Below are 60948 nucleotides of genomic sequence, written 5' to 3'. Positions count from 1 at the left end.
TCACTTTTCATTACCTGACAGAGAAACGAGTGAGCAGACATTAAAATGGGATCAAAAACTCCAAAAGAGAGGACAAAAAAAAGCAATGAGTTAAATTTTATCATCCCTTTCTGTAAGTGCTGGCAAAATGTACATTTAATAAAACTATTGTGGGAAAAAAAACGACTGAGCTTTCTCTATTACATTTTATTCTCAGGATTTAATACAAAAGCCTCATTGCCCTTTTATTTGTTTTTACCTCCCTCTTGGCCTGTTCATATTGTGTATTCATTATTATCTTGTACAGGTGATAGATAGATAGACATCTGTTACACTGTCTAATTTAAATATTCACATTAAATGTGTACCTTTAAACACAGATAATGCTTTTAGCTGGTTGTCACCATCATATTATTCCACTACTGAATACCGGTGTGCGGAAATAAAATAGTACCACGGGGGGTGCGCATTGATATAATGTTATCCGCCTCGTCTAGTAACCTCACATCCGTCCCTCCAAACAGATTTTTGTCTGCCGGCATTTTCTTTTTGTTTTCACTGTACCGACTTTAGCTCCTGGATTAATCTTCAGTTTTGTTGACCGGCTGAGGGGATTTAGACGAAGTCCGCTTTTACTGCAGTAGTCTGCTACACAATGCCTGGATTTTCAGACAGAGATCGTGGCAGAGATAGAGGGTGAGTCAAGTGTCAGCTCTGGGTTTCTTAACGTTAGCCAAGACGAACAGCTTAGCATACGGTTGCTAGCGGCAGAGCTGTCATGGCTGTATTCTCAAAACAAGACAGGTGTAGTTTATGTCGCTAGTTGTTGTTCAGCTACATTTGTGTATTAAATTGTGAAAAGCAGTTTTTATACGCTCAAGCGTCCCTGCATTGATGTATCTGTAATTTCCTCCGTTTCCCTGCCCATTAGAGGTAAAATGGCAGCTAACGACGGCTCTGTGTTGGTGGCTGAGCAGTTTGCACGGCAGCCTATTTGTTAACTGGTCATGTGACGCCGTGATGTCTCTTGCGGACGCACATCCGAAACGAAGATTTGTGTCGCAGTTGCCCAATTTATTTTTAATGACTCGTTTTCCATTAGTAGTGTGACCTAGACTGTCTCTTGTTGTACAATGTTCCCGGTGTCTCGTGTTTAAACAGGCCACGTCAATCTCAATTCAGTAATCTGACAGTTTAATGTTACTTTGTAACCTTACAGGTGAGTGTCTATGTATGAGTAAGGCAATGTCCAAGTGCTAGAAATTGAAGTTTGACACTGTCTAAGCAGTGTTGGCTTTGACTACATTAACTAACAATTTGAAGCAAACTGCTGACAGTGAGATTTGTTATGGAATAACGCCAGAGAGGCTCAGTGTTTGTAAAGCAAATAGTTAAAGTCCAGAATGCTCAATGCAGTTCCAAGTTTAACCTCTAGGTCATAAACTTTCTCTGTGTGAAAGGTTGTGTCCTCCTTCACAAATGTTTATTAAACTGTCTATTAAAGCTATTCACAAATTTAAAGCCCCTTTCCCTTTTATGTAATTTATCTATGTGGTGCTAAAAAAAAAAAAACAGGGAGGGGAGGATTTTAGTCCAAAAAAGTTCGTATTTAGTTTGCAAGGCAGTGTTAAAGGACACTCATGGTATCATTTTATTTGTCATTTTGCAACACAGGGTTGCACAACGAAATGTGAGTTGTTGACCCTTCATGCTACACACACATAGAACATACAAATATGTAGATTAGAATAAATTAAAATAAAACAAAATATGCAGTTACTTATATACATATATACCTATACACCCAGAAACTATGTACAGTATATGTGCAATGTTGGTGTAAAGCTGCATGTCACTTATTTATGGTAGAGTGTGGAGGATGACCAGTGACTTAGTATCGCATGTCCATAAAGTTGGGGGACCGACAAGAGAGAGACAGAAGAAAGGAAAAGTCAAAATCAACGTGCGGTGGCCAAGATATTCTGACTTTTGTAGCTACATCAAGCTACAAAAACACTGAACCCTACACTTCCTATTATGCAGTAGCATCTCTTCATCTTTCAGACCGTATCACTATGCATCATCAGGTGTACAGTTTCCACAGGCTGAGTTGTACTTATCACTACTAGTTCATTGATTTCTCACATAAAAGGTCAATTGAGTGCCCCTTTACTAAGTGCCATATCTGGCCGTGCTTTATGTTATGTGTCCCTCTCTTTTACATAAGGTATGGTGGAGGACCCCCTCGTTTTGGTGGTGGTGGTGGAGGAGGCAATAGGGGCGGACCTCCTCCAGGAAAGTTTGGCAACCCTGGTGAGAGGCTGCGAAAGAAGCACTGGAACATTGACGAGCTTCCGAAGTTTCAAAAGAACTTCTACCAGGAACATCCAGATTCCACTCGCAGACCACCTGTAAGAGCCGCTTCTAGCTGTTTCTCTTTTCTAAGTTTTAATTGGATTTATCTTTTTTCCCCTCTTCAATAAGCCTCACATTAACACAAAATTACGGTCTAATACCTAAAACAAACATTCCAACTCACACAATCAATGTTTTTTTCCTGCTGTTTTATGTGGGCTTGTGTGTATTGATAGTGGTAATTTTTTTTTAAATCTCCTATTGCAATTACAGCAAGAGGTTGAACAGTACCGAAGAAGCAAAGAAGTTACAGTCAAAGGCAGAGATTGCCCCAAACCAATTGCAAAATTCCATGAAGCTGCATTTCCAAGTGAGTAGAAATGATCATGATCATGATCATGATCCACCACACAAATAATCTGGAATAGTCCTTTGCCTTTGCCATACTTTGTCATTGTCAGAAGCTTTGACATTCAACAATTTAACGTGCATATCTTATATTTCCAGGCTACGTCATGGATGTTATTGGCAAACAGAACTGGACTGAACCAACTCCGATTCAGGCTCAGGGGTGGCCCGTTGCCCTGAGTGGCAAAGACATGGTTGGCATCGCTCAAACTGGGTCTGGGAAAACCCTTGCAGTAAGTGATTTTCCAAACCTAATTTTTCTACCCAGATCCCATATGAGATAAATTTGTTGTCACCCTTGCTTCCCAAGGTCTTTAAGACACAACAAATTTGCCAAATGCAAAGGTAGACCTGTTAGAAAGACGTCTGTAGCCTATTTTGGACCTTCATTTGCCAGAGTTTTCTGCAAGTTTTACAGTAACCACCCATTTGAGAAAAGGAACCAGCTAGATACTGTAGATGTGGGGGCTTGGCAATTCTGGCAATGTGCTATACTCTAAAGTGGGTTTAGCCAATGTATTTATTCTATATTGTTTATCTAGTTATTCTGATTTGTTGTACCAATTTAGTTACAGGATTTTGCCAGAAGTAATCTTCTGTACCTCTCAATTGGACGGTGTAGTCCCTCATTCGTCCAGGAGTGTTCTATCGTAGAAAAGGTTTCAGTCGTAGTCATCTGGACACTGTTTTCAGAATCAAGACGTTTCGGCTCCCATCCGGAAGTCATTCTCAATTGTGAAATAATTGGACGGAAACTGGAAATTTAAGCTACTCTGAGTTACTCTGAGTTACTCTGAGTTAGCTCTCAGTTGGACGTGTATGGGCACTGTTGCCCAGAGTGATTGGCTCAAGATTGAACTAGAATGAGAATGATGTGAATATAAAAATTAGGGATGCACCGATTGTGAAATTGTGGGCCAATATCGATATTTAAAATAACAATTTGGCCGATAGCCGATACCAGTGTTTATTTGTTTTTTGTTTGTTTTGATTTTGTTGTTATTTATTCTCCCTTTTGTGCTAGGGAGACAAAGAACTCTTCATTATAAAAAAATAGCTGCACTCTTTTATAGTCCTTTGGCCCTTCATTACACTATCTTTGAATGAGCATAAATTCAATCATACACATTTATGAAACAACCTCTAATATAACCTTTCACATGGAAAAAGATTATTTTTTTTTTTTTTGAAAAATAACTGCTTCAAAAGCCTTTTTAGCTTGCTATACAACAAATACAAATAACCAACACAAAATTTAGCCAGCGCAAAATTGATGCAACACAACAGATAAACATCGGTGAATGTCATCCTATTTGCCGATAGGCAGATAGCAGTCAACAAGGCGAATATTGGCCGATACCGATGTTCGGCCGATATATCAGTGCATCCCTAATAAAAAATAGCCAATTAAGATAAGTTGTTGCAACTTGCAACAGTGTTAACACTTGTCAGCTGAGAGATGAAATATACCCTGCTGATGTTGAGGAAATTAATGACTACTAGGGAGCTGGTGTGCATCAGAAAACAGATGTACTCCTGTGCACTATGAGTTAAAATGTATATTTTAACTTTTTATGTGTATTTTTTTAGTACCTTCTGCCTGCAATTGTGCACATCCAACATCAGCCATTCTTGGAGCATGGAGATGGGCCTATCGTAAGTACAGTTGAAAATATATTGTTCTAGTGTGTGATTCTGTTGTCTCTACTAGCACAGGATGAAGAATAGGAAATTATTTTTAAGCTATTACAATATTATAACTAAAGGCCCAGATTATGCCTAGTCTTCATGTAGTACTTATCAATCTATTGCTCTCTGTATGACTAAATATCTACCTTTTGCTGAACTTCGATATGGTGTGCCAAATATATTAGAAACCAGTGAGTCTGCTATCTTGTGTGTTAAGTTTGTGTATGTCTTGTGTTTTCACCTGACTGCAAGAAGAATTCTCTTTGGTGACAAAGTTGTCCAAGCAGTGCCATAATGTTATGGTGTCAGCAGCATATCAGGGGCAGATAAATTGCTTGACATGCCATGGCACAACTAAAGCATGCTATACTGAGCCAGTTTAAATAGGGCAATTGTGGTACTGGTCTGCAGGGATCAGGGTGAAGTTACTTAGGCCCTGATTAGATTTTTCTACATGAATGGATAAACACAAAAATTGCTGTAACTGCCCAATATTTATGTGTCGTACATATTTATTTACTATTTATTTGATGTGAAGGATGCAATACGCAAATCAATATGATTTTAAAAAAAATGTATCTCTTTCTTTAGTGCTTGGTGCTGGCGCCAACCCGTGAACTGGCTCAGCAGGTGCAACAAGTGGCTGCTGAATACGGCAGGGCCTCCCGTCTCAAGAGCACCTGCATCTATGGTGGTGCACCCAAAGGACCCCAAATCAGGGACCTTGAGAGGGGTATGCTTACTTTGTTACTCTCATTTATGTAAATATTACTCAATTCATTCAACTCTTCTTTGCTATTAGGAATTTGTTTTATGATTTAAGGTTTGATTGGTTTTAATTGATTTTAAATATGTAATATTATTTTTTTCCTCTTTTGTTTTTTTAAGGTGTTGAGATTTGCATCGCTACCCCAGGTCGTCTCATTGACTTCCTGGAGTGTGGTAAGACTAATTTGCGTCGTTGCACCTATCTGGTGCTGGATGAAGCTGATCGCATGCTGGACATGGGATTTGAACCTCAGATCCGCAAGATAGTGGAACAAATTCGGGTAAGTTATGTTGTTTTCTTTCACTTGGCAGACAATTGACATTATTATTGAGACATCTCAGAGTAAAGTAAATTTTCACACCACAGACATGATTACTACCCAACTGCTTTGTTGATGAGAAATATGTTGCCCAGCACCCAAATGAAATAAAGACTTAGCTGGCAAGATACATAAATGGTCCAAAGAGACCAGTTAAATACATACCCACACAAGTCGACCATGCAAACTTCAACCAATACTCATACTCCAGATTAGCTGTTACAAATACTAGATATTTGACTGGTGCATTCTTAAAATAAAGTTAAATATGAGTGTTATATTTACTTTGAAGCTGCAAAATAGTGTTGAAGTCCTCTTTTTTGTCTTTACCAGCCAGACCGTCAGACCCTGATGTGGAGTGCCACCTGGCCTAAGGAAGTTCGCCAGCTAGCTGAGGACTTCCTGAAAGACTATGTCCAGATCAACATTGGAGCACTGCAGCTCAGTGCCAACCACAACATCCTGCAGATAGTTGATGTTTGCAATGACATGGAGAAGGAGGACAAGTGAGTAGATGATTCCTACCTCTTTATTAGTGTCAGTCAGTCAACTGATTTGATGGGGGAAACTTTGTATCAGTCCTTGGCCATACAGGTTTCAGTTATCCTCTCCTCTCAGAAACTTGTTTACATAGGCAAGTAGTTAAAAAAACATTGTTTTATTAAATCTTAAATCAGTCTATTACTTGCATCAGCAATTTGACAACTCAATATGTAACAGTACTTTAAATCAGTAGGGTACTTTAATAAGCCAGTAGAAACATAATGTCTATTGTAGTGACACACAAAACATTTTTTTTAACCAAGTTTTGTCTCTTCTCGGTCAGACTGATCCGTTTGCTGGAGGAGATAATGAGCGAAAAGGAGAACAAGACCATTATTTTTGTGGAGACCAAAAGGCGTTGTGATGAGCTCACCAGGAGGATGAGAAGAGATGGGTATGGATTTCCTCTTCCATCCCCTCAAACGATGTCTTTTCCTTATTTTAATTCTTCTGTTCATCTGGAAAATTAACATTTAGGCTATGCCAAATAATAACTATTTGTTGCATTAGTGTTTAATCTTCAATCTGTCTGTCACAGGTGGCCAGCAATGGGAATTCATGGAGACAAGAGCCAGCAGGAGAGGGACTGGGTCCTTAATGGTGAGATTTACTAAATGACATTGCAAGTTAGTTAAAAAATAAATAAATAAGAATCCTTGTCACAGCCTGCTCTGTAATTGAATTAAATACTGCCCCTCTCCCTTCAGAGTTCAGATATGGCAAAGCTCCAATCCTCATCGCTACAGATGTGGCCTCCCGTGGCTTGGGTCAGTATGCCATTGAGTAGCATCACTTTCTTATCAGTGTTACACTTACTTTAAAGAAAGTGGTTTTGCTTTCTTTAACTTTTCTATGCATTTTCTGAGTTTTTCTCACCTTAAGGTGGAGTCTTTGTGGCAGGCGCTAGGCATGACAGTCCCAGGCCTCGAGAGGGAGAAGGATGACATATTGGAAGTGCTCAACTGGCTTGCCACCCAGTGGGCCTAGAGAGGTGAAGCTCTTGTGTGCCAGTGATCTTCAAAAGGCTGTGTGGCTAAGCCTTTGTCTCTGATATGTGGTTGAAATACACGCACATCTGTTCTCTGTCCATGGATTTCACCTGACAAATGCCATCCAGCTGTTTCCAACTCAAACGTTAAAAAAAAAAAAGATATGCTTGATGTTGTGACTTTTGCCTTGCATGCTGTTGTTTTAGAGAGCGCTGTATTGCAAGTCACTTGTTTGAGATTTGGAACATTTGTTACCTTTCGGAGCTTGTATCACATAGCATGGGTGCTTGTGAGCCTGTCTAAGCTTTCAGTTGTTTTCTTTTCCTGTCAAAGTGCTGGATTTCCTGAAATGGAGAGAGCAATTTGAAATCTTTTATTTGTCTCTGAAAATTGATGAGACCTGGCACATGTGTTTAGGGGGTAGTGGGAACATCTAGTGAGAGGAGAAAGAGAGTGAGACAGCTCAAACCAAAGTTCCTCCCTCGCCTGCGTTTTATAGTCATGTCGAGACCTGCCAACGAGAGACATTTTCTCAAGTGAACACTGGCTTCTTGGAAGATCTTGCCTTGATGAGACTGATGAAGGGAGTGGGGGGTAATTGTTCTGTGCTCGGTGAGGGGTCCCACAGGGATCAAGGCTTGGGCCTTTTTCATTTTTTTTTTTAAGGGGCCCCTGTTCAAATTAGTACTTGGTCTATTTTGTCTTGGCAAGACATGCAGTGTGGCCCTTAATATCAAGCTTCTTTTGAGAGTGTACTGGGAAAAACGGACCTGCAAAAATGTACCACTGAATGGTCCTATATTGGCACATGAGGAGGCCCCAGTGCATATCGTGGCCCAACTGCGTAGAAGCTCCTGGATGTCACTTGACAATTTGTGGGGGATTTCGCTGCATTGGGAAAGGACTAGTGAATGCATACTCCTTTATGGTAAGACTTAAATCCATTTCCTTTTCTCCCTTGGTTAACAAAAGGGAGAGTGAATGTCTTTTGGATCTTTTTTTATTATGGTAAGCAATTGGAGTGTGCATCGTTTCTCTCTTCCCACAGTAGTATTCCCATGGAGTAGATGTGTACACAATCTCATGTTGTTTTTAACACGTTCCCTCCACAGCCCTAATGACCATTTTCTTCCCCAGCCTTCACAGTTGCTAACTTTTCCCTTTGATCTGGCTGTTGTGGTGTGCAAAATCCTGTGTGGCCCCCATGTTTTGTTTTGCCACACTGCAACACTTTCACAGATGTGGAGGATGTGAAATTTGTCATCAATTATGACTACCCTAACTCCTCTGAGGATTATATCCACCGCATTGGACGCACAGCCCGAAGTCAAAAAACGGGCACGGCCTACACTTTCTTCACCCCCAACAACATGAAACAAGCCAGTGACCTGATCTCTGTGCTCCGCGAGGCCAACCAGGCCATTAACCCCAAGCTGATCCAGATGGCAGAGGACAGAGGAGGTAAAATCTGATACTTGTTTTCATTAATATTGGTTTTCAAGGAAGATGCAATGTGTCTTTTAGTAGATATGAGAATTCATTCTTAGACTCGACTTTATGAACAAGTCAAGTCACCCCGCTGATTTTATTTGTCTGTTTATGTCAGTGATTCATATTGTATGTCTCTTGTTTTGAACTTATCCTAGATGGTTTGGATGAAATTATATAATCTTTGACTTGTTATTGTCTCAAAAGCCCCTTTCAGAAATGCACATTATTATGTAAAAGTGATCACAATTTAACATCTCATGTCTCAATAAATTGAAAAGCTCCCAATCCTCATCACAAGTCTGAATAGTATGCTGTCAGATTAACGTCATGGCTACAGCAGCACAAGGTTAATCATGCACAGACTAAATGCACGTCTTTTTCTGCGTTCTGATAATTACTGTGATAAATCCATCACTTAATTATCTCTTATGCACATAGGTATGTTAAACCAGGACACATTGTGAATGAGACAATTTTAAGCTGTTGAAGAGATTCAGACTAGTCTATAAATGTTTTTTATGTGTTGAATGATTGCCTAGCGTTGCTTGGCAGAAGAGCTAAAACGAAACAAAACTCTATTAACATCACAATGATAATCAAACCAGCCCTCCAACCACTTATTTTTCATTATCAATGATGCCAACTGCTTGGATAAAAATGCTTTACATACAGCATGTCACTAAATAAGAATTAAAGGAGAATCCAAACATAATGTCTTCTCATCCAGTGCTTTAACACCGTCGGACAATTTAAAATAGGCAGAAGAATTCTCTAATGAATTATTAAACTGATGAGGTTATTAGATTTGTTGTGAGAAGCAGGAGCAAGCATCCCTAGCACTCAGGTTGGTCATTAATTAAGGCTTCAGAGCCAAAAGAAGTTTTAAGATCACATCTGAATAAACCATATTTATACATTTATGTCACTCATGTCTGAAAAACAAAAGGCCATCACTTAGACTGGGAAGCCAGCAATGTGGCATATTCCATGTCTGAAAAGGGCTTTATTTATCTCATCATTGTCTTTTAGTATCGCTGTCATGTTGTTCAGTGTATTAATAGTCTGAATCCACTCTACTCTCTCCCCTTTTGTCCCTCTCCTGTCTTCATTTCATCCAGGTCGTGGAAGGGGGGGAAGAGGTGGCTACAAGGATGACCGTCGGGATAGGTATTCCGGGGGTGGGAGGAGCAACTTTGGCGGTAGTAGCTACAGGGACAGGGACAGTGATAGGGGGTTTGGCAATGGGCCGAAGAGTGCCTTTGGTGGCAGTAAGGCCCAAAATGGTGGCAGCTATGGAGGCAGTAACTCTAGTGGTAGCTATGGCAACAACAGTTATAACAGCAGCAATGGACAGGGTAATTTTGGTGCTCCAGCAAACCAGGTGGGTGCCTTTGGTAACCAAAGCTTCCAGGGCCCCCCTCAGTTTGGGGCTATGCAGAGGGGTGCTCAGAATGGCATGAACCACCAGCCATTCCCATTCAACTCTCAGCCACCACCACCACAGGCCCAACAGCCACCACCCCCACCTCCGATGGTGCCCTACCCCATGCCACCACCTTTCCCACAGTAGATATGAAATACGCACAATATATGGAACCAACATGATTTTGGTTTAGTCTTGAAATCTTACAGTATGATTATTATTATTATTATTATTATTATTATCCTTTGTACTGTTTAACTTTTGTTTTGCTTACAGCAGGGTTGGAATTATTCAGTAAACCCAGAGCATTAAATGGAGTCATAGACACGTCTCCTATAGTGCAACTATGATCGCTGCACTTTTCCTTGACTGTTTTTTGTTACATTCCTCAGTAATTTATTTTTACTAGGTAATGCAGTGTTTTCAGTTTGTGGTATGTTTAAAGTGATGTTATGAAGATCATATAAAAAGGGTGCGTGTGGCCCTTTTTAAATAAAAATAAGAAAATGGGACTTTTGTGTTGTGTTGTCTGTGTGGGAAGTTTGGGTCTGAAGAATCATTAAAACTGTTTTGACGTGGATCTTTGTGCCTGTAAATTAGACGTGTGAACGTGATCAGGAATGCCTGATTAATAAGCCACAGGCCTGAACACATTTTTATGTTATCTTAGAGGTTACAAAGTGAGTAGGTTTGAAGGCAGATGGAAAGAAAGAAGGAAGCCACATTTTGCATTGGTATACTATTATTGAACTGACTTGTTAAAAGCAATACTGCACAGAAATAAATACAATGCACATATTATTGTAAATAAATGTTTGCAACCCCTGGATGTCCCTGGATCACATTTTTGGAGCCACTACCTTATTCAGCCCAACTGAACTGTCAAGTGCATGTTAAGTGATCACTTTTGTTCAGGGATGTATTTACCATTGAGGACACTGAGGTCATGTCCTTTGTATTTCTTTCTAGGAATTTGGGGGTTTTACTAACATTTAGAGGAGTTCACATCCTATAATTTAAAAACTACCCCTTGGTGGATATCTTATAGGCTGATTACAAAATATAGTATTTCCTCACCAGCATTTTACAAAGACAAGATTTTGGAACAGCACTTACATTTTCATGTTGGGGACACTTTGAAAACCATTGTATTAAAAAAATGTTAAACGTAATGTTTAAGTATGCTGTTTACCTCACTGGGACTATTTCTGGTGATCATTTTGTATCAAAATTATGAAAAGCAGTAATGTTACCATTTGAGTAAAAAAATATATTTTCATGTTGAGGGAACAAATTATACCGTTAGACAATTGAAAGTGAACTTTAACTGAATAAATAAAAATTTTTAAAAATGTAAAAAGAAGACATTTTAAAACGTCACCACCTAGCATAAAAGCTCGTAACCCGGATGTAAAGCTATCAGTTCCGGATCGTATGTCACATGTAAATCCTGTGAATCTCAAACTTTGTCCAGCGGTTATCATTGAACCTTAATTGTGTGACAACAGTAACGTTAGTGAACAACTGTCAGGCGAGTGCATTTGCGGTATGTAGTTATATCATGGATGTATAAGAAGACCTCCACGAGTTAGCTAGCTACAGAATGCTTGCTATCAGTCAACGCTCAACAGACTGAGGATAAAGTTGTCACCTCTTACTGAACCTGTATTTTTATGCTAATCAGTTAACTTTCTTTTTCTTTCTTCTTTTTTTTTTTTTTGCTTTGAGAAAGGTGACTTGCTAGATCAAGGCCTATCTTATATTTTAACCCTTTTACATTTAAGGTTTATTTGGACTGTTAACGGTCCGTAAAGAGGGGTCAAATTATGATAAATGAATGATTTTTTACCCATGAGGATTCATCACTTCAGTAGACAATCTTTGGATTTACCGACATTTGGACCAGTCTGTCACTTCTCATCATGTTATCTTACTGTGTCAGAAACGCCCTATCAAGGCGTTTGTCCATATTAAAAGCCTCACAGTGCAGTACAACGCTGGCTCTGCAACACACCAGAGGACGCAGCAGTACATCATCGAGTGAGGATTTGGATCCGGTCAGGACTCTGCTGCAGCTCTGTGTGGACAGATACTATATTTCACCTGGTCAGACTAATGTGGAGCTGTTTCAGCGGGGGGTGAGCTGCAGTTATGGACCTCTGGGCATGGAGCTGAGGAGAAACCTGCTGGAGCAGTGGTGGCACTCTGTGACCAGGTCCACAGCTCAGGTGTTTGGGATAAACACTCTGAGCAGCAGCAGGGACACAGCAGCACATGGACGGGGGCAACTGAGGATTGTTGAGTCTGAAAATTTAAAACAAATACTTGAACAGCAAGAGCTGAGCAAGGAGCAGCTCATCCAGAAGGTACAGACGCTCCTTCAGAGGTCCCCATCTGTGAGAGGAAACTTTCTTCAAGGTAGAGTGCTAACATGTTCCAGAGAGACTCACAGGTTGATTATGATATTGGTATAATGTGACAAGTAATAGTTGCACTAGAATACAAAGTGTAATGATTATGCTAGCATGTAGTTTGGTCTGTATTGCAAGGAGATGGCAAGATAGACCATCCCTGGCCCAGCAAATCATCGCAGTGCTACAGTAAAATGACCTTGAGCAAGGCATGAAGTCCTTTTCAGCTCTGCACAATGCTGAAGTAATAACTGGTAGGGACTTCCTTGGCTTTGGTTGAGTATATCCCAGTCCAAGTCCACCAATCAAATATTATGTTTAGGTTTAGGATCGTGGTGGTTAAGGTTAGGACTTAACAACAGACTTGAACAGTCTGCAAAGGAGCTGGGATTTGTACCGAGCCTCAGAGGAAGTTCCACAAGAAAGCCTCAACTCAGGGCAAGAAAGTCCTCCCCATCCAGTGGCTGAAAAAATAAACATTAGAAGCTAATATTGCACCATTGAGATTTTGTAGAGGGGCAAAAGGATAGTGCATCACTCTTGGGAACATAACTGATGACACCTACCCTTAATTTGTAACAAAACAATTAAATCAAACAATGTTTGTCACCATAGCCATCTTCTATTTTCTACTAAATTAAAATTAATTGAATACAAAAACATCAATTAAGTCTGGTTTGTTCTCAGGTGCCTTGGAGCAGTTTGTCCCCTCGCTGGAGCTGGTGAACAGGAAGCTGCCCTTCGGCCTGGCTGAGACGGGCCTGTGTTTCCAGCCCTCAGATGGCTCTGGTTGGTGAGGCTTCATCTCCTGTTTGTCATCTGTCTGTCTGTGGGTGTGTAGATACATACGTTCATTCTTGAACTACAGATCCTCCAGATGAGATTTTGGAACGAGGGCACATACATTTTGCTCCTTCTTACTCAATATTGCTTGATGATGCAAGTATGTTGCTGTAATCAGACTAATCAGTTTAGCAAACATTCAATATGTACAACTCACTGACTGCTAATCCTATGAAGAGGTACATCAATATGAACGTGTAGTATCAATAGATTAGACCCTTGTCTTTTTGGTTATTGTAGCCATTTCCAAAAACAATGCCCTGTAAAAAAGATTCCAGCTACAATGCAGGGCAGAACATACAGTTCAAACTGTTAGCTGAGTGTTTAAGGGTTTAAATAATTCCAGCAGAACATGAAGTGTTTCACTTTGTTATAGATTGGACTGCAGCACACAGTCAGTCAAACAGGCCCTTGTGATCATATCAGTTTTGATATGATTATCATGATTTGATATGATTGTTTGTTTAACCACTAGAGGGCAAACTGGTCCATGTTTTCTGAGAAAAAAAGAGCATGGCTGTATTTCATACAGAATAGTACTATTTAAATACAGCTAAAACAAGTATGTGTAGTTCTGCTGTAATTATAATGTAATGGTTCTTTTTCTGCCAGCCCAGCTGAGGTCACCCAGACGTCTCTGGTGTGGTTCTGCTCTCCTCGCACCTCCTCCCAGTGGCTGGATCACTGGACGCTACAGAGACTGAAGTGGTGGAGGAAAGTGAGTATATGAGGCAGTGTCTCCCTCAAAACATGTTTTTGTAGCTGGTGTAACACTTCAACAAGGAGTTTCCTTGTACACCTATTTAGCTACTTTTTTGAGTGAACTGGCTCAGATGAAGAGGCATATTTTACTAATATTACTTAAATATACACTCCCTGATCTTCCTGCAAGGCCCCAAAACACTAAATTTCCCCCTAGTAAGCTGCTGATGTTTTGAAATTTTAAGACTTGAGTTTCAAAAATCAATATTTGATATAGGAGGCGATTTGGGGATGCTGTTGTATGCAGTGACAAAATCAAGAAGTGTATCTTTTAAACTCTACATCAAGATGACCTCAGTTACGTGAAATCCATGTCTTTCCAGTTCGCCCTGTTTCCATCCAACTTCAGCAGTAGTGACGTCCCAGAGGAGGAACTCGAGGAGGCGGCATCTCGTGGTGTGAGGATCATCTACAGCTTCCCATGGGGACAGGAGACCCTGGAGACGCTGTGGAGCAGAGGAGACACCAAGCTGCTGCAGACACACAAAGGAGTCCATTCCAAACTACAAGTCAGTCTGCTTCTTTTATTTAGTGTCTTAATGTGGACACTGGCTGTTTTGTATGTGTGCCTTCTATGTCTGCATCTAGTTTCTTCTTTGTCAAGCTGCCATTGCTGAAAAGTCACATAGAGGGTATAGCAGATTTTCAGTTGTAATAATAATCTAGGAATCACGTTTGACGGCATCATGGTGGCACTTCCAGAGAAACTGCACTTGTAAAATAACATGGTTAAATAACACCTTGTCAGAAGATAGAGGTGATGTTAGTTACTGTAGGTTCATTTGGTGAACTATATGTACTATATAAGTAAAAAGCACTGTTTGTTTAGGCTGCAGTAAAACCGTTTTTAAATCTTTGTGTACTGTTTTGTTTTTACCAAATTGTGAACCATGCCAAGACAAATTTTCTTATCACCTCGTGGTCGACAATAAGATACAAGATAGATTTATTGATAATTTTCCAACACAGGGTTGTATAATGAGATTTTGTTTTGTAGTTCCCTTTTATGCTACTCAAAAAAATTATATACAGTAGATCAGTGAATAAATAGTAAGTCATAGAAATGAAAACTATTTCACATGGTGGAGTGCTGAGGATGAATTTAGTAGTCTCACAGCTTGAGGGAAGAAGCTGCTTTGTAGTCTGGTGGTACGACAGCGAATACTTCTGTATAGTATATATGTTTTTAAGATTCAGATTCTTGTCTTTTAACCCTGTTGGTCCAAGCTAGGGGTCAGCAAAACTGGTTCTGTCCCCCAAATAATGTGGGCCCCCACATCATTTTTTTTTCACAGGAGACATTTTGACATGTCACAATAGGCACAAGTGTAAATAATAAAATTTATGATGATGATTCCAATTCCATTTAGCTGATTTAGTTTCAGGGTCCTGGGACACTTGCATTCAAAAGAGCTATTGTTAATGTTTATTAGTAACACCTGCTGTGAAAAAGGCCTATCAGACTACATCTGAACTCTTAGGTATGTTTCAAAAATCTACTTAAGACATAAGAATACAAAACCCATTTAAATTACATTGAAAATGGCATGACTTTACCATCTGATAATAAATATCCCGAAGTGAAGAGCAATACAATCCTGTGCCTTGTTCTGTGCCATGCTTAATAGACCTTTTTCACAGCAGACATTTTATCATGCCATTACAGGAAACGCATGGGTGTAATTAATAACATTCATAATGGCTGCATCCCATTTAGTTAGTTTTAGTTGTGCATGATGAGATATATGATAACAGAAGCAGCTATTCACTACTGTTGTTGCCTTTCTTCAGTGTAATCACATGCAGTGTTAATTGTCTGTCTTTCTAAACACGCTTCAGTGTCGAGATGGTCATAAGTCAGTTCCTCACGTTGTCTCTGTGACCGGAAACGTGGACCGTGGCGTGATGGCCTTTCTGTCCAACTCACTCCAGCAGCTCAAGAAAGAAAACGGCAAGCAGAAGCTGCAGCAGAGAAAGGTGATGACCCACAGCTGACCCACTCGTAAAGAAAAAAACTGTCAGCAGGAGGGTTATGAGATGATTTTTATTTTCTGGTTCCCTGTTGATTTCAGGTTCTGAAGTTGCATCCAGTGTTGGCTCCAGTCAAAGTGGCTTTAGACATTGGCAGCGGAGCCACTATGGAGCTGAGGCAGGTAAGAAAAACATGTATTAACATCAGACATCAATGATTGATTGATTTTTTTGTTTTTATTGTTTTTTTTTGTCTTGATTTAAATCTGTGTGACTACACATCTAAAAAGTGAGTCAAGTGCTGGGTGAAAAGGATCTTTCAAGTGATTTCAAGTGACTGACAGAATCAGCACTAAAGTGTAGGCATTAGTCAAAGTAGATTAATGAGTATTTAATTATTTTGTAGGTATGTCAAGGGCTAGTGCAGGAGTTTACGGAGGCTAAGATCTCTGCTTGGCCTGGATATCTTGAAACTCTGTCAACATCAATGACCGCAAGGTAAAGTACAATTCATGTTGTAATGGAAGCAGAAGCAGTTATCTTAGCAGTGTTTCTCTTGCTGTGGACTGATGTGTGTCCCTGTGTCGATGCATTTTAGGTACGATGAGATGGGAGTGCTTTTCACTGTGGTGATCAGTGAGAACACGCTGGAGAGCGGCCTCCTTCAAGTCCGCAACAGAGACACCACCATCAAAGAGACGATGCACATCTCTGAGATCAAGAACTTTCTCTCCAGATACATTTCTGCTGCTGACAACATCTGAATGGAGTTTTTGTTTGGGAAACTAAAACGGACAGTCTGAATATTGTGCTGCCTCAGTTTGCTTCCCTTCTAGATACAAAACTAATGTAAATCTACAAGTCAGGGACGTCCTAGTGAGGAATATTCCTGCTGAACAGAGCATTTATTGGATATTAATGTTTTCCTGAATGACTTTTGGCTCAATGTGACCCAATTACAAATTGTGGATGTTTTATGTATTTTATTACCTTAGGGAACTGGTTGGCCAGTTTGTGCGATTCCAATACCTCGGGGTCCCCGGGCTCCAACTGGATGACTTTGCCCTAACCCTTCGGGGACATTCCCGGCATCCTAAAAACAAAAGCAATATGAACATTTAAAAGTCTGCACTGATAAGTTCTAAATAAATTCTGTATAAACAACAATACTAAATGTCACAGTGAATCAACACTAATTAAAAACAACAATATGAACACTTTAAGTGAATCAACCAAAATAATGAAACCAATACAGCTTCTTTTTTTTTCTCAAAGGTGAGCTTCCTCCAGGAGATTTTTAAAATAAAATGTAGCTGCTCTTTGATCTTTATCATAGAATGAAAGGTTTTATATGGCCTCAGGACCACCCTGCAGCCCTGCACCTGGCGAAGTCTTTACTGTGGAGACCCCTCCTCCTCATTCTCCTCCTTTTTAGGCCTCCCCTTCTTCACCTGCCTCAGTCTCTTCCTCCCTCACTTTGACCTCTTCCTCCTCCTCCGAGGGGGACGAGTAAGAGTCCCCTGACTCCTGGTAGGGGACAGACTGGCCCTCTGCACTGCTGCTATTGGTGCAGCCCCCACCTTCCTCCTCCTCCACCTGCTCCTGCCCCGATGGGCACATTAAGGTTCTTGGATGGCCCCGTGCCCTTTATGAACAAAATATATTTGTTCCTCTCCCCTTGTGGCAGACTATTTTTGCCCGAAGAGGCAGCACCAGTAGGCACACTGGTAGCCATAAAAAAGGAACTTGTTGGTGGGAGGGTATGGTCTTCCTCCAGTTGGTCTGATAACAAGAGGGGGGGGGAGCTCAGCGCTAAACATTAATTATTGTTAAAGTGGATGGGCAGCTTACCTAGCAACTGCATTAGGGGGGTGGGGTCTGCTTCATAAAGTTTATGAACTGGTGTGCTTATGTAAATAAAACTTTGCAGTTGTCACCTGCATCCCGCTCACCACCACGCTCCAGGACAATCTGTTAGAAGAGAGTGGAATATGGTGGCAGCGTTATGAGCCTCATTCTGTTGCCCCAGCCACGCCCAGTGCTCCACGGCGAAAAGATCTTGAGGGGGGACAGCTTGCCCCCACTAGTGACTTTCTGCTTCTTCCCGCTTTTTGGAAGCATCGTTCGTGGCCATGGTGTTTGCTGTAGAGAGGATGGGCCTGTCTCCTCCACTGCAGCTGAGGATGGGCCTGTCATAAGGTACGTGAACTGGACAAACTTTGTCCAAATCAAATACCTTATTGCAGAGCCTAGGGTATTTCAAGTGGACAAAGGTTATATCTTCACAATGGTTGGGGCTAAGAGGCTGAATTTCACAGAGCAGGTTCCTGGAGCCCCAGAGACCACGTATCCCACATATTTCAGCTTCCAAATCATTAGCTATTTGGAGATAAAAATCTTTTGACCAAAAAAATTCAACTAAAACATATTTCCATCAACTCCAGCTTCAGCTGTTATTTTCTGCTAAAGCTGCACAGTTTAGCAGAAAATAACAGGTGTCCAATGGCAATACCCTGTCTTCAGAAATCAAACTCCCAAGTTTCCTGACATCCAGTTCCCAAGGCTCTGGAGACACCAAATTCTTATGAGTTATTCACCTTGAACTGCTCTTTCAAAATGTACAGAGTTTTGGCTCCAGTGACCTTCCTTTGGATAAAAGGAGGGGGGCAAGGGTTCCCCAACGGACGGGTTAGGAAAGTGGTGTACCAAAGCTGTGCCTGGGGCCTCAGCGTGGACAGGCCAATGGTACGAGTTCGCCTCCTACAGGAATTGTCCATCTGGCGCAACAGAGAGTCCAGTGGCAAGAAGGCTGACCTGCCATCGGACATCCTTAAGCAGACACATTGTCGCTGTCAGGACTTTTGTCCAATGGCAGGCAATCACCATTCAGAATTTGTCCATAAAGTGGTACTTTCCCTCAATATTTTAAAGCAAAGAGGTGGAAAACTCGTACTCATGTGTTTAATGCATGTGATCAGGTCTGTGTCACTGTCTGCATTCAACAACGTGATATTTACATTTGAGGAGGATTGGGATAAATGTTTGGTGTGATTATTTCTGTCTCACTTTCTATTAAAATATACAGAATGTCTCTTTAATATTTGGATGTCTTTGTCTTAATGGTCCTTGTGCTCCATGTTTGTTGTCAGAGATTAGTTGAATACTGAAGACCAATCAAAAATTATTCTTGACCCTGGAAAAAAACTTATATCTCATCTCAAAGTCCCTTGTAAATTATTTAGCATGATCTTCATCATATTACACATATATCTCTAAACTGCATCCAACAGGGACTTTGAATTGGAAGGAAATCAGGTAAAATATGCATTTGTAGTTGCAACAGAACCAGACAGATAGTTCCACATAGTAATATTTGAGACTATATGATGCTGCATAGGGGCTTATTATGGCATTGTTATGTACTGCTGTCTCCTTTGATTTGCTCCTGTGCTGTTCTTCATTATGACTTTGTTTTATGTCAATAGAGATGATCACATGTTGCTTATGAGGGCCCTCACTGTTCTGTAATATATTGTTTTATTTAGTAGTAGTGATTGCAAGAAGAGCCGTAAAAGTACATGCCTCAATTAAAAATAATGTATTTCTTTTATTATTGGTGTATTGGGAACTCGATCAGAGATCTTCCTGAGAGAGCAACCTGCACGGTTGAGTGGATACGAAGACTTTTAGTTAAATCTCGCGAGGTTTGGATGTAGCTTTGCCCCTCCCTGTGCCGTCATTGGTTCCTGGCTCTACTTTCTGACTGAGCATGTGTGTACGCCGCTTAGCTGTTAGCATTTAGAGATGGCCGCAGACAAGCAAAACGAAGCTAAAGTTTCCCTCATGGATGAAAATAAAGAAAATTCACCGGATGGAGGACTTGGACTGGAAAGTATCCTTCACAGCATCAGATGTTTAGCGGCGGTTTTGTCTTTGCCCCAGCCAGTCTGTGTCAGTCTCAGAAGCTAATGTTAGCTTGCTAGCTAGCTCGGTTAGAGGATAACGTTAGCTAGCGTTATTAGGCTACGTGTCATACTGAAGCAGGCTGTCGGTGGCAGGCGTGAAAAGCAGATTTATTTGGCTTGTCATGTCTAAGGACGTTGATCAACTAAGTTTGTTAGTGAATGTGTGCTGCCGTAGACGTGTTGATTTGTTCACTTTTAATTGTTGTAACCTCTGAGTTTCAGTAGCTGCTACGTTGCCATGTCTGACTGCAACATATCACAGCACTACAGTCAAAGACTTGTCTGGTCTGTATATCCAGTGCTAACATGATTTGACATATTGATACTTTAATATGAATGACAAATATTCCCTTGGAGTACCGTGTGTGTGATGATGTAGATGAGGTTGCCCCTTAACACTGAGTCGCAGTTTTGCAAATAATCAAGGAGTCCCAGCAGCAGCATGGCCTCAGGCACGGAGACTACCAGAGATACAGGTGAGCTGGGCCCAGTCATACGTCCTATAAAACTGCACTAACTGGTCCATAGCTGCAGACATGTCTGTGGTGAACTCTCCAGTATTGTATAGCTGTTCACAGGTGTAGAGGTGCACAGTTGTTCATTCATGGGGAATATCTGTTAAGTTTTTTGTGTAAATTGACAATCAACTTCTATCAGTGACATTTTTTCCAAAATCCTGTATATTACAGTATTTTTTTGGACACCAAACTCATGTCTTATAAATTGAGAAGAAGCTTTATACGTGGAAACCTGTACTGCCATATGGTTCTCATGAGACTGCTAGTGTACAAATAGCTCTTTGAACCTTTTTATAGGGTTCATACTTTATAAGGCACACTTTAACAATCTAATGCAATTAAATACAACAGCTTTGGCATACACTTTAATAATGTTTTGTCCACCCCATTTACATACAAGAGGGGGGCAGATTATTAGAAACACCTCAATATAATGCAGTCGAGTACAACACCAACACTAACTACAGCCTCAATAATAAACGCATAATTGATTTAACACCTCTGAAAGTGTCAGCAAAATGTGCACATTACAAGCATTTGAGGTAGAATATATGGCATAACTTGTATACAATTGAGATTTAGTACGGGTGTATCTTAAAAAGAAAAAAAAGTGGACACTAAGTGTATTTTACACACATCATTGTCACTACTTGTACTTGTCATAAAGTGCTCAAATAACAAACCTAGAAGGAGAATAACAGATGTTCCTTAGAGAATTTAGGATAATAGTTTTTCAAAGAAAAGTCAGAGAGAAACAAAGATGAAAATGTACATGTAAGCCTCTTTGATTTACTGTAACGTAACCATCTTTGTGTAACTGTGTCCAGGGGCTACTGCTCCCGCAGACTGCGCCGCCTGCGCAAGACTCTTGGCTTTAGGATGGGCAACCGACACAAGTTTGTTGGGAAGAAAATAACTGTTGAAATGCTTTCTGACAGCAGGTGAGGAATGGATTGTCGGAGCTGGACATTAATGTGCAGGCTGATGTTATGGAAGTGAATGTTTGACATACAAACCCTGTGTTTGATGCAGAATAATAAACACACGTCACAGAGGATTTTGACCCGTTCCTGTCAAATTGTAGTGACGTGTTGTTATCTACATAAGACATGAGTCTGCAACTGGTTTGATACACATCACTGCTAAACCACAGAATCAAATCCTTGTAATGAATATATTTGCTAAAGATAATTGCTGACTCTGTTGTCTCCTGTTGCCTTTGGATAGGAATTCAGTTATTGAATGTGTCAACTGAAAATGGTTAAAACGTGCAGCTGATGCAACGGCCTCACCCTCTCCAGGTATCTGTTGCTGGTTTTGATGGAGGCAGAGCGTGCGTGGAGTTACGCCATGCAGCTGAAGCAGGAGGCCAATACAGAGCCACGTAAGCGCTTCCACCTGCTGGCACGACTACGCAAGGCTGCCAAGCACAGTGAGAAGCTGGAGAAGCTCTGTGAGAGCCCCCGTGTCGACGCCAAGACCAAACTTGAGGCGCAGGTACACGGAACAGTCACTTTCAATCTGCTTTTAGAGACGCCATGCAGGTGTATAGAATAAGGTGTACATGTACAATGAGATTGCAGCCTCAAAGGTCCAAAAGTGGCCTCAACCTCTTGTCCTTCGACTCTATTTCAGTTTTTGATGGTCGCTTGTAGATACAAAATCTGATTCTTCTTCTAACAACAGCCACCAATGTATTTTATTTCAGGCCTACACTGCATACCTGACTGGTATGGTGGAGTTTGAACTGCAGGAGTGGAAGCTTGCCATGGAGGCCTTCAACAAGTGCAAGTGAGTTTTTAAACATCACTACAGTTTCTTAATACACTGGCAGAATAAGTGGATGCGTGTTTGTCATGTATGAATTTTTGTAACCGTTGGGAATAATTTCTTATAATTTGTCTTGTCAGGACCATCTATGAGAAGCTGGCCAGTGCGTTCACTGAAGAGCTAGCAGTTCTGTATCGCCAGCGTGTGGATGAGATATCACCCAACATCCGCTACTGTGCTTACAACATTGGTGAGTAACACACACTGACACATAAGAGTGAGGAAAAACTGATCCACCTCAACATAACTGACAGCCATCTTAGACTCGTGTAGGACACACAAGCTGCACATGTCCCAAAGCTCATATACCTCCCCCCCGCACACACACTGTGTAACTGGATTTTATTTATTTTTTGTCTGATTGCAGGTGATCAGAACGCCATCAATGACTTGATGCAGATGAGACTGACTGGTGGAGGAGGAGGCATGATGGCTGAGAAACTAGAGGTGAACATACAGGAGTTAGACATTAGTCGTTTTCATCATCAGTCATCTTTCATATATTGGTGATGCCTAATATCATGTTGGGGTGTGACACGCACATGCTCCTCATATTTGGTCTCAGTAAAAAAGTAAGCAGGGCAAATTTGTGTGCAAATATATTAACAGGATTTTAAGCAAGATTGAATATTCATTGATGAAATCCAAAGACATCTTGGCTCTTATGGCTTAGAACATTTTTTTTTAAAAATGTTTTATTTATATATATATATATATATATTTATTTTATTTTTTATTTTTTTTATTTATTTTTCTCCTCAGGCCCTGATAACTCAGGCAAGAACCAAGCAGGCAGCCACCATGAGTGAGGTGGAGTGGCGAGGGCGGACGGTGCCCGTCAAGATCGACAAGGCCCGCATCTTCCTCTTGGGTCTGTCAGACAATGAGGCCGCTATCGCTCAGGTCAGCATTTTGTCAGTTCCTGCTTTGTAGGGAGTTCAAACAAACTGCACCACCCTCGGTGTGAAGCCCTTGTTGTTAACAGCTCTTAATAGCGTTACGTGCTTAGAAATGTGTCCCTTTCTGCCCATGTCCACATGCTGCCCAAAATGTATGACTGGTGCGGACCACATGCGCCAGCAAACATTTGTGAACATGTCCGCCAATAAGACACTCAGTGTAGTATAAACAGAACCATGTACGCTTTCACTCTCTGTGCCTAAACATCCATGTAAGCGCAACTCTTCAGTTCGATTCCTGCTGGAGACTGTTATTGCATGTCAATCCCCCTTGCCTCTCTCCTCATGTTTCTTGTCTGTCTCTGCTGTCAAAAAATTTTTTTAAACTACACCGTTTACGAAGTTGTTTTTTTCCTCCTCAGAATGCTTTATTTTTACCTACTTAGTCAGTGTACTCTAAGTCATCAGCTCATGCCACATCAGAAGGCAAACCAGTGCAACCATCACAAATTATATTATCAACCCCAGCACTGCAACTTCACAGCAATAGTGTTCTGATAGCAGTATTTTATTTGTTGTGCTGAATCAGAAAATGCACACTGAAGAGTTTATCCCTGTGCTCAAATGTCCCATTTGAACTGGATGTTTATAAATACAAACCTTTTTAAAGCTCTGCTTTGATTTTAAAGTGATTTAAGACCCTTCTTCTTCAGTTCATCATAGCTTCATGTGCTACTCCATGTCCTTAACTACTCTTCGAGTGTGCATACCCTTCTGGCGTTAAAGTGTCAATTACACTCTGCAAGAGTGACGTTGCTTCAGATGAAAAATCCCAAAATGGCCATATGACCTAAGTTTGCTTACAACAGTCCATGCAGTTCCTTAAACTTTCAGTAGGTGGCACTCGCCTCTTTACATTCTCACACGTTCCCTCACAGCCACCACAGTTCGTCTTATGCCCGAAGGCTCAGCACACCCTGCAGACACACCTGTCACACCCACAGCCACTCAGGTCTCTGGCATGCTTCCTCTATCATCGCACAACTGCATTCTGTGCATTTCCGCCCACACATGAATATAGGACTACACCCAGCAGGTCTCTGTGGACTGATTAGTGTTATCATCTCTAAACAGGTTGCTGTTTCAAATGGGCCCTTTTGGGACTCAACTGCAGCATTGAAGTCCATTCTTAAGCCAATAGTGGTTGTGACTGAATGTGTAGGAAGCCATTTTGAAGCTGACAGTAATTACCGCAGTTGTTGTGTCTTGATATTGTAAGGCATGCATAATAAAATAACATCCTCATCAACAATCTTTGAGTGATAGAATGAATGTTATGGAAATTGCAAGCTTAGGTGCCACTTCCTCGATTACTCAATAGAGTGTCTGAGTATGTCACACCAACACCTTAAGCTTTCCTGTGTGTTACACCTGTTCCCCAGCTCTTGGCCTCAGGGGACAGGAAATGCTGCATTGGGCCATACGTCAGTCCTAGTAGAAAAGCTTTGCTGATTCCTCCCTCCTCTAATCAGTTTATCTGTCCAGCCCTCCCTCTGAACAACAGAAAGATGCTTGACAGGTTGAGCTGGTCTTGCTAGGAGTTGCCAGGGTGTTGGCATGAGTGTGTGACACTAAATAACATCAGCCTTCTGGGTGTATGAGAACAGCCTTATGACTATTGACCTTATGGTCTATTTTCAATTATCACTACAAAGAATTTTCTCATAACATTCCTCCACTGTGTTTCTTCCTAAGGGTTTTTTGCCCCTTTTTGAAGGTGAAGATGTGACAATAAATGTCATCCACAAAGGTGTTAAAAGACTTTTATGTGAGTTTAAAACAAAAATGATACTGTATCAAAAAAATTTCATTAATTGCTTACAATGCATTTTCCCATTTACAGTAATCTAACATGGCCTCTTTTATTTAACTATGGACATATGTCCTGTAGATCTCTGAAAATATTGTAGTAACACAGGTCTATTGTATGAGTGTGTCGATGAAAGAAAGGTGAGGTGAAGAACAATCCTGTCATTCACAAAGATTTGAACCCTGAAGTGTCTGACTGCTGATGAGTTGTGTGCAGGAATGTATTGGCAGCCTGCTGGGCCACATACCTGCATCTCTCCCCCCAGTTTGCCACAGTCACGTCCTTGCTTAAACTGTTGCTCTTTGTATCAAACTACGACTTCTAAACGGATGAAATATTTGTGTTTGCATGATTGACTTTTATTAGTGTAATTGTAGCTTTAATCAGGTGGAAAGTGGTTGTGAGAGGTCAGATATTGAGGCCACTGAGCATAGGGGACAATATTTGACCCTATAATTTTCTACAGGCTACAGTTCAGGTGCAGGTTTGCTGTCTAGAAGATTTAAAATGTTTCTTGTCAAGTTTACGAAGCGCACTTTAAACTCAAGTCTTCCCCTCCCAAACTCCTCTCGATGTGAAATCCTATGACATAGTTTCATGATTTCTTTTTCTTCCTAAAAGCTTTCTTCACTTTCCATCATTTTATTCTGTAATACAATTGCACCTAGGCTACATATAGTGCACTAATTGTAACATAAATTTTATTAAATGTGGATTAGTATCAGTGATGATACCGACCAACAGTTTTCTGTTCTGCTTAGTTTGTTTGCTGTAGTGATCTAATGCTGATACATAAACCGACTATTACTGCTCAAAGTACGCCATCACTTGCTGCATGTGCTCCATAATAAATGCATATATGTTCCACTATAGATCTTTATTAGTGTTTCTGTTGTGCAGGCATCTAACGAGGAGACCAAAGAGCATCTGTATGAGACCCTGCTGGCCGAGTGCAGAGACACGATTCAGGCTGTGAGAGAGGAACTCAAGAGTGAGGCGGTAAGATGTCAGGTTAAAAAGTAAACCTATTTCTGTGAAGGAGAGGGATGAATGTTTTTATGCCTCTGCACTAGCTTTGGCTGGAGGCATTATATACGTTGTATCTTTATATACAATCTATGGAGACAGTGACAAAGTGATGACCTTTTTTTACCCAAAAGGTCAAAGGTCAACTTCACTGTGACATAATGTCCTGGAAAAACGCTTTTTTGGGCCATTATTCAACACCATAACTCAGGAACAGAAGGGGGGGGGATTGTGACCATATTTCACAGTTGGTCAGACACTGAATAGGTGGCACTTTTGATTTAAAGGTCAATGTGACCTCAAAATAGGTTTTTAACCATAATTTAAGATTGAATTGGGCAATTCCAAATTTCACATACATATGTATGATTCCAGTGAATATATATGTATCATCAATATAGTGATAACTTCCATTTAGCCAAAACATCCCCCCCCCCTTTTCTATTCAATTCCTTCCAAGTATTGACTACATATATTTTGAGTCTGGACTGATTGTAAACTGCAATTTGACTGGTTGGCGGAGGCATGCAACTGCAGGGCGGTAATTCTAGTTATTTATGACCTAGATGTTTGGCAATGGGTCAAAGTCATCAGTTTGATTTACATTTTACTAACAGTTAATACATGTGACACTAAAACAGGAATGTGGGAGGAAAACATTTTCTTTTAAATATTGCTTGTCTTTGTAGAAGCAACGAGATAGGAGCTCTGATGGCGACACTGGCAAGGTGTCCAATATGCAGTTCCTGCACAGGTAAAATAAACACTTGTGCTTGAAACAGACTTCAGTCAAGACATTTACTTATGCTTGTAAATACCAGGATCAGACTTTTTGTCTTTTGAGTTATACACAGTGTCAGATTAGGCTATTATTATCTATGGCGGCAACTAACGATTATTTTCACTATGCTTTATCTGCCAGTTATTTTCTTGTTTCTTGTTTTGTCTGCAAAATATCAGAAAATAATGAAAAATGCCCATTGTAATTTACCAGAGCCTGAGGTGCCTTTTCAGATTCCTTGTTTTGTCCGACCAACAGTCCCTAAGATGTTCAGATATTCACTTTACTATCATATATTACACAGCAGTAAATCCTCACATTTGAGAATTTTTGTTTGAAACATTAATTATATAAATTATAAATCAATTGTCAAAAACAGTTGATCAATTTCCTGTTGATCAAGTAATCTGTCTAGTTGGGACTTTATTGGGCTGAACGTGTACTCTGATCTCGACCCAAGACAACTTTCAGAGAATGCATGAAGCATGGCGTTATTTTTGACAGATCTTTGCAGTGTAAAAAAAGAAAAGAAAAAAAAACATGGATGTGTTAGGATTTGATGACTTATATCTAGCTTGTTACACCACAAACAGTAGGACCTATATGAGTCGATGGCATTTTCATATATAGAGAATACAAGAAATGTAGCCTGTGATACAGTGACATATAGCCAGGCCTAGGTATAAATAAGTCTTTCCACCCTCAGATATTTCTTACATTTATCTCCTAATAAGTGAATAATTTAAAATGTGCTGTTGCTCTCCCAGTTACCTGACCTACATCAAGCTTTGTACGCTGGTGAAGAGGAATGAGAGCATGGCCCACACTCTGCAGGCTAAACTGAAGGAACCCGAATCCGATGAGAACAAGAGAGGACCCCGTCCACAGGACCTCATCCGCCTCTACGACATCATCCTGCAGGTAAATGTCTGAACAGCAAATATATTGTGATCTTCTTAATCATAAGGTTCTGAATGTATGGAGAAGCTGTTTCGAAATAAAGTTAGAAATGTTTCTAAACTTGTCAAAACAAAGGTCACTGCCTACTTTTCCATAAATAATTGTCCATAATAGCAGCATGTTATTTCAGTTAGTGTAATTTAGTTAAAACTGGTTCTTAGTTATTACTCACTGTAAATGTGTGATGAGTTGTTTGATCTGTGTTGTCAGCAGTGAAGGGATGTGTACTCTGCCTTGTTTGACAGTCTCTGTCACTTCCTTCTCGCAATGTAACTCTCCTTCTGTTTCTCCTCATGCTTTCTGCCCCATCACCTCCCTAACCTTCCACTGTTCGTCCGTCCCTCCAGAGTCTGGCCGAGCTCTCCACTCTGCAGGGTCTGGAGGATGACCACACCTTCCAGAAGGAGGTGTCCCTCAAGACGCTGGTCTACAAGGCCTACAGGTCAGACATCTTTGGTTTAAATGCTTTACTTGCACCTCCTAATCAATAAATACTACTAAAAATAGTGCTCCAAGTGTCTTCTGGAGAAATTTTCCACTTTTTAATTGTTTGTGAGGCAGTTAATGTTCAATGCTTCCATATATTAGCATGACAATCCATGTGCCCACAATGTATTACTCTCTCTCTTGCTGTCCTCTTGTAGTCATGTCTTTTTGTTTAGATGTTTGGCCACACAACAGATTTTCTTAACATAAGCTCCTTTAAATAGACTTTACTCTCATCTGAAATACTGACTGGCATCTCTCTCTCTCTCCTTTTGGGGGGTTTTCATGGCTTATTTCTGATAATAAAACTCTCTGTAGATTGTTTCAGACATACATTTTCTATACATAAATACATACACTCATGTATTATTAAGGTGGTCTGTACCCCTCACAGGTGTTTCTTCATAGCCCAGTCTTATGTGCTGGTGAAGAAGTGGAGTGAGGCACTGGTGCTGTATGAGAGGGTGCTAAAATACGCCAAGGAGGTCCAGTCTAAGGCCAAGAGTCTCAACAACAGTCTCAAGGTTGGTCACAATTTTTGTTTTTGTTTTTTTGTTTTTTATCAAACAATTAGAAATAGTTAACTTTTTTTCTGTCTCTCTCATGATGCAAAGCACACACCTAGACAGGCACATGCATTAGGGCTGGAATCTCTCAGTACCACAAGATTTAATGTACAATCCATCATGAAAATCTCTTCTTACACACTTGTTGACATAATCACTGCAAACAAAAAGAAAACACACTCCACAGCGAGTTCTCAGGTTTTGAAACTGACCTCTGAAGGTCTTTGTGACAATTTACCAACATCTGTACTCGACCAGAAACATCACTGTCGTATCTCTGGTTTCTGCAGGATCTCCCTGATGTTCAGGAGCTCATTGCTGAGGTCAACGCTGAAAAATACTCCCTTCAAGCTGCTGCCATTTTAGGTGAGAGCACTTTTTGAACTGACCGTTTTCTAGCCAAAATTTTTGGTTTAGGTACCTTGAAAGTGCTTGAATTTTACTAAAAAGCTGTATGAACCCTGTGCTTGTGTTTCAGATACTGATGAGACTGCTGAAGTTCCTTCTCAGCAGCAGGTGAAAGACAACACGGTAAGAGGACAAAATCAAAAGACACACCAATATGACATACATTGGTGTGCAAAAGCGTTTGCGATAACTTGCAATGAGTCTTTTAGCAGGACAATGATCCTAAACACACCAGCAAGTCCACCTCTGAATGGCTGAAGAACAAAAAAATGAAGACTTTGGAGTGGCCTAGTCAAAGTCCTGACCTGAATCCTATTGAGATGCTGTGGCATAAACTTAAAAAGGCAGTTCATGCTCGAAAACCCTCCAATGTGGCTGAATTACAACAATTCTGTTGTTGCTGCTAAGGGTGGCCCAACCAGTTATTTGGTTTAGGGGGCAATCACTTTTTCACACAGGGCCATGTAGGTTTGGATTTAGTTTTCCCTTAATAACAACAACCTTCATTTTAAAAACTGCATTTTGTGTTTACTTGTTATCTTTGACTAATATTTAAATTAGTTTCATGATCTGAAACATTTAAGTGTGACAAACATGCAAAAAAATAAGAAATCAGGAAGGGGGCAAACACTTTTGCACACCACTGTACATATGAATTACTGTACATAGGAATTATAATAATGAAAATTATTGTTGTAAGGAGACAACTTTTATTTAAGAATGTGACTTGATCACACAAACACACATTCTGCAAACAACGCACGTACTTACTCAGTATTATTGTTGCAAACGCTGCAGGTCATTGTATTGGCGTTGCTGTCATAAAAAAGCCAATCTCTCCTCATCCCCTTATCTGCGAGCCGCCACTTCTCTGTAAAATCTCTTTTTTAACCGTACTTCCTCCATGCTCTTCATTTTAACTTTTTAGGCTGATCTACTCCAGCAATGTGCTGCCACGTACTTGCAGATTGTTCTTGTGGTTAGCACGAAATTCTCCTCTGTGATACCCGGTACTGGTATCGAACTGGGTAGCTAGCTAGATAAAGTAATCGTAACTGTAGCGACGGTGGACAGCCAGGGCCAATCAAAGAATTGCGATACAATTAGTGACGGTCATGTGTTGCATGCCACCACCAGTGTGCAGAGTAGAAACAAAATGCAAACTGATGTGTTGTAGGCTTATTTCAGCAACCCACCAATGGTGACAAGCTAACAACATCATGTCAAACACTTGATTGTCAATTCAGTGAATTGAGTTTAACCTGTGCGTTCATTCTTTAGCAGTTTGGATAGTTAAGGTTTTATGTGGTCTACTCTCACTCCTTCGGCATCTGCCCCTCAGGCCGGCTCATATTATGTAAGACCCGCCCTCTTGAGATTGACAACCAATCAAAATAATAAATGACAATCTGTGATCATGACAAACCATTCAGTCATATGGTTTGTAAATCTCAGAGTTTTGATAGGCTGGATAGCTGAGTTATTAATATAACCTTGCTAACTCTGTTATCACTTTTATTTATTTCTCCTTCATGCAGCCCCTCTGCAACCGCCTGGAGACTTTCCGCCTCGACCCCGCCCTCGTAGGAAAGCAGCCCAATCTGGTCCAGTTCCCTCCTGACTTCCAGCCAATCCCCTGCAAGCCCCTGTTCTTTGACCTTGCTCTCAACCATGTGGCCTTCCCACCCCTGGATGACAAGGTGGAGCAGAAGGGCAAGGGTGGTCTCACTGGCTACATCAAGGGCATCTTCGGCTTTGGCAGCTAAATCAGTCACAGGCTCTACAGGGGAGCCAAAAGGCCCAGAGTTTACCACAAACAACCAGACTTGGGTCAGTTGTTAATTAGAATAATTTCAGGTACATTTATGTTTGATTATTAGTGCCTAAGTGCAAGATGGGTAGAGTTTGCAGTTCTGAGCAAGGCAGAGTCTAATCTTCCCAGAAAGATTATAGAAAAGTCATTGAATCAATTTCAAGTAACAATATGACCAAAGTCGACCTGCCACCTTTTAGTAATAACATCAGGCTGTGTGGGTTAGAGCTATGGAGGTGTCTCTTTCAAGTTTTACAGGTTCCCATGCCATGGTCTCAGTAAGTACAGCCAAGTAGTCAATCTCACAATCCAGTCAGAGTAAACTAAGCCACTTAGGCATCATCAGTAGTAAGTCATTTTTATTTCAGTGTTATGTAAGCGCCTTCATCTAATTGTCTCACTTTTTTTCTTTATGTGAGAGATGTTTTCATTGTTTCTTAAACATAAAATTTACAAAGTGCAGTTTTGTTATTGCACCTACTATGACTTACAAAAACAAAGTGGTGCTCATCAGATAACATGAATATCCTGTGACCTGTAGTTTGACAGACTGAAGCTGTTTTATCAATCATCATAGTTTCAAAAGACTTCAGCTGCGTCCCACTTCTTCCCGTCACCTTCTCTCTGATCTCGCCTCCTTTTGACTGCATTAAGACACCAATTTGTGATTCAAAACTTCACTTTATACACTGGCAAGTCAGCCCACCACTGCACTCATAATGCCTTGCGGACAGCTCAAGAAAAAAAGACGAACATTACAGGCTGGTAATGCAGCATTAAACTGGATATGTGTCGCTGTTTAAAAAGCACAAGAAGAAAGTTATCTCAACACTTTTTTTTGTTGTCCGTCTTTTGTAAGTGGCTTCTGATGTGTACAAGTCATGTGAACAGAGATGTTACCAAATGAAGGAAGACTGAATTTAGTATTGAGATAAAATTTGAAAGTTTTAGGTGCATCGAAGTGTGAAATGTCGTTTTCCTTTCTTTTTTTTTTAACAGAAAAAAGCAGGATGGTTCATTGTTTTTTAATTTGTTGATTGTAGTTGACAACTGCCACAGGTCATTGCATATGTTGTCCTGTATGACATTTGGCACTAAACTTACCATTATGTTAGAGAAGGGTCCAACTGCGTCAGCTTGTCTAGATGGAAGCACAAGCCTCATTTTTAACAGCCTTCAATGTCTTAATGGTCTGCTGGTTGATGACCATGTTGTACCAGCACTGAGGTGGGAAACAATTGCAAGTGCAGCTCCTCAGACTAATTAATTCCTGCAGTGTTTTTATTTTGACTGTTTCATTTACATTTCAGTTTAAAAAAAAAAAACACCAATCACTGTTGTCGGACAACAGTAGCCACTAAGGACGTTTTTAGCAGCCTTTCATTCATCACACCACCACGCCTGTTTGTCCGTCATGAATAGGACTAAAATGTTTTCATCACCAGTGACATGTCTATGGATAAACTGTAATGCTAGAAAAATCTTTTGTCATCAGTTGTTTGCCAGTCATAATGTCCGCACCAAAGCCACACATTTCCCCAGATCCTTAAGGGACCTGGTTTGCCTGTGATACCTGGTTAAACACTAGTTAGAGGACTGTTTCACTGTCACTCACCCACTCGTATATTTAACTGTTTTGCTTAATAATTTTATCAATGTCTTTGGTTTTAATGTTTTTTTTCTCCCCTTCAGTATTTTATGTTAAAGAATTAAGATGGACGTGCTGGAATACTTCCAGCACTTTACCTCGAGTAGCCTGGAAAACAGTTAGTCCTGATGAATAATTAAGCTGAAGGAGAAATGAAATGAGACTGTATGATTTGATCTAGTTTCCAGGCCTATAATTAAAATATATTTGCACCAAACACTGTTTTCTTGACGTTCTTCATTCTATGGAACATCCTGTGACATTAATTTCAGCTTTAATCCTGTTGATTAAAAGATGCCCGAAAGGACTATGATGGAGGGGGATGGGGGAGTTTTTATTGTGGCGTTATGTGATTTTATTTCTTTTTTTAATTAGAATTACTATTAAAATCAAACCCCATGTTTTACAAAGTAAAAGGTGAAATTCTGAAGGAAATACAGAGGTGTGTGTGACTGTCTTGGGTGCGGGTGTGTCTGTAGGAGTGTGTAGAATTCCTTAGCAGGGTGTGAATGTGTAGGTTTACTTTGTGTATATGCATTTTCACAACTATGAATAATAGTTGTTTGTTACTCAAACACATCCAGCCATGCAAATACCCCCCTTACATTTTAACATCAAAGTCAAGTATATTTAAATTAATTAACTGCCCCTTCTTCCTCACCCATCTCTGCCTGATGTCTTATCTGCTGCCTGTTATCACTGTCCTCTACTCACATTACTTTGAGGTGGTGATGAATGTTTATCTGCGGGAAGAAACCAGAGATAAGATACAATATTACTAAGTCTGCTCAGTGTTTTTACATTTCTGTAAATCCGCTTATTCGCACCATGTCCCTTTTATTTTGCTGTTGTGAGATGAAGAGTTGAAAGACGTGGGAATAAATCTTTTAACTGATCGGCGAAAAATTGCACATTTTTGTTGACATGCAGATTTCTTTGTTGCGCAGGTTGCACAGTACAGGTGAGAAGGGAAGTAATCCAAGGTACAGTACAAGACACCAGATGTACTTTGTAAACCAGACAACCATGTTGTGTTTGTCTGCTGTGTGTAGTTTAGTGAAAGAGACGGACACTCTCTTCCACCTTTTGTTGTTTCCTAACTGTCAGGAATTTGGCAGCATGCAGATAATCCCCCTGCCATGTTGATGTTGTCCTGCAAACTATGAAAATGAACTGGCAGATGCTACTTATCCCTTTTCAGTCACAGGTGGATTTGACCATCAGTGACATCTCTGACCTTTAACACCCTGAAAGACCAGAGTGCAGCCTTCTATCTTGATTTACAGCTGTTTCTATGTAAAGGTTGTGATTTGTCATGTTCTTCTGTGTAATGTTTTTTAGTAAAATGTTCATGGGATGGATTGTCATGAATTTGGTTCAGACATTCATGCCCCTGCAGGATGAATTGTAATACACTAACTTTGATCCCCTGACTCTAGTGTCATCATCAGGTCAAAATTTCCGTTTGTCCAATACTTTTGTTTATGACCAAATGCTTGAAAAACGAATGACATCCCCATCAGCTTCAGCTGTACTTTGTGTTTAGTGCTAATTAGCACATCTGCTGATGGAAGATCGTGTGTTTCGATCAAAAACTCCAGAGCAGCTACTACTTCTGCAACCATTTTAGTGTCGTTTTTGATGTTATTAAAACAGGATCCATTTACAGCAGCTTCTCCCAGGTCTTGCCCAAAATATTTTATCATGAAAAGGAAAATGACTATTCAATGCATCATTACAGCATTTGCTTGTCAAAAAGGTTCCCAGTGGGGTTGATACATTTAGAGATTTAAGGTTAAAATGTTATAACAGGCTGTTTGTGTTGTATTTAGGAGCTGAGAATGGAATCACATGTATCTCTGAGCAACAGAAAGAGTATCTGTTTCTAAACAGGTGGACACACCCAGAAAGAGAGACTGTATGACTGGACTGATCAAAAATGTGTGCTCTCTGTGCTGTTCCCCACTCTGCTGCAAAGAAAGCTGCCCAGCTGCATTCCTTGCCATGATTCCCTATTGTTGATGTGCTGCAGAGACGCCCTGATCCTGAATGACTTGCATGTCTGTAGATGCTACACATGGGACTTTGCAATGTATGGCGCTGTTTTTATGCCTCTAATATTAAAGGTATTATGTAAAAAAAAATCCTTTCTGGTCCACAGGTGATCAGAGACCTTTCCATTGTTGACTGTAGACGCTATGTGTCTGTGTTTGTAGCATAGAGTTTATTTGAGCCCTGACTGAGGAATAACGCAGTGTAGTGTCAGGGTGAAGATGGGTGTGAATAGCGCAAGTCAAAATAAAAGGCACTTCCTAGTTTTAAATCTTAAATTTGTAAATAATACTAATACTAAAATATTTTAAAAGGGTCAGTTCACTCCAAAATCAAAAATACATATTTTTCCTCTTACCTGTAGTGCTATTTATCCATCTCGATTGTTTTGGTGTGAGTTGCTGATTTTTGGAAAAATCGGCCGTTGAGATGTCTGCCTTTTTTTATAAAATGGCACTGCAGGTAAGAGGAAAAATATGTATTTTTAATTTTGTGGTGAACTGTCCCTTTAACAATTTAATAAGACCTAAACCCAATTAGATGTCAAATTTAAAAGGTTGAAAAGAAGAGAAGACATCAGGGAAGGAAACAGGAAAATCAAGACAAAGAAAATAGATAAGACATGTTTGTGCTCAGTGTATAGTGTAAACTAGAGAAGAGGGTACTCTCCAAGTTCCCATTCCTCTCACTTTATGTATTCAAGTTAAATTGCTTTATTTGCCTGCAAACGGCCATTTAGGAGGTTTTAAATCCAGTCATTGTTTCGGTTCATCTTTGTGGTCCGGTTCCTTAAAACTACTTATTGTTCCGAACTGAAAGAAAACTGATAAGCCTTAGTGTCAAATATGGCGCATTGTATGGGACTGGAAGAAAATAACATACACTTGATGGAAGGAGATAAGGTGAAAGAACTGTGTGGTTATGTTTAAAAATAAATACGTTGCAAGGGTTGTTTTCACCCCCCTTTTCACATGTAAAAGGTGATAAAAGTGGGGAGAAAATTAGGGAAATGGGAGGGAAATGATTTGCCGCAATCTTGACAGGAGGAAGGCATGTATGTTAAACATGTATGGCATGTATGTGAAACATACAATTGATAATAAAAAAAAATTTATCAGCTGTTTACCAGCAGTCTGTTTGTGCATGAAATATCATATGAAATCATCCATTAATTTCAGGTATACAGTAAGCTATACTGCTGACCTCCTCAGTGGAAGTAAAAACGGGTTTTCAAATCAGCCCCTAGACAGTGAAATTATATTATATTGTACCTATACAATAAATTATTTTGGGGGGCATTTTATGTCTTTATTATGACAGTAGAGAGATGACACAACTCCCTGCAGGATGTTCAGTGTCCCTGCAACCCCATGAATTATGCAACCATGGTAATTAAAGGACCCCTTGCTCCCTGTGAGAGATTTGAGAGTGTGACAGTGCCCCAATGAAAAGGAAGGGCAGGGCCAAAGGTGGGAGGAAAGGAGAGTGCAGGGAACAGGTCGGTCCGGTCTTCCTCTGCAAGGTGAATGTCTGGGCGGTGACACACCTGTTAACCTGTCTGGGAGGAGCTGCCAGCTGACGTGAAAGTGTGTGTGTCTGTATGTTTGAGTGTGTTTGAGAGGAGCCAAAGGGAAAGGAGAGACAGAGTGGGCACTACAGGGTGAGGAAGACAGAGACGAAGAAGGACTAAAAGAGAGAGAGAGTGAGAGATTTTTGTGAGATCTCTGCTTAGGCCTCCCACCCGCACCCCTCACAACCTCCAGGATGTTTAAGAAAAAGGAGAGTACGCTCCCGAGCAAGACCAACAAGTGAGTTTTTTGTTCCCCCCGGGGACTTGTAATGTAATGAATGTATGTGTGTGGTGACACTGGATCTCGGCCATGTTCTTCCCGAGCTGAGGACTGTGTCATGTTTCCTGTGCAAGCCGTTGTCCTCTTTCTCTCTGACTGTTGTGGTACGCCTCCTGTTACATTATGGTTGGCTTGAAAGAACTTTTTAAAGCAATCTTGCTCAGGCCATTTCTTTCCACTGATTTCAAGTGCTGATTTATGTCAAAGTTAGTCCTCATCCAGGGGTGCTGAAATCTTTGATTGAGATGTTTGCCAGCCTGTTAACAGGGCCCAGAGGCTGCTGTTTTAAAATGTAGAAATACTGTATGTGTCACTAATACAGAACATGTTTAAAAAATAGTACATCAATTTGGTGGGTGGAGGTTTAAGGCTGCTTGCAAAGAAGAACCATAAGGTTTTAAACATTTTAAAAAAAGCTTAATTTGATGTGTAATATGTGAAATATCCGTGTCTTTTTCATGCATTAAACTTAAGGAGACATAGACAGTAAGCAGCCAAATGATTATTCAGTGTGTCCACCTTAAATTTGCTAAATGTGAAAAGTAATCTTCCAAGTTACTGATTTTTCTGCAAGTAAAGGGGTGCTGATGAGATGATTTCACTCGGCCCTGTACTTATCTAAGTAATGGGGAGTGATGAGGACAGGTTGTACTTCTGGTCACCTTTTTGACATGCTTGACTAAAGGTGATATCATTGACATAATTGTTTTAAATTCTCTTTTAAACACATGGTGTATGACAGGAGCACCGGTATGTGAGCTATCAGAGAGAATCTGGAGATACATTCAGCTGCCAAACCGATGAATAGTTTCCCTGTATTTGTCCCTGTCGGACGTCACAATACTGACGTGGTTTCACAGGCAGGTAGTGACCAGCCTGTGGTGTCACCTTGCCCCTGCCCTGGACATGTTGTCTGCCTGCTGAGGTGTGATGAGGGCTGGGCAGTCTGTTCTGCTCAGCTGGTTTCTTTCTCTTATGTGGGCGTTGGTTCCCAACTGTACTCATGTTGTGACACAGTGACAAGTTGCTCGGTTCAGTTGGCCGTTAAGAAACTTCCATCTTCAATTAAATAAATTAGGACAGTTTAAAGTAGGGCTGCAACTAATGATTATTTTCATTATTGGTCAATCTTTAGATTATTTTTTGATCGATTGTTTAGTCGATGACATGTTAGCAAATCTGGATCACAATTTCCCAGAGCCCAAGGTGATGTTTTCAAGTTTTTTGATTTGTCTGACCAACAGTCAAAAACCCATAAAGATTCTGTATTATTAATTAAATTAAATATTATGTCACCTGAAATTATAGAAAACTGAGAAAAGCAGCAAATCCTCACATTTCAGACACTGAAACAAGCAAATGTTTCACATTTTTACTTGATTAAATGACCTTAATGATTAATCAATAATCAATTTTTGTTGATTCATTTTCTATCCATCAACAAATAGATTAATCAACTTATTGCCTCAGGAGTAATGTAAACTGGCCAATGAATCAGTACTTAGTTTTGTTCCAGTGCAGTGTCTAACTTTAAAGATCTTGGAAATGACAGGCACAGATAAAGTACAGAATATAGTGTGTGTGTGTGTGTGTGTGTGTGTGTGTACAGCACATACCTGTCTCTCCTGCTGAGTGAGCAGGAATAGGGAGGCTATTGTCAGAGCAGCTGCAGAACCAGATCAGCTCGGAGCTCAGTGAGTCAGTTCAGGAGGAGCGACAAGGTCTCGGCCATCCTCAGTTACTCCATCGTTAAAGAGCTGTGTGAAACTGCATTTAGGTCGTCGTCTTAAATCTATCTTATATGACATTTGCTTGTTTTCTCTCCAGGGAGACGTGACTTTGTAGCTCTGTGGTAGCTTTGGTATAAATTGTAGAAATGTTGCACATTGTGAGGACGTTTCTTAGAGTTGGAGGGTATTACAAAAGAAAATATTAAGTAATTTGCCACCCCTGGTGTTAAAGAGCAACACGCAGGTGAATGAATGTGTGGGGAAATGAAAAACTAGAAACTGGATTTTCAAAAAGTGTAACTACATTAAGAAATTCAACCTGCAAGTTTCTCTCTTTGTTCTGCAGCGGTGGAAGAAAATTATAATTATCTGTGAATGAGAAGACTGGTGACTGTATAGTTTCCATTTTACCGTGAAGTTCACCACAATCAAAAGTTTGCAATGCTCCTTTATTGTCCTCCCTTGTTTAAACACACTGGATTTCTCACCTGTTTGCAGATGATTTGATTTCATTTACATCCACTATAATTGATCACTAACTGGCCATTTATTCAAACTCATCTTGTAGTCTTCTGGTAGATTGCATCATCCTGTTTTCTTTATTCAGATCCAAAAAATCTTTTGGTTTTTGATTCCAAAACCACAGATAAACCTCTTATTTAGTTCTATGGGTGTAGTTCATCTCTCATTGCTAGCCAGTAGAATCTCCTCCTCCTTTTGTCTGTCTGTCTGTCACTTACCTTTTCTCAGTGGCATCTACGGAGAGCAAACAGTGACAGTCACAGTCAGCCACTGTGGAATGGTTAGCATTTAAGAAACGCTTCAGGGGTAGCTCGGGAGGTGAAACGAAATATCCTCACGCTGACCCTAAGCCATCCCAATAGCCTTTGAGACAGTGTGTGATTTGTCGGGTTTGCCGGTTTGTGTTTGATCTTGATAAACAGGCATCAGTCAGATAATACAAAAGAGTGAAAAGAATAAAAGGAAAACTGCCTCAGTGCAGATGTTTGATGTGGAGATGATCTTAAAATATGTGTCGTCCTTAAACTTTATTGTCTTACAACATGTCTGGGCTCATTAGTTCATATAAAAAGCTGCTGATGTGAAGTTTGTCTAAAAATATACACCAATTTTACTTTCTTCTGTTCCTGAAAATGTATGTATGTAAAGTCTAATTAAAATGTCCCCCCTCTTCACCGTCTTTTTTCAACAAGAAATACATGGTCAGGATAATCAAGTTGATCAAGTCTTTCAGCTGTGTCTACCTGAAGTCCATTTAAGTATAGGAAACTATTTTGTAGTACATTTTTAAATCATGATCAATGAGATAACTGTACATCATTGAGAGCCCCTGAGTAAGAATGAAATAAACTTACATGGAAGGGAATCCTAGCCACCTCTACTGGTGAGTGTCAGCCCACAGATACAGAGGATTTGGGACTGTGAGGGGAATTGCGGAGCATGAGGGGGGAAGACCGAACTGATTCTTGATAATACACGATCTGGTCTGTGCTTGTGGCTTAACCTGTGACCTTTCTCCTCACCCTGCAGCAACCAGGCCAGCAGCCTGGCTGTGTTGGTCTCCCACATGCAAAAGAATGCCGACCAGGTGGAGAAAGACATCCTCCGGTCTGAGGAGCTGCTGGTTGTGGTGAGAACACACAAGCACACGCCTGAAAGACAAACACAAACTAATGCACTAATGATACATCACTTTGACTGGCAGCCCTCTCTAAAAAGAAAATCACCCTGTTGTCTACTTCCACCAGGATGCTGAGAATGACAGGAAAGAGCTGCCCTTCAAGCATCAGACTGAGATATCAGACAAGCTGGGCGAGGCTGAAGGCCTCCTGAAGGACCTTTTCCTGGACGTCGACAAAGCCAAGAAGCTCAATCACCCACAGGCCAAAGAGATAGAGAGCGAGTGAGTTGTTACAGAATAAATATGACACAGAGGAATTACAGTATGGCTGCCCAACGGAGAGGTGTGGAGCCTTTTTGAAGGTTTATGAGACTACACCGACTATACTGAAAAGTTACATTTAAATTTCAAAAAACTGGATATTTGTACAGAAACAGAGCTAATTTTCCAATGTTCAGTAGGAAGCGGATAATTGAGGCCATCTTCTTGTCTGTCTTGGACTATGTTGATGTTATATATAGACACGCCTCTGCCTCCACTCTTAAACCTCTGGATTCAGTTTATCGCTCCGCTCTAAGATTTATTACCGGTGACAGTTACTCTACTCATCATTGTATCTTGTATGAAAAGGTTGGGTGGGCATCTCTAACAGTAAAACGTGACGTTTCTACTTGACTCCATTTAGTGATTGGTTGAAGCTTGATGTCCTCCGTGCGAACACTAAATTTGGAAAAACTGCTTTTGGTTTTTGTGCTGCACACACTTGGAATATTTTACAACACACACTAAAACTCAACACATTTCTAACTATAGGTCAATTTAAAACCATGATTACAAACTACTCCGCACTTGAATGTAATTGTTTTTAACTGTGTTCTGTTGCTGTCTGTTGTTTGTTTTCTCGTTACTTTTTTTGTGCATTTATTCTGTTTTGTACTCTCGACATCATTGAAAATAAGGGGAATGCCCTCAATGATTCCTCGAGATTTAAATAAAGGTTGAATGAAAACTGAGAATATAAAAACAAACTTTTGGCTGCATATAGTATGGTGATTATTACAGAATGTTTTGCACACTTTGGGTTCCATAAATCCTAAGTTCTTTGCATCTCCTCTGCCCTCTGCCGACTCCAGTGTCACCCGACTCCATGAGCGCTGGTTGAAGGACTGCGCCTTCTACCGAGACATCTACGAGCAGATTGATGACGTGTCGCTGATGCCCATAATCGACTGGGGGCCTGTCTTAAACCAGAAGCAAGTAAGTATAATAACAATGTCTGAACATTTGGACCAGTCTGCTTAAAAACTCTTTGAAGATCCAGGATTGATATCATTCGTTGAGCGTTAAGGATAACGTTGGCAGTATTTTATACTTTTCTTATTGTCAGCAAATCCCATGAAAAGACCAAAACCAACAATGATCCTACTGACATACAGTATATTACCTGTGTAGCCTAAAATATATTGTTCCTCTGTGCCATAGAGCGCCATTGTTGTCCAGAAACTATTAAAATCACATCAATGAGCCACACTGTTGCACTGGGTGACATGTTCCTTCATTACCATAAACTGTATTTTACTTTGATTCAATCCTGCATACACCGTCCTGCTACAGTGAATACTCATTTGCATACCAAATGTGTATTAATCCGCCGCTGAAAACAGTCCCCAACAAATGCACTGCCTATCCTGTTTTAGTAATGTTTGCTAAAAACTACAGTGCCCAGCTGTTTTAGAAATGAAACTATATATTTCTGAGCTGTTTACATCTTTAGGAACAAATGGGCCACACAGAGGGTAGGGAAGTCGAACAGTATTGACAGATTGGGTTTTTTTTATGGGATTGGTTGACGTTAAGAAAACTACAGAAAAACACCAGTCTTATCCTTTAAACTTGTTGTTACACAATAATACTTTACAGACTTTCACAAGCCTGCAATAAACACATTAACCTGAGTTGAGCGAGTTCAAAACGCAACTAAGAGTGCTGCAACCTGTCAGACTCGCCCTTTGGTGGTAATTTTCTCTACATACCATTAACTGTATTCTTCTGGAATCTTTGCTCTCAGAAACAGGTGAATGTGGAGGAGTACGGCCCCACCATGGCAGAGCTGGAGAAGCAGGTTGCTGCTCACAACATCCTGCACAAAGAGGTCGAGGCCTACAACTCGCAGCTCTGCATCAGTTCCGCAGGCAGCAAGGTGAACAAACGTGTTTACCTGAAAACACATTCACAGGATAATTGCATTCACCGCAGCAGCTCATCAAACCTGTTAACATGTTGCTATCTTGTCTTTTAGGAGAAATATACAGCCCTGAAGAAACAGTACAACAATCTACTGGTGAGTTGAGTTGTTCACGTGCAATAGTGCATCATTTATTTTTGAGTTTTATGATGAAAAGCCTTGACTATAAAGACAATGAGTGAACATTTATTGGGAGATCTTTGAGAAAGGTCTCATCACTTTCTCTTTAAAGTTACAACAAAATTAATGTTTACTCTTTGACCTTCATTCGTTAATTGTTTTTCGTTAATTGTATTCTCATGTGATAATATGCACCTAATTATTGTACATTAAAAGTCAAAGACACAAGTTTTATTTTCTACTGTTCATGTATCAGAATGCTTTCTTTGTTGTAGCACCTTAGCAAATAAAATTTCCCAATAAGAACATTTTTTTCAGCTTTTCTCCCTAGCTGGTATGCCATTGGTGCTTTTTAAACAAGAAATACATAAAATTAAAGAAGCCAAAAGCTCTCAAAATACTGTTCATTTGACATAAAATGTTTGTACTTTTAGAGCTTCTGAGGTTTTAATCAGTTTTATTTACTCTCTCCTCAGGACAACTCCAAGTGGCGTCGCCACTACCTGAACAGTCTGTACGAATACATGCAGGGCTGCAATAAAGAACTGGCCTTCCTGGGAGAAGAACAAGATAAGATCAAAAAGCAGGACTGGAGTGACCGCATGGTGGACCCGCCTGACGTCCGCAGGCAGTATGAGGTCAGGACTGATGGGTTGCTGAGCCAAAACAGTGAAAGATACAATTCCTGGGAACTTATAAGTCTAAATTATGAGATGGTGTTAACAACGTAAATAACCCCATTTTGATTTGATCTCAATCAGAACTTCAAGAACAACAGCCTGCTGTCCCACGAGAGCGAAGTGAACAAACTCCAGGATGAAGGAGACAAACTCATTGAATTGAAACACCCTGCCAAAGCCACAATCCAGGTAGCTGTCATTACCCAGAAGACACGGCTTTCAACAGCAAAGTTTTTAAAAACGCCATTAGTTTTAACCTTTTAAACTCATTTGAACGCCTTTTTAAATCCATGTTAAGGTAACTCATAACATTACATTACATTTCCAGGCTCAGAAAGATGCCGTACGAAACGAGTGGCAGAAATTCCTCAATCTCTGCATTTGTCAAGAGACACACCTGGACAATGTGGAGGAGTATAAAAGGGTAAATATGGCAATACAGCATGCACCACAATTTGTTATTATCACAATTTGCATTTCAGTCAAATATGCGTGAGAAGATACACACATTTTGTCTCTTTGTCATCCACCGAATACATCTCCCTGCAGGGTGACACATGCGGGTGTTATACAAAAATTTAAAAATAATGTTTTTGTGCCATTTTTCAGTATCAATTGGAGACTGAGCAACTGTCAGAGACTCTGACCAAACTCAACAACAGCCTGGACCCCAAGTCCATCAGCAAGAAGAGCAACTCAGAGATGCTGATGCAGCTCGAGGTACAGGGACATTTTTATTACAGAGACAAGTGCTGCGAGTCAATGCACATAAAAACAACTTGCTCCCATTAATAGAAAAGGGGTTAAGAGATTAAGTTTAAGTAAAACAAATATAATGTAGGACACTGTAGCACCCACTCGTCTTATTGTAAATAGTTATATGAAGAAGTGACAAGTTGGTGGTCAGATATTTTGCTATTTCAGTGCATTGGAAATGAATGTTGATTAAGGAAGTACTTAAGACTCTTAATCTTAGTTAATCTCTTAGTCTTAATTCTAGGATAATGTATGAGAATGAGGATTTGTTGCTGTCTGAGGTAAGGTATCTTTTCCTATGTGTCTGTCTCCCACCAGGCAGAGGAGAAGGCTGTACAGAACAGTGAACAGCTGCTGGCAGACCTGAGGAGACGCAGCACCACCATCGCTCCTCTGAAGCTGCGACGCAACACCCCCAACCGACCCATCACAGTGGAGTCCCTGTGTGACTGGGAGACAGATAAGGTGGAGCTTCTTAGCCTTAAATTGTTGTTAGGTGTTCATAGAACAAAGAAAAGGCAGAGACTCTCAACTGTTGTTCTCACACACACACACAGACACACACACACACACACACTGATGTTTCTTGTCTAAACTTTCTTGTGTTTTATTTACTATTATCATCTAGGCTTCTCTGTCAAGAGGGGACAAGTTCACCCTGAAATCTAACTCAGACATCAAGAACTGGGACGTTATCTCCACTGATGGGGCAACAAAAACAATCCCAGGAGTTTGCTTCCAGATCTCACCACCTGATCCAGAGGCCATTGACAAAGTGGACCTGTAAGTAATGCAAGGCTGTATTATTGTGCAGCTACAACAAACAAAGCAAGAATATGTCAGTGATACCTATCCTATTTCTACCCTCCTCTCTGCCTCTCTCTTAATTCATTAGGTTGGGTAGTGAACTGACAGACATCAAGAAGAGAAGAGCTGCTCTGGTGGCCTCCCTGAAGAACAAATCAGACATCTCCAGGTCCCAACAATCAGGTTGTTGTCTATAAATGAAATTCTTAAATATCCTAATTATATGGCATCACTGGTTCTATAAACCATGATAATTATTCACGACTAGTTGCACAAATAGTTCAGGCTACAATCAGATCAATAAACTTCTCTGTTTCCTCATTCAGTCCCAGTGTCTTCTGCCCCTCTGGACCCCAAAGTGGCAGCCTTGGCTCAGCAGCTGGACAAGCTAGACAATGAACTGACCAGCGCTGAGGAGAGCATGATGAGCCGCCTGCGAGCCCCACTGAGCCACAGCGACCCGGCCGGAGATCTGGCCAAAAGGCTGAGGGAACAGGAGGTGAGAGGAAAAAAGTCCCAACACTGGCAACTGTGTTATTCATTTAATCTTTATTCATTGGAGCTCAGGTTGTTCCTGTTGGCATGTTTCTGCGTGGATTCTTTGTGTAAAACTATTCATTTACTAAATGTCATCAACTGCAGACATATAATTTTGCATCCAATTTTGGATGCAAAATTATCGAAATATAATAATCTAAATGTTTAATGCAATGAACTGCATTCTACTCTTATGCATTACATGAAACAAAAACCTTTCACCTTACATAACTAACATACATAATCCTATTCCAACACTGAGTATGAATGACATTTATTTATCTATCAAACTAAAACATTCTTGTAGCCATATCACCACTTCTGCTGAATCGTTTATCACCTTAACTAACCTAAAGCAAACAGTTAATAGAAATAAAAACGTAGTTCAGCATCAGATTGCACAAATAATGCCATCCAAAAAGCCCGACTGTTTCTCACGCATACAGAGAACCTCAACTATCAGCTCTTAAACTGTCAGCACAACCTTGATCACAACACAGAAAATAAGGGTACATCATGTCAAAATATTTATAATAAGTTGATCATAATGGTGGAGGTGGCCACATTCTAGCCAATATTACAGAGATAATAAGACTTTGTTTCTTTCTCCTGGGTCTGACTTTTGCTTAGCATCATCAACGTTATTTGTTTACAGTGCTTCCTGAATCCTGTCACCTTCGGGGAAAATTGTAAGAGCAGGTGGCGGCCTGTGGAGAACAAGGCCAAACATACAGAAGGCTAAAAAATGAGGACACAAATGGACCTGAAGGACACAGAAGAACAACTGATTTTATATTGTAATACATAACGTTAAATCCATGCGGATCGACGTGATTTCTCATGGGTCTAGGCATCATCATAAAATTCATTATTAAAAACTCTTAAGACATTTTATGGCCTTACATTTTAAAAGACCTTTTTAAGGACCCGTGAATACCCTGGCTGATGGTATTGTAGAAACTGTGGGAAAGCGTTATTATTCAACACCATAACTAGGAGTGATTGTGACTATTTTTCACAGTTGGTCCGACACTGAATAGGTGACACTTTTGACTCAAAGGTCATTGTGACATCAAAATAGGTTTTAAGCCATAGTTTAAGAATGAATCGGGCGATTCCAGATTTGACACACATGTTGACTGTGTCGACACAATGAGTAAACAATAACATCATAAATAATAACAATAACACAGTACGGGCTTTCCTCCATCTCGTCCATTCTGCCTTTTACTTCCTGCCTCATTCTGAATTTGGAGCGTCATCGGAATCACGTGACTGCAAACAATGTATTGGAGCCCGCCTAGCTAATAGTGATCCTGTGAGTGAGTTTCACCTACAGCTCATAAAGAGGCTTTCCATCTAAAAATGCCAGCAGAAAACAAATGCACTACATTTTGTGTAGCTATACTCTATAAGAATCCATCTTTACATAGTAATCAAGTACATGTGTACCTGTTTAGCCAATACATCTATGATAATCCTTCATTAATCAGTTCAACAATATATATTCACTGGAATCATACATATGTGTCATCAATATAGTGATAACTTCCATTTAGCCAAAAAATACACTTTATACCTTTTTATTCAATTCCTTCCAAGTATTCACTACATATACAGTATTATATGAGTCTGGACAGACATGGACGTAAACTGCAACTTGACTGGTTGGCAGAGGCATTCAACCGGCGAGGCAGACATTCTAGTCTGAGCTTACAGTTTGAACCGTAGATGATTTGATATTTGATGAAACCCTATAGTATATTAGTGCAAGAATCTAAAGTATCTACATTTGTCCCTTACAGCAATCTGCCAAGGCTCTGAAGGCTCTGGAGCAGCAGAAGCTGGCAGCTCAGGCTAACCTGCAGCCCCTGCTGTCCCAAGATCCCAACGGTACTTCTTCTGCACTGCCACTCAAACTGAGTGCTGCCAACAACAAGCACAACAGCATCACAGCACTTGCTGACCTCTACACCAAAAAGTAAGTGTATGTTTGTTTGTCTTTGGGAAGTGGTGGAGGGTTTTATCTCCAATTAAAATATGATTATCCCTGTTTTAAAACAGGCAAATTAAAACATTTCCTCAAAGAACGCAATAAATCTGTCTTTGTCAAGCTCTGCTACTGAACTAAATGATCTCAGTACACTTATCATTACATTTATTTATTTATTTTTCAGAGCAAATGCATCTCTCAACCTGGAGGGTCAGATTAAGAAGGTGGATGGCCTTGTCTCTGGGTTTGAGAAGAATCTGAGTAAAGATGGTCCAGTCCCTGACGTGCCAAATGCTATCCAAGCCCGCACTGAGGACATTCAGGTGAGGAAATATGCATTCCCACATTCCTGTAAAATCTTACCTCTACAAAAGAATGGATGACCCTGATGAAGGCCACGAGCCGAAACGGATTGGTCTAACATTAAAGTTGTTCTATAGTGTTGCTGGATTTTTGACCTCTTTAAAATCTTACCTCTACCACATACAAGGTGATTCTCTTTCTCATAGACTCAATTTAGATTTGACAGATTTTAAATTGCACGTCTCCTTTGCTGTATTCAGTACCAGCGTAAGTCTGTGGCAGTGGCTCAGGACGACATGAAGAAGCTGAATCAGGATCTGGAGACCACAGAGCAGCTGTGCAGCTCTCTGCAGCAGGGCTATCAGGAATACTGCCCTGACATCCAGCGCCAGAGAACAGAGGTCAAGCAGCTGCAGACCCGCTACACAAACGTGGCCAATCAGCTGAATGAGAGGTGAGAATCAGACTGCGGTCAAATCAGTTCAGTTACTTCTGTTTGGGATCCACTATAAGACTTGTTCCTAACCTGGGGGTCAGGACCCCCAAGGAGTCACAAGATAAATCTGAGGGTCACAAGATGATTAAAAGGATATGAAAGAAGAAAAAAAACCCATACATACATATTTTTGCGATACATGAAATTGGTCTTTTCTTCTAATCTTTGCTTTATTTTGTGAAATCCAGATTTCAGTTTTGCTTCTTCAGCTCTATAACAAGTATTCAAATGGAACAACAGGGAAAGGAAAATCCCCTTTTGGTTAGACTGTTCACAGCTCATAGACATACACAACCTGTGTTAATTAAATTAACCAATTGTTAAATTGTCTGTCATATTGATGAATTATCTCAGAGAAAACATCTTACAAGAAGCTGCAATCAAGAACCAGGAGTTCCAGAGCACACACAAATCCCTGAACTCCTTCCTGGACAACCTGCCTACAACCCAGATTAACTACAATGATGATCTATCTCAGATCGCTGCTAAGCAGAGCTCCCAAGAGGTGAGACTGTCTCCTAGTCCTGACCAAACAGAAGTGTGTATTGAGAATGTGGAGAATAGTGGAGGATGCTTTCTCTGAACAACCAGAGCATCCACTCCTCTCTTAATCTTCGTCCGTCAGTGATTTATTTATACATGTAAATTTTTAAATATGTGCTATTATTAAATGATAGATGATATTAATAACGCATAGTGATTAACATCTGTTTAACTTTTTACCATAGAGGGTGATGAATGACCTGAAGAGGAAGGGAGTTGACATAGAAAGAGTGTCTGACCTGTCTCAAGACCTGCAGAATCTACTGAATGTAAGACTCAAATGGGTTATATACAATGCTATAAAACATTAGCAAGAGAATGTATTGGTGATTATAGGCATTATATAAAAGAAAAGAAAAATATCCCTAATGTTACCTTCAGAGATGACATTATTTCATTACGTTTCTAATTCACGGTTTTTCAATTAAAAAAATGGGATATAAGCATACTTGATTAACTGAATAAATGACTTTGTGCTCAGACCAGTAAGTGTAGTCTAATTCTTCACATCTGTGCAGGAATACGAAATCAATGTTGACAAATACAACAGTACACTTGAGGATGCTGGAGCCACTGTTGCAAAGAAACCCCATGTGCTCACACTGGCTGATGCTGTTCAGAAAGGGGTAACATTTAAACTCCTATGTTTTTAACATAATATTAATTTGTTATGTTTATTAAAAGATCAAAGTGGCTGATGGTTTGCTGTGTCTCTTGTTAATTACAGGAAAAGGATCTGGTCAACCGTTACACTGAAGTAACAGCTGAAAACACCCAACGACAAAAACAGATGGGCTTGGCTAAGAATCTCATTTCACAAGTAAGAAAACATGTCATGAATAAAAACTAAAGCACAAACCGAATCACTTGACAACTTATTGCCATTCAATTAATTTGCTTTTCCTGCTGCAGAATGAAGAAAAAGTCCATGTGGTGGCAAAGCAACAAGTGCAGCTTGAAAGCCAGCAAAAGAGTACTTTTGAGCTAAACAGTCTGTTCAAAGAGCTGGAGGAAGAGAAGGCAAGGGCAACTCATGCTGAGACAGACCTGAGAACCTTTAAAGAGAGGATGATATCGTTGAAGAGTCGCCGAGGAGTGGAGCGCCTTGAGGAGAAAGAGGTACTGCAGTACTACCGTGACCCAAAACTTGAAAGTGATTTGGCTGATCTGCAGAACACACTGCATGAAGAGGGCCTGAGACGTAGAACCACCCAGACTGAGGTTGAAGTGTTTAACAAGAAAATCACCATCCTGGAGGAAACCCTCAAAAACACTCTACCCAAACTAGTGACCAGAGAGGTGACAGAGTTTGAGAGAGATCCTCAGCTGGATGTAGAGGCTGCTAAAATGAGAGACGAAATAGCAAGGATGAGAAATGAAATTCGAGTGAGAGATGGGGAGCATGTTCAGATGAAGACAGAAGTCACGATTCTCCAGCAGAAGAGACCAACCATCAAAGAGAGGGTGGTTAAGAAGGAAGTGGTGAAAGTGGAACAGAACCCAGAGATGTTGAGAGCAGTGAGAACATTTGAGACAGAAATTTCTGATGAGAAAAACAAGAGCAAGCTCATCAACGATGAAATCTTCCAGACAAGAAGCCAGATTAATGCACTTGAGAGACTGATTCCTAACATCCAGCCTAAGGTCATCACTAAGGAAGTGAAAAAGATTGAACAAGACCCTGACCTCATCACTGAATCTAAGAGGATTCGAACAACCATGGAGGAAGAGAGGATTGAAAACAACTCTTTGTCCAAAGAGCTGATGGAGCTCCACAGCCGCTATCGAGAAGTTCAAAACTGGAGACCAAAAGTCGAGGTGAAGGAAATTGTTAATGAGATCTACCGGATAGACCCGAACACAGAGGTGGAGATAATGCGTCTCAGGAAAGACATACAAGACTCCAGCAAGCAGCGCTCTGATCTGGAGAGGGAGATCACCCAGGTCAAGTCTAATCTGAATATCCTTCATTCTGAGAAGCCCAAGGTGGAGATGAAGGAAGTTCTCCAAGAGGTGGTTAAGGAGGAAAGAAGCCCTGAAAATGAGAGAGAGATAAAGAGGCTAAATGATCAGGTGAACCATTTACACACCTCTTACAATTCCATCCAGGACCAGGTGAGACTACTCAGGAAAGAGAGAGATGAATTGAAGACTGAAAAGTCCAAGGTAGAGACCAAACTCGTCACCAAAGAAGTCATCAAGTATGAATCTGATCCTCTGCTGGAGAAAGAAGCTGACCGATTGAGAAAAGATGTGCGGGAGGAGGCACAGCTGCGGCGCAGCATTGAAGAGATGGTGTTTGATCTGCAAAACAAATACATCCTGTTGGAGAGACAGAAGCCTGAGGAGAAAGTGGTTGTGCAGGAGGTTCTGCGTTTACAGAAGGACCCAAGGCAGTTAGTCGAGCATGAGAGGCTCAGCAGGAACCTGGATGAAGAAGCAAAGACCCGGCGTCAGCTAGAGCTAGAGTTGCAGCAGCTAAGATCAAAGGTGGAAGATAAAGAAAGGATCCTCAGAGAGAGTGATGAGCATCAAAAGAGGATTCAAGCCGAGTCTGAACTCAGAGAGATTCGACTGCGCATCACACAGCTGGAAAATGCCCCACCCCCTGTTGATGAAAGTATTGTTGTCGAGGAGGTACTGAAGGTTGAAAGAGACCCAAAACTGGAGAGGCTGACAAACTGTGTTCGGTCAGACATGGACCAGGAAACCAGCAATATCCTGCGTATCCAGAGAGACATCCGTACCGTCACTCTAAAGCTTGAAATCCTGCAGAGGGAAAAGTCTGGTGAGAAGACGGTGTACAAAGAGGTTGTCCGTGTTGAGAAAGATCAGGCTGTCCAAGCAGAGAGGGATCGCCTGAGGGAACAGGTGTCTCAGCATAAATTTACCAGACAGAACCTGGAAGATGAAATCAGATGTCTCAATGATAAAATCAACCTTCTGATGAGCAGCAAGTCCAGCTCTTCAAGAGAGGAGACTACCCTCATTTTGAACAGAGATGCCTTACAGAGGGAGAGGGACAACCTCACTCGGGAGCTCAGGACACTGGAGGCCAAGAGACATGACATCAGCCTGTCTTTCCAGCAGCAGAGCAGGCTAGTGAGTGAGAGAACGCAGATGAGCAAGCACAGGAGTATTAAGATGGAGTCTGACACCCAGCGTCTGGAGAGGGAGATCCTGGATGAAAAAGACAAAATCCATCTACGAGACAGCACCATCCGGGAGCTTCTGCTGAACCTGCAGAAAGAAGAGCATGCAGAGACAAGGACCAAAGAAACCAATGTTTCCACCAAAATCACCATTCTGGATCCAGATACAGGCAAAGACATGTCTCCTTATGATGCCTTCCTGCAGGGCCTGATTGATCGACAACAGTACATTCATCTGCAGGAACTGGAGTGTGACTGGGAGGAGATTACTTCCTTGGGACCTGATGGGGAGACATCTCTACTGCAGGATCGCAAGAGTGGAAAGCAGTACTCCATCAAAGATGCCCTGAAGGAAGGCAGGCTGACAGAGTATCATCTACAACAGTACAAACAAGGCAAGATTCCCATATCAGAGTTTGCCTTGCTGGTTGCGGGTGACAATAAGAAGCAACCCCAGTTCAGCTCAATCGTCCCAAAGTCCACCACAACAGTGAAATCAGCCCCCTCAGACCTCTCCACTGCTACAGAAATCTACCCAGTTGCTGGAATAATGGATACAAGCACTGACACCTGCTTTACAATACGTAGCGCCACCATGCGTAAACTGATCGACCCAACCACTGCCCAAAAACTTCTGGAGGCTCAGGCGTCGACAGGCGGCATCATTGACATCAACAACAAAGAGAGATACACAGTTCACAAGGCAGCAAACAAAGGCCTCATTGAGGACAGCCAACTCCAGAGGCTACTCAATGCACAAAAGGCCTTCACTGGTGTTGAAGACCCCATGACCAAAGAGTGTTTGTCTGTGGGAGAAGCTGTTCAGAAAGGCTGGATGCCGAAGGAAACTGCCATTCACTACATGGAGGCACAGCACCTGACCGGAGGGCTGGTCAATCCAAACACTGGCCGCAGAGTAAGCATCTTGGATGCCATTGGGTCCAAAATGATTGACACCACAATGATGAGGGAGCTGCAGGCCGAGACAACCTACATCAAGGATATTGTAGACCCAATCACAAAGGAGAAGATCAGCTACAAACAAGCTCTGGATCGCTGCAAGAAAGACCCATTGTCAGGCTTACCAATGCTGCCTGTCTCCTCCAAAGAGTCTGGTTACACTCCAGCATACAACTCTACTAGATATGCAAGATTCTAGATATGTTTACAACATACTTGTAGTTATCCATCTGTTTGTCTGTGGAGTGATATGGTAAAAAGATTTACTATTAGATTATGGGAAATCCATATGAAATTCTTACATTAATTGCAATGTACATTTTGACTCAGGAAAAGTCTTCTACTGCAAAGCTGTTTGTCTAGCCATAGCCAAAATTATTGCTGCTGAGTTGCCTTTGTTTACCAAGCATGTCTGATGTGGGCAGATGTTTTTTTGATTTAATTTAAAAACAGAGAATATAAATGCAGTTTATCTTTGATATTATTGTGTTATTAGGGATACTGGGACATGGTGAAATGCTATTTACCAGGATTGATTTGATTCTGTATTACTCATGGGCTATCTTTGACGCTGTTCACTTTAAATTCAATCTTGTCTGATACTTTATGAAAATACAAATATCAATAAATGTAAATTATAATGGTTAAAGAGCATGGACTCCCTCACTTTTAGTGCTGTGTAGTCTTTTTAAATAAAACACATTTTCAACATTTACTTTAATAACTCAGTTAAAACATAAAATCTGGGTGCTTCCCATTTTATACACCAGTAGGTGTCAGTAGGAAGAGGATGTGTTCCTCAACTGATATCAAATGACAAATAATGGGCACCACTCCACCCAGTGTACATGTGCATGCTGGTTGCAAATATAACCCATTAAATACTCAATGTAATTTTAAGGGCATGTCTATCCTTTAATACAGTGGTTCCCAACCTGAGGGTCGGCACCACTAAAGGGGCACCAGGATAAATCTGAGGGGTCAGCAGATGATTACTCGTATGACAAAGTAAAACCAATTATGCTTATTATTTCGCTTTTTCCCCCCCTTTTGAGATACTGGATACTTTCACCTCTTTAGGCCTCTAAAATTCCTTCAATTGAAAATGTAAGAGAGAGTGCACACACTAGGGCTGTAGTGGTTTTTATTATCATCTAACAATTGGTCTATGAAATATCAGAAGATAATGACCAATACAATTGCCCAAAATGCAACTCGACGTCCTCACATTGCTTGTTTTGTCTGACCAACAGTCCAAAACCATACTATCAAGGAAAAGAAAGAAAAGCAGCAAATCTTTGCATTTGCGAAGCTGGAATCAGAAAATGTATGACGTTTTTGCATGAAAAATAACAGTAATGATTATCAACTATTAAAATTGTTCCTTGTTTATGTACTAAACAGATAATAGACGAATCATATAAGCTCTAGTCCATATTAAGCTTATATTAGCATCCATGCTATCAATTCTGCCAGCAGAGCTTCAGTGCAAGTCCTGATCTATGTAATAGCCCAGAATATACCTAGCTGCTAAAATGTATCTAATAGATAACCTAATGGATATCTTTTCCAATGTCTGATCCGTACAAAGTGCTCAATCGGAGTGTTTAGCATTTATACTTATGTATACAATTTGATACCTTTGCCATTTTAATGTGAGTGGAATATATCCACAGTTTGGTTTTTATCTATATTGCATGACCCATACATGACATATCTATTGTAACAATTTTTAAAGCATTTGAAAGATATCAGACCACAAAGTTACATCAAGAATATTAAGACTGGCAACTCCCACCATATAAAATGGTGAAAAACTACTATTATCAGATGTGTCAACAGACATGGCTAAAAAAAATGCACCATATTCATAAGTCATGGACCCAAAGCATCTGCTATTAATACTTTGTTGACCAAACATGAAACCCTAATGTCAATCCATTAATTTGGGGCTTTAATTATCAAATAGCAACCCCAGGACTAATGAAGTGTCGAAAACTGTTATAGTCAGAGGTAGACAAGATAGTTAATCTGTGTCTTTTACACTTAACCAAACAGTCTTAAAGTTTACTTGAGCTCACACAACAGCACTCCAGTGCACCTTGGCAAACAACTTAAGAGGCAGTGCTGTAGTCCTGATACTCAATGAGCACCCTGAGAAATTTGATGAACGAAGACCCTGATCAGGTTGCATGTGCAGGCTGTGTAGCATCACCCTGTGTGCGCTCCCTCTCCCTGAAGAAGCTCCTTTGCTCATTGATGGCTTTCTGTAGAAGGGCAATGTTTACACCATCAACACAGTTCAGCACACGGGCACGGACCATCACTCCAACCCCTGTAAGACGAGAAGATACTGATAAAGGCAGGTGATAGAGGCAAAGAGTCCTAGATGTTTTTTTAAAATGAGCCCAGTAATCAAGATTTTATTAAATTCATGTGAGTGAAATTTAAATAAACACTGACATTTAAAAAGGTAAGTTGTGACTCCCAAGTTAATTAAAATAATTAACTAGATAGGTGCTTAATACTATGTTTTATATCTTTACATAAAAAACTGACAGGGTGAATTCACATCTGTGAATTTAGTATCCCAAAACATTTATGTGCATGAGAAAAATACATAATTGACTCGAAAACATTACTCTTTAATTATTGCTGCATCTGGGACAGCTTTAAAAAAATCTATGTATATATTAATCATATTAATATAATATTGTATACTATTTCACATCTGGTGATACTACTTTCAGAGCCAGACAATTTCTTGTTTGACTGATATGTGGATTAGGCATGGGAAATTTTATGATTATCCTGGCCAAAATAATTGCAATTCATGATATTATCCTGATAATCATCAAAATATGCTTAAAACTCTTAAAATGGCAATAAAACATACTGGAATCACTTTACCTTACATTTTGTTAAGAAAGAAATATTTTTGTTGCATCACAGATAGGATACACATCTTTCTAGTCAAAAACAAACAATCAAACAATGTTAAATAAGGTAATCATAAATGATAAGATCCCCCTGCATAAATAAAGTATAAATAAATAATTAAAAAACAGCAGGATTGTGTGAGTCTGTTCTTTCTTACATGATAATTCCTGTATTTTTTAAATCAGGTCCTATTTTTCACTTCTCTGCTATGATGTCAAATGGTACATACAACAGTTTCATCAATTGCATCAGTATATATAATTTACCCCTGACTTAAGAAATACAGGACTTATCCTTTAACAAAAATAAAGTCCAACTGGCATTGGGCTTTTCAAGTCACTCGTGGGGATATTAACGATTATCACGATAATGGAAATTTACCACCATCAACTTATCTTGAGTATTTTTTATCCCGATCCACAATAAAATCGTTTACCATCCCATCTCTAATGTGGAACCAAAAAAAAAAACAGGAAACTGCTGTTTGAAAATCCTTATAAATTATTCAACATTCCCCAGTCATAACAGATCAGAAAGTCTTTCCTTACCCTCAGCATTTTCTATCTCTCCCAGAACTATGTAGTGGGCCCCAATTATTGGGTTAAAGGGCTCCACAAACAGGGTCTGGATGACCACGTGGTGCTCTTTTGAAGCATGCTGAGCTGACAGCGTAGCCCTGGACTCCTCAGGCTGATAGCAGACAAGTCTGGAAAATTGAAAAAGTAGGTTTAATGTCCAAGTCAGCCTGGATGATACAATTTAATCTTTTCTTTTTTAAGGTGTATTCTTAAATTTTGTGTATTATATTTTATTACTTGGAGTTTTCACACCGGCAGTGTTGTTGTTGTGTTGCGATGTCTGCGTATGAACAGCCAGATGGGCCAAAGACAATTTTTCACCTATCAATAAAGTTGTATTCTATTCAATAACAACAACAAACAAACAAACAACAAAAACAGCAGTCAACAGTAATAATTATTTCAGAGGTGACTAAGTATATTAACTTATGTGCTGTATTTAAAGTGAAACTATGTAACTTTTGTTTAAGTGACAATTTCAGGATGATAATAAAGGCTTTGAGCTCTTAGCATCGTGTAACAGCAGCACAAGTAGAGACGAGTTATGAAGTCAGGAACTGACTCAGTAATGTCAGTTCCACACCAATTTCTATCTGAAGTTCACTAATATGAGTGTTGTAGCCATAATGCAGCTTTTTATTTGTTTTATTTACTTTGCAGATTAAGATTTCTTACAAATTAAACTACCCAACAGTGTGAAGAAACAACTAGCTCCAGTTCGTCCAGCTACAACATTAACAATAATGTCATATAATATAATATAATATAATATAATATAATATAATATAATGTGTGTATATATATATATATACACACACACACACACACACACAAACACACACATATATACATATATATGGAGACTGTTTCATGTAAAACCATAACCAGGGTGAACAGGGTCAATTCACTGCTTTTTCTCCATCCAGACCCCAATAGACCATGCAGGTCTAGATAAAAAATACTAGACTTGTCAAACTTGGACAAGATGAACAAGTAGACCCTAGAGACTAAAGCCATTTTCATATTTGTGAAACCTTAATTCTATTTGTGAAAACAGAGAAAAAGACAATTTCACAACTTTTTCTCCATCCGGACCACACAAGACCAGGTCTAGCTCAAAAACAACTGTACTTAAAACTTGTCGACCCTGGACCAGATTAACATGGAGAGTTTGAAGACTGTTTTAAGTTTGAGATTTGTGAAATCTTTATTCTATTTTTTGAAAACAAAAAAAAAAGGATAATTGCACTGTTCTCTATTCAGACCACATTAGACCAGATGAAATTAAAAAAATACTCTACTTGTCAAACCTGGACTAGATTAACAAGTAGACACTAGAGACAGTTTGATAACAGTTTCAGATTTGTGAAACTATGAAAAAAGGATGATTGCGCTACTCTTTCGCCATCCAGACCAGATATAAGTAAAAAGTATTGTATTTGACTTGTCAAACCTACTTTCGCCACGGTTTACAATATCATAATGCAGAAATTGTCTTGTATCAAGCAAATACGTTGCAAAATAGAAATGCTGTTTTCCATTCAGAGCAACAAAACTGACGTGCTGTGAGTCACAAACAAAACCCACCTGCCAAATACTCTCACTGATTCTCCTTCCTGCACTGCTCCAGAGTTTACTTCCCAGGGGAACCGAAAAACTGCAGCTGCGGGAAGCATCGTGGTAAAAAACAGAAAAGAAAAAGCCTCTTGGACAAAAATATGAAAGTCTGAAATAGTTGAATAATGTGAGTTAAGTGTTGAGGAAGACTGTGTACTTCCTGGGAACATGTCACATGACTTGTTAGTCTCCGCCTCTCTCGACCTCTCTGCGGCTGCGTCAGGAAGAGGCCGATTCAGGAGGACCCGTCAGGTTGAGATTGCCAGAGGTTATACGATACAATTGTTGTTACATTTTGTTACTATTAATATTGTTTTCAGTCGGATACAGAGCCATGAATCCTGATATTATGAAAGAGCGGCAAAGCGCCACTTTTGACGTCGAGAAACTGACCAACATTTTGGACGGGGGCCCAGAAAAGACTAAAAGAAGGCGAGAAATTGGTGAGTTTGGAATGTCTTCTTTGCCTGATAGGAGTAATTGTGCTCGTTACAGTAGACACTTAAAACTTGATATAATGATGATAGTAATGATATTTGCCATGAAAAGAGTATTGTGGAGAAAAATGAGCTCACCCATCAATGCTTTCATCGGCTGTTTGCAGTAGCTACAGTTGCTAGCACCTGTCCTCGGCCGTTAGGTAACGTTAACGTTGTGGTTGTCCTGAATTGTACTAAACTTTTAACTTATTTAGAAACCTATCTCATCTGACTTTAGAGTGGTATTTCTAAAGTCAGTTATGTTAGGGTGATTTGGTATGTTCCAAAGATTAATTCGTCGTCCGTGGCATGTAGCAAACATCCTTACAGTAATAGTTGATCAAAGTTGTTCACTGTCCAATGATGTAGTTAAAGTTTACCGAGTTAAGCTAGCGTTGCGTTTCAGTACCTGTGCAAGCAATTGACCCCACGACTTGGGTAAGATATGGTCATGGAAAATGGAAGATCATATACTGTATATTTTCATAGAGAGAGAGATTTTTGAGTGGGTTGTATAAGTAAATAAAAATATATGAAAATGTGTTTATAATAAGCTTATTTCATACATCTAATTTTCCATGTCTGTATAAATTCCTAAATAAGCATGAATGCATTTGTGAATTTTGTTGAACCTAAAGGTTCAAGGCCAAAATAAGGATTATCTTCATTAACAATTAATCTGCAGAGTATTTTCTCAATTAATCCAATTTTAAAAAATGTCAAAATATATATTTAGTTTATAATTTTAGAAGACCAAGAATACAAGAAATGTGAGAAATGTCAAACAGGCTTATACACCAAATATGAAGGATTGAGGCGGGTGCTTAGACAACAAAGTACTTGCTAATTCCTGTAGAATCCATTGTAGCATGTGAACCGACGAATTTTGGGATGTTGTATTTTTTTTTTAAAGTACTTAAAATTATGAATCGATTATCAAAATAGTTTCCGATGAATTTTCTGTCCATTGACTTAACAATTAATCAACTAATCGTTGCCTTTCTAAAATCTATAAATGTGGCAATGTGCCATGGTGTCATGATGCTTTGGTGCTGCGATGCTGAGATAAAAAAAAAAAGCTGTGTCTCAATTCATGGTCTGGATCCTCTGAATGACATGGCCCACAAAGATGTGTCCATCAGAGACCCTGACGGCTCTGCTGAGCCTGAACTTCCTCCCCAAAAACTACATGCCAGTAATCCTGTGCTTGGAGACTTCAGTTCCGTTAAGGTCACTGAAGTCTGGAGAAGTTAAAGCACCAAACTCAAATAGAAAAGGGAACAAGGAGACCCAGTCGGCTTCAGAGGAAAAATTACACTATGCAGAACTTTTTTGCACTTGACCAAGAACCTTCTGTAAAACTTCAATTAAAAGCCGAGCCCCAATTAGATGCCAATCTCTTTTACTGGCTGAGTGTGGCTACATGTTTTGACAAATAAACGCAGGTCTCAATTAGACGCCGGGTCTGGTTTTTATAGAAGTTCTTTGGATGTATAAAACCTCTTAAAGCCCACCGGGTCGGCCAAACGCTGTAATCGGTGTCCTGGGTTGTTGGCCACCAGGATTTTTTTCTAACAACCTATGTACTAAGTTTTTTACTTAATACACATTTTCAAATCTTGATACACACTCACAAATCATAGTACATATTTTCAACACATAGGTACACATTCACAAATTTTAACAGACTTACATAAAACATAAAAGACTAAACATAAAATATATATACACACACATATACAGGTCTTGACTTTACTTCCAGTTGTATAGACTAAAAGATACATTTCTAATTAATTAATTTCTACTATTCACTGTAGAGTCAATGGTTCTCAGCGACCCGGACTTTAAGGAGGAGGACCCAAACTTCCTGTCCCGCAGTGAGCGCTATGACCAGGCTGTTAGAAAAAGTGCCCAAATGATCCTGAAGCTCAGAGAGTATGGCATTGCAGACCCAGAGGAGATCTACTGCTATAAGAAGTATGTGGTAAAGGTTATGGTGACATCTGAGGCCAGCAGTCAACTGGCTTACATATTGTAGATTCATATAGGTCTATGTGATTGCAAGGTTGAAGGAGAGCAGCCCACACACAGTCAGATCAACTGTTAGGAGAGGTAAATAAACATGGAGGTGGTTAAGTGACTCAGGCACACAAGGGGTCTAATATTGCAGACTCAGAAATATCAAAAGAGTAAGAAATGATATGTCTAATGGTAGTAATTTACAAATATGTATGCTCACCTGTAGTTCAAATTTAAGGGAAGTAGCTAATGAACAATGCAATGCTGTTTTCCAGTATGTTTAGCCAAAAGTTAAAGTTGACAAACACAGGATGTGCTCATGAATATGCTTGTATACTTTCACTTGTCAGGATCAAGGGTGTGCAATTTATAAATTACACATAATGTATGTAGTTGACATGTTTCACAATTTGGCTGTAATGCCACTAAACCCTGACTGTACTTTATGGCTGTAATCAAATAATATACCTGAATTGTTTGTTAGCCGATATACAATATACAGAATTACATTACCAATGTTACTTTTAAATATCAACGGGTGTCATGATGTCGTTTGGGCACTGTGATACGAGCTATTAACAGTGGATTTGATATTTTAAAAAAAAAAGGGGCAAATGTATAATACTTTATTCTTCCCTTTTGTGCCGCATATGGTGGACCATTTTATCATGTTTTTGGCACACGTTCCACAACCGTCTTGTAACTGTTTCAAACAGCTAAACAATAG

General features: G+C 40.1%; 6 protein-coding genes across 9 annotated transcripts in view; 5 read left to right on the top strand and 1 right to left on the bottom strand.

Moving 5' to 3' along the window:
• The first annotated feature begins 475 nt into the window (after positions 1 to 475).
• Positions 476 to 10477, top strand: LOC122871358 (probable ATP-dependent RNA helicase DDX5). The gene is made up of 13 exons (XM_044186390.1): positions 476 to 675; positions 2207 to 2390; positions 2608 to 2704; positions 2842 to 2975; positions 4333 to 4398; positions 5023 to 5164; positions 5320 to 5480; positions 5853 to 6025; positions 6346 to 6456; positions 6601 to 6662; positions 6770 to 6829; positions 8291 to 8512; positions 9661 to 10477. The coding sequence occupies exons 1-13, from the start codon at positions 635 to 637 to the stop codon at positions 10110 to 10112; spliced, it is 1905 nt and encodes a 634-aa protein (XP_044042325.1). The 5' UTR covers positions 476 to 634; the 3' UTR covers positions 10113 to 10477.
• Positions 10478 to 11370: 893 nt separating this feature from the next.
• Positions 11371 to 17119, top strand: polg2 (polymerase (DNA directed), gamma 2, accessory subunit). Of its 2 annotated transcripts, none has more exons than XM_044186425.1 (8): positions 11371 to 12383; positions 13064 to 13165; positions 13837 to 13937; positions 14305 to 14490; positions 15821 to 15958; positions 16054 to 16134; positions 16359 to 16450; positions 16551 to 17119. In XM_044186425.1, exons 1-8 carry the CDS (start codon positions 11888 to 11890, stop codon positions 16714 to 16716), a joined length of 1362 nt encoding a protein of 453 aa, XP_044042360.1. In that variant the 5' UTR covers positions 11371 to 11887; the 3' UTR covers positions 16717 to 17119. The 2 variants fall into 2 exon arrangements, with proteins under 2 accessions (XP_044042360.1, XP_044042351.1); XM_044186416.1 differs by having other exon boundaries at positions 11372 to 12383; positions 13064 to 13169; positions 13832 to 13937.
• Positions 17120 to 19685: 2566 nt separating this feature from the next.
• srp68 (signal recognition particle 68) lies at positions 19686 to 32939 on the top strand. The gene is made up of 16 exons (XM_044186403.1): positions 19686 to 19844; positions 20327 to 20393; positions 21263 to 21376; positions 21737 to 21932; positions 22144 to 22226; positions 22346 to 22455; positions 22633 to 22712; positions 23028 to 23168; positions 25935 to 26033; positions 26750 to 26814; positions 27609 to 27762; positions 28149 to 28243; positions 28682 to 28811; positions 29144 to 29219; positions 29332 to 29384; positions 30800 to 32939. Exons 1-16 carry the CDS (start codon positions 19757 to 19759, stop codon positions 31025 to 31027), a joined length of 1779 nt encoding a protein of 592 aa, XP_044042338.1. The 5' UTR covers positions 19686 to 19756; the 3' UTR covers positions 31028 to 32939.
• Positions 32940 to 36354: 3415 nt separating this feature from the next.
• Positions 36355 to 53237, top strand: evpla (envoplakin a). Its single transcript, XM_044190483.1, has 22 exons — positions 36355 to 36582; positions 39906 to 40005; positions 40124 to 40278; positions 41130 to 41253; positions 42065 to 42196; positions 42296 to 42337; positions 42838 to 42999; positions 43123 to 43230; positions 43370 to 43465; positions 43651 to 43761; positions 44116 to 44262; positions 44426 to 44580; positions 44693 to 44787; positions 44931 to 45103; positions 46947 to 47122; positions 47319 to 47457; positions 47698 to 47891; positions 48288 to 48438; positions 48662 to 48745; positions 48995 to 49102; positions 49204 to 49296; positions 49389 to 53237. The coding sequence occupies exons 1-22, from the start codon at positions 36539 to 36541 to the stop codon at positions 52785 to 52787; spliced, it is 5988 nt and encodes a 1995-aa protein (XP_044046418.1). The 5' UTR covers positions 36355 to 36538; the 3' UTR covers positions 52788 to 53237.
• A 478-nt stretch (positions 53238 to 53715) lies between these two features.
• Positions 53716 to 57893, bottom strand: ten1 (TEN1 subunit of CST complex). Its single transcript, XM_044190494.1, has 3 exons — positions 57694 to 57893; positions 56077 to 56234; positions 53716 to 54923 (listed from the first exon to the last, which is right to left on the bottom strand). The coding sequence occupies exons 1-3, from the start codon at positions 57891 to 57893 to the stop codon at positions 54772 to 54774; spliced, it is 510 nt and encodes a 169-aa protein (XP_044046429.1). The 3' UTR covers positions 53716 to 54771.
• Positions 57894 to 58032: 139 nt separating this feature from the next.
• acox1 (acyl-CoA oxidase 1, palmitoyl) overlaps positions 58033 to 60948 on the top strand; it is a 20955-nt gene continuing 18039 nt past the window's right edge. For 2 of the 3 annotated variants that reach the window (XM_044190487.1, XM_044190488.1), the window contains exons 1-2: positions 58033 to 58166; positions 60020 to 60179. In XM_044190487.1, the coding sequence (XP_044046422.1) occupies positions 58058 to 58166; positions 60020 to 60179 (269 nt within the window). In that variant the 5' untranslated portion in view covers positions 58033 to 58057. The remainder of the gene's footprint in view (positions 58167 to 60019; positions 60180 to 60948) is intronic. The other variant, XM_044190489.1, reaches the window with a different exon arrangement.

Source organism: Siniperca chuatsi, linkage group LG3 (assembly GCF_020085105.1).
Source record: "Siniperca chuatsi isolate FFG_IHB_CAS linkage group LG3, ASM2008510v1, whole genome shotgun sequence".
NCBI lineage: Eukaryota > Metazoa > Chordata > Actinopteri > Centrarchiformes > Sinipercidae > Siniperca > Siniperca chuatsi.
Note: the sequence above shows the minus strand (reverse complement) of the source record. Positions and strands in the feature narration are given on the sequence as shown.

Coding starts and splice junctions, on each gene's coding strand:
- LOC122871358 (XM_044186390.1), top strand. CDS start 635: ATGCCTGGATTTTCAGACAGAGATCGTGGCAGAGATAGAGG. Junction 2,391..2,607: donor ATTCCACTCGCAGACCACCT/GTAAGAGCCGCT, acceptor TTGCAATTACAG/CAAGAGGTTGAACAGTACCG. Junction 6,830..8,290: donor TGTGGCCTCCCGTGGCTTGG/GTCAGTATGCCA, acceptor ACACTTTCACAG/ATGTGGAGGATGTGAAATTT.
- polg2 (XM_044186416.1), top strand. CDS start 11,888: ATGTTATCTTACTGTGTCAGAAACGCCCTATCAAGGCGTTTGTCCATA. Junction 15,959..16,053: donor AGAAGCTGCAGCAGAGAAAG/GTGATGACCCAC, acceptor TGTTGATTTCAG/GTTCTGAAGTTGCATCCAGT. Junction 16,135..16,358: donor CCACTATGGAGCTGAGGCAG/GTAAGAAAAACA, acceptor ATTATTTTGTAG/GTATGTCAAGGGCTAGTGCA.
- srp68 (XM_044186403.1), top strand. CDS start 19,757: ATGGCCGCAGACAAGCAAAACGAAGCTAAAGTTTCCCTCATGGATGAA. Junction 21,933..22,143: donor AGACCAAACTTGAGGCGCAG/GTACACGGAACA, acceptor ATTTTATTTCAG/GCCTACACTGCATACCTGAC. Junction 28,244..28,681: donor CTGGTCTACAAGGCCTACAG/GTCAGACATCTT, acceptor TACCCCTCACAG/GTGTTTCTTCATAGCCCAGT.
- evpla (XM_044190483.1), top strand. CDS start 36,539: ATGTTTAAGAAAAAGGAGAGTACGCTCCCGAGCAAGACCAACAA. Junction 40,006..40,123: donor CTGAGGAGCTGCTGGTTGTG/GTGAGAACACAC, acceptor TACTTCCACCAG/GATGCTGAGAATGACAGGAA. Junction 49,103..49,203: donor CTGATGCTGTTCAGAAAGGG/GTAACATTTAAA, acceptor TGTTAATTACAG/GAAAAGGATCTGGTCAACCG.
- ten1 (XM_044190494.1), bottom strand. CDS start 57,893: ATGTTCCCAGGAAGTACACAGTCTTCCTCAACACTTAACTCACATTAT. Junction 56,235..57,693: donor TCAGTGAGAGTATTTGGCAG/GTGGGTTTTGTT, acceptor TCAATTTTCCAG/ACTTGTCTGCTATCAGCCTG. Junction 54,924..56,076: donor AGAGATAGAAAATGCTGAGG/GTAAGGAAAGAC, acceptor CTCGTCTTACAG/GGGTTGGAGTGATGGTCCGT.